A 72,089-nucleotide genomic window follows, 5' to 3' on the forward strand; every position below is an offset into this window, starting at 1 on the left:
CCATTTTACTTAACTTTTACTTCTTGCAAGTAAACATATCACAACACTTCAAATATTATATTATTATTATTTAAAATAAGACAAATCGACTGTAAACAGTCTTCTTTGAGTACAATATAAGGAAACTCAAATACTTAAGGTTTTGTTTTGCATGTATAAGCTAAAAAATAAAGGTAACTAAAAAAGAGGCTGGTAACAACTGTTGCCGTAAAGTGTTTTCTGTATCTATAAAACTCTGTGTAAATGTTAAAAATATCTAAAGAGAAAACAAACGGTTTAATTTATGACAAAATGAAGCACGAAAAACTAATATGGGAGACACGAACTGTCGATAACCAGAAGAATGTAATAAACTTTTTAACTTATGAACGTTCAAAAGCCTCCTTAATCTGGGACAATGACATAAAAACTGTACAAAAGAAAAAAAACCTGTAAAAATCTGTCTGAAAGGGCTTCACTAATAAAGTCGAAAGCAAAAAACAAATAAAACAGTCACAACTAAATCGAAATTATACATCTGAAACCGACATTTCAAAAAATAAAAAGGCCATGCTTTCTTAAGTTCCACGAACTAACAAATTCATGACATAGATCAGTTGGTGGCGAACATTTTGAGATTTGTCGCCATTAACCTGACGATTTACAACAACATGTCTTGACTTTCAGTATCTGTGAGATAAAACCAAACATGTCAAATAATATACGTATCACCAACACCTTCATTATGTGTTAGTATGTCATTGTCATAAGGAACGAAGATTTAGGTCTTGTGTTACATAAAATGATTTATAGGCAAAACACATCTATTAAAAGACAAGAGGAGTCCGGAGAAATGATACATAACCTCATATTACAACTATGATGCATCTGTGATGTTATTTAGTTAAGCCCTTATTTAATTTATATATTTAGAGTGGCAGTTAATTAGATTTGGGCTCATCCAATACAAATTTATTCTGCGTCCCAATACCTTTTTAAAGCAAGATTACGAAAAAATGAGACAAAAGAGATACGATTTTTATTGATCTCTGGAGAGATGCCTATAAACAGTTTCAGGAAATGTATCATTTAAAGGGACTAACATTCTGTTTTGGTAATATTGTGGGGACATATGAGACATCTTCATAACTCTTTTACCATATTTTATAGTAAATAAATGACGATTATTGATATGAACGCCCAAAAAGTTTTATTGAACCTTTTTAACTACTGTAAATCAAATGGAGAATACTGATTACAAACATATGTAAATTTATGACACAAATTATAACCTAGTTAGACAAAAAGGAATAAGAGCTTGTAACATTTATGTTTTCAATTTTGTTTTTTTTTTCTAATTGTATATTACATACTTTTGTCTTAAGATGTCAAATAAAACGCCAATTATTAAACGAAACTGTAATACCTCAATTATGTGTTATACACCTGCCTGATGTGTTACTATGTACTTGTCATCACGTACGATTTACCATACATGTAATTTCAGGCAAGCTCATTCCCCGAAAATGCACTTACAATGCATGATGAAACATGGTCTAAATTTGATTATCTGACGCTTAATCGTTTAAAAATAAATCTCATTACAAATTTTTGAAATTTATGCGTGATATTTAAAAGTATTAAAAGTATGCCACATGTGAAGCAGGATCTTCATATCCTTCCTGAGCAGAAGTTGTTTTTTTCGAAGTATTTTCATGTTGTTTTTTCCCAGCTTATTGATTATTCGGTAACTCCTATGAATAGGGAATACGAACATATATAATGTTCTAGGGTTAAACATTTTTGTAAACACCAACACTATCCTCTAAATTGTCACTATTTAGACGTATACTTTAACGGAGGGGTAGGGTTTAAGTGGTGGGTCTGTCATCGATTGTGATTGATTTTAATTGTCTACTAAATATGTTTTGATTTATGTAATAGTTTATTCTTGATCCTGTTATGATTGTTGTCATAATATACCCTGGGATTTAAAATCTTGTTGTATTTCACAATCGGTGTCATTCTAAATGTCATAGGCAACCCATGTGGTTAAGTCGAACGTTTATTTAGTATAATGACGCAGTAAACAGTTCATTTAAAAGATCTGACTTTAACAAGAATATAACAGTATATCATTCGAAAACAAATAAAGCATAGACTCATATCTTCGATCTAATCTAACATTTAATAAAAATGGGAGCAGGATTTACCAAGGATAACAAAAATGAAAACATCGGCGCTTTATTTCAGGCAATCAATGAAGAGAAATTTAAGCTTGCTGCAGAAATAATTTCAGGAAGCGAACCAGTAGACTGTATCAACTACTTTGGCAGCACACCACTTATAGAAACCTGTCGATACAACCAGACATCATGTAGAAAATCGAGTTCTGTTGAAAAAGACCGAGCCAAATATGTAAGATTTCTTATTGACAATAACTGTTCGGTCAGTAGCTTTGATATATATGGATGGACGGCACTTATGTATGCTGAACAAAATGGCCACAAAGACATCGCTAATATTTTGGAAAGTATTTCATAAACACGATATCTATCTGAACATCATATACCATTTGTCAATGGGTAGATTCAGTATGATATGTTTCTCCTAGTTGTATGAAATGATACAATAGTTACTCCCGCCATTATTCGCACGGCTAGGAAATATCCTATTACAAATTATGTTTTGTGATATTGCAAGAGGAAGGAGGTCAAGTATACAGTAGTGATTACGACAAATGCACATTGTTTTCTGACACAGTTCTTTTGTCTATATAACGATGTCATCCTTACGTTTATCAAAATTTTAGTGACTTTATCCTCGGAATCAAGAGATCTTGTTATTGTAGCTTTGTTGTATGAAACCATTGTCTCCCTGATATATTGATATTAAAAATATAAAATCAGAAATATTTTTGTGATCTATTTTGTCATATTAACCTTCGTTTCCTAAATATCAAGCATATCAAAGTATAGCTATGGTATTGATCATTCCAAATTTAATTGAAACAAAAGTAGTTAAACTGCTTTATTCAGTGAAACCATATCATAAAAATCGAAAATAAGATTCAAATTGAATGTTTTCTTACTAAAATGTTATTCCTTTGATATTCATCAAGCTCCTGTTTGGTACGCATCCCCGGCCTTCAAATGTTTAGGTTTAAGCAGTCTTGATGAAGATTAAACAGGGTGTACTGTTTATAAAATATTATTTAATTTAGATATTAATTAAGAGTAATTTTTAGTTATAACATTCTATCAACGCAAGCCTATGAAGTATTTATTTCCCAGTTGATATAATATTCAACTATTTGCGTTTCGTATCATGATTTTGTATAGAGCGTTGATGTAAATGGATCATAATAATGAAAATTGAAGTCATATCTCCGAAAAAAAGATCGGTGCTATCCAAATTTGGAAACAGGTAATATCTGTCCAGGTATCTCATATCTCCTTTTTCTTTATTAGTTTTGACTGTTTTTTACACTTATCTTTCAAGGTTAGACATTCCCTTACAGCTTAAGCTGGCCTCTAAATATAAATGTATACTAGGTCAGTGATAATGGACGTCATACTAAATCCAAAACATATAAATAAACTACTTTAAAAATCATACAAGACTAACAAAGGCCAGATAATCTTGACTTGGAACAGACAAAACAATACGACGAGGTTAAAAATGTTTAGTGAGAATTTCTCCCTCCCCCTAGTCAATGTAGACAACAAACACACAGCAGTATGCACAGTAAAAATCAGTTAAAAAAAATCCGAGTCCGATGTCAGATTAGGTTAAAAATAGAATAAGCAAAATGTCAATGGTCTATTGATTAACAAAGGACTACTATCAATTACTGACATGCAAGCTCCAGATCTCAATTAAACTGATTGGAAAATTATTTCTCTTTCTTTTTATCCTTATACATGTTATATTCGATGGCTATTGTTTTGATATGAGTAAACACAGGGGATCTTCAGTTGATGTAGTGCTTTGTAGATTGCTGTGTGTTCCTTGACATTTTATGTTAGCTGTGATGATTTTTAATTGTGATCAATGAGTTTGTCATCTCCTGATAATTCAATGTTTTTTTTTTCATAAAATGCCTTGGTCGTGATAGCATTTATGTAAACAGAAATTTGTTTGTGTCAATAATCTATATAATGTCGTATGCACTGCGAAAATATATCTAAAAATAACACACTGGAGGATTGTATGCAAAAACCAAACTCGCTCTTGAGTGAATAAACAAAAATAATATTGCAAACATAAAAAGAGAACAAGAACAATTTTTGTTCTGATAAACATAAACAAATAGGAGATTGATACAACGTATCAGTGTTAGTTCTTTATTACTGCCAGTCCATGATGGGGAATTCACTGGCTGTATATTCAAATACAATAATAAAAAAGGCGTAAACCGCATAAACGACTTTAATACACAACATTCTAAAACGTGTCGGGTGTCATATGTGAAGCAGGATCTGCCTAACCCTCTGGAGCACCCAGATTTTGGTCGGATTCGTGTTGCTTAGTCTTTAGGTTGCTATGTTGTGCCATGTGTACTATTGTTTGTCTGTTTGTCTTTTTCTTTTAAACCATTTCATTATCAGTTTATTTTCGATCTATCAGTTTGACTGTCCTCTTTTATCTTTTGCCCGTCTTTGACAGCGGATATCAGGTAGAAAATCTAGCAGCTTGCAATGTGAACGAGTGATTTTGTCTTTTTTATGCTGACAAAATTGACTGTGATTTTAGTATATGAGCTGAACATATAGATGAAAACTTTCACGTGTGCTATTTTTATCAATATCTAAAACGAACCAATCGAAGGTTTATTTATTGCGTTGTCTTCGTTTTGCTTAAATATTAAAACTGAACATAACAAGACATGTTTGTGGTGTGTCAGATTTGTAATGCGACTGCTTCTAAATTCTGCTTTAGTTTCTTTATTTATGAACGTTTTTCCTTATCACGCTGACAAGTTTTTCCATAAGAGCGCCTTACGATTAATCAATTAATTATCTATTGCTATTAACTGGAATCATTTATTTTTTTGTAATACTGAAAAGTATAAAGTTTTGCTCAAAATATTTACTTTTTTTTAACTGTTGGTAATTGTTGAATAAAACGTTTACGTTTCATCGTTTGAACGAGAAGATAATAGTTATCAAAGGTACCAGAATTATAATTTATAGTACGCCAGACGCGCGTTTCGTTTACATAAGACTCATCAGTGACGCTCATATCAAAATATTTATAAAGGCAAACAAGTACAAAGTTGAAGAGCATTGAGGATCCAAAATTCCAAAAAGTTGTGCCAAATACATCTAAGGTAATCTATGCCTGGGATAAGAAAATCCTTAGTTTTTCGAAAAATTCAAAGTTTTGTAAACAGGAAATTTATAAAAATGACCACATTATTGATATTCATGTCAACACCGAAATGTTGACTACTGGGCTGGTGATACCCTCGGGGACGAAACGTCCACCAGCAGTGGCATCGACCCAGTGGTGTAAATAGTTATCAAAGGTACCAGGATTATAATTTATAGTACGCCAAATGCGCGTTTCGTCTACATAAGACTCATCAGTGACGCTCATATCAAAATATTTATAAAGCCAAACAAGTACAAAGTTGAAGAGCATTGAGGATCCAAAATTCCAAAAAGTTGTGCCAAATACATCTAAGGTAATCTATGCCTGGGATAAGAAAATCCTTAGTTTTTCGAAAAATTCAAAGTTTTGTAAACAGGAAATTTATAAAAATGACCACATTTTTGATATTCATGTCAACACCGAAGTGTTGACTACTGGGCTGGTGATACCCTCGGGGACGAAACGTCCACCAGCAGTGGCATCGACCCAGTGGTGTAAATAGTTATCAAAGGTACCAGGATTATAATTTATAGTACGCCAGACAAAATTTGCGTGAAGCTATAATCTTTTCGTTTGATATGATCGATGACGAAATATCCCAAGACCGATTCAGATTTTGAAAGACGATTTATGTTAAGTCGAATGTCGTATGACAAAATTGATTGTATTATTGTTAAAACGTCAAAGCCACAAAACATCCACTTAGATTTCATAACATAATAAATAATAAAGATACATCCCATTTTACTTAACATTTATTTCTTGCATGTTAAGATATCACAAAATATAATATTATTATTATTTAAGATAAAACAATTCCACTGTTAACAATTATCTTTGAGTACAATATAAGGAAACTCAAATACTTAAGGTTTTGTATTGCATTTTTAAAATACCAAACAAAAGTAACAAAAAAGCAATCTGGTAACAACTATTGCCGTAAAGTGTTTTCTGTGTCTATAAAAGGGCTCTGTTTAAGTATTGAAAATATCTAAAGAGAAAACAAACGGGTTAATTTATGGTAAAATAAAGCATCAAAAACAAATATGGCAGACACGAACTAACGATTGGTGTGATGAATTTTTAATTGATGAACGTTCAAAAGCCTCCTTAAATCTGGAACATTGGCATAACAACAATACAAAGGAAAAAAAAACTATAAAATCTGTCTGAAAGTGCTTCGCTGATGAGGTCGAAAGCAAAAAACAAATAAAACAGTCACAATTAAATCGAAATAAAACATTTTGTAGCTGAAACCGACACTTCAACAAAAAAAGGCCATGCTTTCTTAAAATTTCACGACCTTACAACTTTAAAAAATAGATCAATTGGTGGCCAAAATTTTGTGATTTGTCGCCATTAATCTTAAGATTTACAACATAATGTCTTGAGTTTCTGTAAATGTGAGATTAAACCATATGTCAAATAATATACGTACCATCAACACCTTCAAAATGTGTAAGTATGTCAGAGTGGCAGTAAGTTAAATTTGGGCTCATCCATTACAAATTTACTGTGCGTCACAATGACTTTTTGAAGCAAGATTACGAAAAAAATGAGACAAAAGACACGATGTTTATTTGATCTCTAGAGAGATGCATGTAAGTAGTTTCAGGAAATGTATCATTTTAAGGGACTGACATTCTGTTTTGGAGATTTTGTGGTGACATATGAAACATCCACACAACTCTTTTACCATATTTTGCACCGAAAAGTTTTATTGAACCTTTTTATCTACTGTAAATCGAGGGGAGAATACTGTTTACAAACAAATGTAAATTTATGACACAAATAATAACCTAGTTAGACAAAAAGAATAATGGTTGGTAACATTTATGATGTTCAATTTTGATTTTTTTTTCTAATTGTATATTACAAACTAATGTCTCCATATGTCAAATAAAACAAAATATATCAATTATCAAACGTAACTTCAACACCTCAATTATGTGTTTTACACCATGTTAGTATGTACTTGTCATCACGTACGATTTACCATACATGTCCCTTGTGGAGAGTTATCTAATGGGCAATTATAACACATCTTCTTTTTTATATGTAGTTCCATCTAAGGTCATTACCCGAGAATGCACTTTCAATGAATAATAGAACATGGTTCAAACCTGCCATTTAGCAGGTAAAATTCTCAATTAAGAAACACTAAATTAAATCTCAAAACAAATGCATCATTTGTGTATGTATTATTATAGAACTTACGTTAAGTATACGTCGTGTCTCATTTCCACGGACGTCTTTTGATTTTTAAACATGTATATGGACTTCCCACATTATCCTTATATCCTATATGCAACATAGACCCAATTTTTCGTCAGTTATGACAATGACACACTAACACATTTTGAATTTACATATATTATATGACATTTTTGTTTTATTTTTACAGATACTCAAAATTGAGACATTTGATTCTAAATCTTAAGGTTAATGTCCAAATAACACAAAATTTGGGTCAACTAAAGATTTATTTTATAAAGTTCACCCTACGAATGAAAAGTTCATATTTTGTTGAGCTTTGTCATTTTGATACTTGTGATTGCTTTCGATCTGATGAATAATCCCTTTCCAATAGATTTTCAAAGTTTGTGATTTTTTTCCATTGTTACACCACTTCCATAGATTAAGTATGCGATTGAGCGTTCACAAATTGTTAAAGCTCCGTCACATTATTGTATGTGACTGCCCTAAGCTAGAAACCAGTAATTCAGTTGTAATGGTTGGTTGCTATCTGTCATATCTATTTTTTGTGCTTTGTTTTTTCCGTAAATTATCCTTTTTTTCTCTCTTTTTCGATTTTATTTACCCTTAAGGATGTACACCTCTGAGGAACCAAAAATTTCTAGAATTTGAAGTACCCAATTTTTTTTTTTTTTTTGATTTTTCCATTTTTCATCAATTTTTAGCCATTTTTGGGCTATTATCGTGAAAAAAAACACAGTTCCACAATTAAACTTTTTTTTGCATACTTTCAATAAAGATAAATTGGACCAATCTGAATAAATTTAACTTAAAAAACCTTAAGGTAGGTGTATTAATATATAAAATTGAGAATGGAAATGGGGAATGTGCCAAAGAGACAACAACCCGACCATAGAAAAACACAACAGCAGAAGGTCACCAACAGGTCTTCAATGTAGCGAGAAATTCCCGCACCCCGAGGCGTCCTTCAGCTGGCCCCTAAACAAATATATACTAGTTCAGTGATAATGAACGCCATACTAATTTCCAAATTGTACACAAGAAACTAAAATTAAAATAATGCAAGACTAATAAAGGCCAGAGGCTCCTGACTTGGGACAGGCGCAAAAATGCGGCGGGGTCAAACATGTCTGTGAGATCTCAACCCTCCCCCTATACCTCTAGCCAACGTAGAAAAGCAAACGCATAACAATACGCACATTAAAATTCAGTCCAAGAGAAGTCCGAGTCTGATGTCAGAAGATGTAACCAAAGAAAATAAACAAAATGACAATAATACATAAATAACAACAGACTACTAGCAGTTAACTGACATGCCAGCTCCAGACTTCAGTTAAACTGACTGAAAGATTATGATTTCATCATATGAACATCAGGCACAATCCTTCCCGTTAGGGGTTTAGTATCATACCATCATAACATATATGAGAAGAACATAACCCGTGTCATGCCAACAACTGTTTTTTGAATAAATGTGTTTAGTTCAGATGCAAAGACCCTATAACTGAATCAATATTAACGCCAAAATATGCAATCTTTAATGACCTGACAACAGTATCGTAACTATATCCCTTCTTAATAAGTCTATTCAAAGGTTTTGTTAGTTTTTGAGGTGAATACTGACACCTTTGTGCTTTATAAAGAATATTTCCATAAAAAATTGGATGTGAAATACCTGAACGTATAAGAAGTCTGCATGTTGAGCTATATTTACGAATGATGTCCTTATACCGATGATAAAATTTAGTAAATGTTTTGACTAGTTTGTGATATCGAAAACCCTGGTGTAATAATTTTTCAGTAATAAATAAATTTCTCTTGTTAAAATCTAAAACATTGTTACATACACGAGCGATTCGTACAAGTTGAGATATATAAACACCGTAAGATGGTGACAAGGGAACGTCACCATCTAAAAATGGATAATTAACGATAGGAAATGAAAAATCATCTCTTTTATCATAAATTTAAGTATTCAGCTTTCTGTTAGTGATATAGATATCAAGATCGAGGAAAGGACAGTGGTCATTGTTAGTATTAGCTTTATTTAAAGTAAGTTCAGCAGGATAAATTTCTTTAATATACATACTGAAGTCGTCATTATTGAGAGCCAAAATATCATCCAAATATCTAAAAGTATTATTAAATTTGTTTATCAGATGTTGCTTCGATGGGTCTTTGCTTATTTTTGTCATAAATTGTAACTCATAGCAATACAAAAACAGGTCCGTAATAAGTGGTGCACAGTTAGTCCCCATTGGAATTCCGATAATCTGACGATAAACGGAATTCCCAAAGCGAACAAAAATGTTATCTAGTAAAAATTCAAGGGCATATATAGTATCAAAGCATGTCCAATTGACATAGTTTTTTGTTTATTGCTACTAAAAAATGACCTAAAAGAGTTTGAACATATATATTCACATTCTGACTTTTTAAATGCCCATTTAATTAGGTGTGTGAATTTCTTCTTAATGAGAATGTGAGGCAATGTGGTATATAGAGTAGAAAAATCAAAACTTTGAACAGATTCAAAATCACCAATATAAGCATGCAATTTATCAAGTACTTCCAACGAGTTCTTGACACTCCAAAAGTAATTAATTACACTATTTTCGAAGGCCTTATTTGAACAATTTATTATCAGATTTTTAATTGTACCAAGTGTGCTGGTAAGAAGAATAGACAATTTAGTAGTGGAACAATGGCTTGAAGACGAAATAAATCTATATTTGTAAGGTGTTTTGTGTAGCTTCAGAAGCCAGTACATAGTTGGGACTTTCATTGTATTTGGCTTTGCTTGTAAAGCGGTAGCTAAAAGTTTATGTTTGTTACAGATGTCGTTTTCTGAAAACGGAGTCAGTTGGAATGTTGGTGAATTGGGGATTTTTTTTTTCAGAACCTCAATGTAAAAGTTACGTCAAACAATAATAATGTTAGGGACTGTGCATTATTTATCAAGCAGGGGGGACCGGAGCAAATGGTAAGGGGACATGTACTTTTTTCAACGTGCAAAGTAGTGGGACCTGATGATTTTTCATTATCTTAATGCATGGGACATACACTTTTTTCAAATGCTTAAGTAGTAAACATTTTATTTTAATTAGCCCAAAAATACACACAAGAAACATTCAAACAGAAACAGAATATGATAAACAATTTTAGTTTTGACTGGTGTAAATCAGCCCATCTAACTAAATTAAATATTGATCTTACAAAATTCAAGCTTATTAGGTAATTTGATTTATTGCTGTGAAATGAAAGAATTTAATTTTACAATAGGTAAAAATAAAAATTATTATATAAATTCAGATAGGCATCTTTAATTTTTTTAATAACTTTTTCAAATCAACTTGGATTTTCATCAAACTATGCAGCTATCTTAGATATATATTAAGCTTACTGAATCCCAGGTCATTTTGTTTTTTGTTGTATTGCTGTCAAATTCAAGAATTAAATCAATCTAGGTAAAAAAAGCTAGAATTTGCATTTCGAACAAAAGAGAAATAGTACACTTTAATTATTTTAATAACTTTTTCAAATCAACTTGGATTTTCATCAAACTATGCAGCTATCTTAGATATATATTAAGCTTACTGAATCCCATGTCATTTAGTTTTTTGTTGTATTGCTGTAAAATTTAAGAATTACAGTAATCTTGGTAAAAAAAGCTAGGATTTGCAATTCAGACAAAATAGAGATAGTATACTTTAATTTTTTTAATAACTTTTTCAAAACAACTTGGATTTTCATCAAAGAATGCAGCTATCTTAGATATATATTAAGCTTACTGAATCCCAGGTCATTTTGTTTTTTTGTTGTATTGCTGTCAAATTCAAGAATTAAATCAATCTAGGTAAAAAAAAGCTAGAATTTGCATTTCGAACAAAATAGAGATAGTACACTTTAATTATTTTAATAACTTTTTCAAATCAACTTGGATTTTCATCAAACTATGCAGCTATCTTAGATATATATTAAGCTTACTGAATCCCAGGTCATTTTGTTTTTTGTTGTATTGCTGTCAAATTCAAGAATTAAATTAATCTAGGTAAAAAAGCTAGAATTTGCATTTCGAACAAAATAGAGATAGTACACTTTGATTATTTTAATAACCTTTTTCAAATCAACTTGGATTTTCATCAAACTTTGATATATATTAAGCTTACTGAATCCCAGGTCATTTTTGTTTTTTGTTGTATTGCTGTCAAATTTAACAATTAAATTGTGAAGTGTACTATCTCTATTTTGTTCGAACTGCAAATTCTAGCTTTTTTTTACCAAGATTACTTTAATTCTTAAATTTTACAGCAAAACAACAAAAAACTAAATGACATGGGATTCAGAGTAAGCTTAATATATATCTAAGATAGCTGCATAGTTTGATGAAAATCCAAGTTGATTTGAAAAAGTTATAAAAAAAATTAAAGATGCCTATCTGAATTTATATAATAATTTTTATTTTTACCTATTGTAAAATTAAATTCTTTCATTTCACAGCAATAAATCAAATTACCTAATAAGCTTGAATTTTGTAAGATCAATATTTAATTTAGTTAGATGGGCTGATTTACACCAGTCAAAACTAAATTTGAAGGTCAAGACTAGTCGAGAATGTTAAAATGATTGTCAAAAACATTTTTATCACAATAAATATTGTTGCTTTACGTTATTTAAGGTACAGATTGTGTTTTTATTCACTCAATATATTCATGATATTCATGAGACACATACTTTTTAAATGAATAGAGGTCATGGGACATAACTTTTTTTCCTATCACATCAGCATGGGACAATACTTTTTTCCAAACAGGTTTTGCGGTTTGCACCGGTCCCCCCTGCTTGATAAATATTGCACCGTCCCTTATTAGCAGCTTTATCGGCCGGGACAAAAACAAATTTCATGGATAGTTCTTTTAGTTTATGTTTGATACGAGAAATAGGTTTTTTGTGGTTATTGTTAATAATAAAATGTTCTTTAAAATGTTGAATACGTATATCAACTATCTTCATTACTGAATTAAAAAAAAGAGTCCAAAGATTTTTTGTCAGCTTTGTCCCGTTTTATCCATTTCATACAGTAAGTATGGAGTGAGTCGTGGATGATATTATGACACTCATTCCAATTAATAATTGACGGGGGACGATATTTAGGTCCTTTACTGAGGAATAATTTTAACTCTCGGTCTTGAACGATGTTAAGATCTCCTGTAATAACATGGGAAATGGGTCCATAAATATATTCGGAGGTACTACAATTACATGAAGTAGGTGTATTTTCACTTAACATCTTTACACAGTTGACTATAATTAAACACAAATTTCCGGGTAGATTTCTTGTAAATATAACAAATAAGAGGTAGCTCAGTATTGTCAAAATATCCAGGAATTTGTTCTTTAACAGAATGGTCGTTAAATATACCGGCAATATTTACAAAATCAAAACCTTTATTGACATACTTCATTTTAATAAAATGTTTTTTATGATCTTCAGGGCGATCACTTTTGGGAAATAGTTTAGAATAACAATATGCTATAATAATTTGAACAATTTCATACTTAGGACTGCTATATGAAATTGTGTTGCAATACTCCAAAATTTTATTTAACTTATTAACCGGTAATGAACAGAGTTTTGTTAACAGATAATGTCTTCCGTTGTTTTTTGAAATAGAAATTAGGTCCGAAATATTGGTATGATTAGTCCGAAATTTTCTTTGATTGCGATTTGTTCTACGGCCGTGAGAACGGTTTTTACGAACAGTGTTAGAAACTATATCCAAAATGTTAACGGAATCGGTTCTAGATATATTACCAATTCCCATGATATTATCATTAAGACCGAGAGGGTAGACTGTTTGTAATTTTTTAATCCAATTTAATTCAATTATTTTCCGTGATCGTACAAACTTTGAATGAGATTCACCAGGCTGCTTATTTACTACTTCTAAAGGTTGAACTGCTAAATATTTAAAAGGATGATTGTGTTTCTTAAGGTGTTGGTAAATGATACTTTTGAATTTATTGGGTCTTTTAAAACGATACAGATGTTCTTGAGTGCGTTTAGATAAATATCGTCCAGTTTCTCCTACGTACTGAATACCACATCCCGGTTTGTTTCATGTGAGTAAATAAATAATACTGTTTGTTTTTCAAGTTATATCAGTTTCAAAATTCTTTTTTTTTTTTAACGTAATAATATCTTTATTGCATATTTGCTGTAACAATTTACTAAGTTTACAGCTTGTAACTTAGTATCCCTCATGTTAGTTTACCTAATAGTTTAGGGAAGCACTATTTGGTAAGATATAACTAATTCATAATATTAGTATCTATAGTACAATTGATTTCACAATTATATATTAAAATAAATATTGTGAATACACATACAGATTTTTGTTAAATAATTTCCTTCCCTATTTTTATACATTAACTTTTCCGGAATCTTTTCCGTTATCGATTTTATCAAATGATCCGTATTCCATTGAAAGAAATTGGGCATAGTTAGTGTTGTTTCAACAAGCATGTGCGTTATCGCATTATTGATTGTGTCTAAATATTCTTATATAAACAGGATTTAACTTATTTTATAAAATTTGGTAAGTATGCAATTTTTGTTTAAGTTTCTACTGATCTATTGTATGTCGTCGTGTATATGTATTACACAAGTAAGTCATTCATTTTAGCGTGCACAATTCACAATTTGTCTACACTAGAATAAATTATTAAATAATCGTGATTACACATGTTTATCTTTTTTTTTCCCTATAATGTTTATGAATAAAACAACAATATGTACCATGTCGTTACTTATGCATGGTTGAACATTTTTACAAACATGCCAACATGCATGATTGAACTTGTGAATAAACATGACCATATATGGCTTGTAAACAATTAACAATTGTGTTTACAAATTACTATGTTTTAACTTTTTATAAAATAATGTTTCAAACATTTAAATTGATTTAATTCTGATTTTTTTTTAAATCTTCAATGAATCTATTTGTTTTTAGAATTGTCTTACTATTATTTTTGTTATTTAAATTGTTCATTTCAATAATATCTGAAATTTCTTTTTGGAAAATTTTCAAAATGTTTATTTTTTTTGTTTTCTTTTCTGAGACATAATATGCTTTATATAATGAAAAGGATATTATTGTTAGTATGTAGTTAATATCAAAGTATGCTGAGTCTTCAATCTTGTACCCTATTACTAGATTTTCAAGACTTATAATGTTTTTGTCTATACCTAGGGAGTTCATTAATTTCATTGCTATTTTTAGGAAGTCTGTATTAAATAAGCAGTTGACAAAAAAGTGTTCATAGTTATCTTTTTCTTTACAATGTTTACATAAGTTGTCTTCAGTAATTTTCCACTTTTTTAATAGTTCATTGCATGGCAGAATATAGTGAATAAGTTTCCATCTAAACATTTTTAATCTGTTATCAGTGAGATATTGAAAAATGAAAACAAAGTTATTTTTGAACTTGTAACTTAAATTTTTGTCAAATAATTTTTCCCACAACAGAAAACCGCTCGGTTTTTCATGATTTTCTTTTAGTTTGAACATTTTATAAAGTTCTCTAGTGCTCGTTAATGGAGTTATTGTTGTGTACCTAATTTTTAAGTCGTTAACAACTTTAACTTTAGTTTTGATGGATTCTTCAGTACAAAGAATTAATTTCCAATTCATTGGAATAGCCTTTTTTAACATATATATTTGGTTTATCCAATTTTGTTTATATTTAAGCTTAGATAAGATGGTTGTTTCAGAGATTTTACCCTCTTCATCAATGATATCATTTATTGTAATTATATCACTTTTTATCCAATCGTCAAAGTTTAGACATTTTCTGTTAAACCTAATATTATCATTTCCCCACAAAACTTGTTTTCTAATTTCAAAAAATCTTTTGGGATATTTTGTGTTTCCTCCTTTTTCACTAATCCAATCTTTAATTAGTTGCTTGTAAAAGTCTGGCATATTTTGTAACTTATTTTTATCAATGTCTTTAATACTTTTTAAATTCATTTTGAATACAAGAAGATTTTTCCCTAATTTGTTAAAATAAAATTTTGGAATGATTGTCCAATTATCATTTTTATCTTCACTTAATTTTAAAATCCAGCTGATATGCAGGGATTTTATGTAAACATCAATGTCTGTCATTTTAAGTCCACCTTCCAAAAAATCTTTTGAAAGTGTGGATCTTTTTATTTTGTCTTTTTTGCCTTTCCATATAAAATTATATATCAAAGTTTTAAAATTTTGCAACATTTCTTTAGGAATTATAGTGTTTGATGCAATATATGTTAGGTTTGGCAAAACAAGTGATTTGATGATGACTATCTTTCCTATAATAGTAAGATTTCTTTTACTCCAATCAGTTATTATTTTTTTACATTTTAAAAGCTGTTTTTCAAAGTTTAATTTTTGACATTCTTGTTTATTGTGACCAAAGTAAATTCCAAGACTTTTAATAGGTGTAGTACACCAATTTATATCTTCACATTTATCACGACAGTGTTTCAATTGGCCTAGCCATATCCCTTCAGTTTTTGTTTTGTTCAATTTTAAGCCTGAGAAAGTACCAAATATTTCTATTAAATTAATTGCAAGAGTAACATCTTTTTTTGATTGAAGAAATAAAGTAGTATCATCTGCTAGTTGGCAAATTTTCAGAGTATTGCTTTTTCCGTCTAGTTTTATTTCTAGTCCTTTTAAATTTTTATTTTCCCTTATCTTAATTGCCATTACTTCTACTGCTAGAACAAAAAGTAACGATGATAACGGACATCCTTGTCGGATTCCACGTGAAGCACTGAATCGAGTAGAAACCCACCCGTTATTAATAATGCATCCTTTAATATCCGAGTACATTGTCTGAACCCACCTAATAAAATTATTTTTAAAGCCAAATTTCTTTAAAGTCTCAAACATGAAGTCCCATTCTAACGAGTCAAATGCTTTTGTAAAGTCAAGGAATAAGATTGCCCCATCTATTTTAAAAGTCTCAGAGTAATCTATTACATCTTGTATTTGTCGAATATTAAAACCAATATACCTATTTTTTACATATCCTTTCTGGTCAGTGTGTATAATTTTGGGTAGCAGGGGTTTTAATCTTTGTGCTAATGCATAAGCGAGTAATTTTGCATCATAATTTAAAAGAGTTATAGGTCTATAATTATCTAGTGAAAGAGGGTCATTTTTTTTATAAATTAAGGATATTAGACCTACTTTCTGAGTGTTTGATAGCTTTCCTTTTTCATAACAATAATTAAAAGTAGCGACATAAAAAGTTTTTAATTCTTCCCAAAATTTTCTGTAAAATTCAACATTTAATCCATCAAGCCCAGGAGTTTTATTTAGTTTCATTTTAAAAATTGCATCAGTACATTCATCAACAGTTATTTCCCCTTCACAAGTATTACTTTCAGAGTCATTTAATTTTTTATATTCTTTTAGAGATTCTAAATACTTTTTTGTTTCTTCTATCTCCGGATTTTTTGTAGAGTACAGATTTTTATAATAATTTGCTTCTAATTCTAATATTTTGTCTTGATCTCTTGTAATTTGACCCTTATCATCATATAATTGGGTTATTGTTTTTCTACTCTGTCTAGATTTTTCCATCCCTAGAAAATATGCTGAATTTTTTTCTCCCTCTTCAACCCATTTTACCCTTGCCCTTATTCGGTTACCTTTTATTTTCTCATTATAGAGTTTTCCTATTTCATTTTCTATATTTTCTACTTTCTGTACTAAATTGCTTTTGTTTTTGTCATTGCATGATGATTTGTCTATAATTTTATTTAATTCCGTTAACATTTTTTCCAACTGGCTGATTTGGTTTTTTTTATTTTTAGCTTTTATTTTACAATAGTTGATTGTCTGGTCTCTAACTTCAATTTTGAAATTGTCCCACAGAATGTCAAGTTCAGTTTTAGTTTTTGCCTTGTTTTTATAATTTTTTATTATCTTATTAATTATTTCAATGTAGTCTTCATTTTGAAGTACACTACTGTTAAGTTTCCAGTATCCCCTTCCTTTTTGTCCTCTACTTAAATTTATTTTTAAGGAAACACAGTTGTGATCTGTGTATTGTAGTACTATTGGTCTTATATCACATGAAACACAGTTTTTGAATACCTCAGGAGCAATTAAAAAATAATCAATTCTTGTTGACTCCGATCTATCTTTTCTACTCCATGTATATTGAATTTTGTTTGGATTTCTGTTTCTCCACACATCACTTAGTTTAAGGGACTTTATAAGTTTATTTAAGTTGTGAGCAGGTTTTTTTTTATTTTGGTGCTTAGATTTGCTTTTTGAATCAATATGGGATAAAATTTCGTTAAAATCTCCTCCTAGAATTAATTGACCCAAACTTTTTTCTTCTATTACAGCATGTACAGTTTTAAAAAAAATATTTCTGCTTTTTGGATTATTTGGCGCATAAATGTTAGCTATTGTTATAATAGTGTCATCTATTTCAATATTAACAAGCAATAGCCTTCCTTCATTATCTTTATAGTCATCTATAATTTTAAAGTTTAGTTTTTTTTTCAGCCATATGGCAATTCCCCTTGAATTGCTGGAACCATTACTTAGTATAAGTTTGCCTTCAAATTCAGTATTTAAATGGTTTATCAAATTATCTGTAAAGTGTGTTTCTTGCATAAGAAGAATGTCACATTTTTGGGTTTTCGACCATTCAATCAATCTTTTTCTTTTATCAGGTTGTTGTAAGCCTTTACAATTTACTGTACAGATATGAAGATGTTTGTTTAATACCATAGTTGGTGAGTATTTTTAATATTTATTTGTAACATCCATTATGCTTCAGTAAACTTAGGTAAATCCCCTTTGGAGTGTTAATAATTAGGTTACATTTTAGGTGACCTTCACAGAGACTATAAATAGACATTTTTCCAGGTGTTTTATTTTTAAAGGGACTTTTATTTATTAATTGACTTGTTCTTTGTATTATAAATAGGAGTAATATATTTATAATTCTTTTACATTTGTAGCTGAATGTATTTATTGTGTAATCATTACAAGTTTTACACTTATTAACTTTATAAATAATGTTAACAAACATTATTAATTTTTTACCTGTACTTGTACTTTTTGTGTTTAAATTCAATCTACAAAAAGGATGATTTGTCCATCCTGCACATTTAATTTTACTGGTTTTACATGTGTTATTATGTAAAAAATAAGCATAGTTTATTTCTATTGAAGACATATAACTACAAGTTACATTCACAAATGAGAAAAATGTGTTGTTTTCTTTGACCTCAAAGGTCATTATTTGGGTCATCCTTGTGACTTCACAAACAGTCATTGACATGTACATCATAACTTGAGTACACTCAGTGTCTGTTGAGCTCATATAAATATAAACACATATGTACTTCAATTTGAAATACATAATCAAAACATATTTAAAAAGAACTATTTGTATATACACATGCTTGCATATACATATACATGTATAACAAATAAAAACAATTTTGTTATAAGTACAAAGCATGAGAATCAGTTTTGTTAAAATATTTGTATTTATAGAAGTGGTATGTTGGTTTAAATTTTTCATTATAACCACATTTACTTTTACAAAGTTTAACTTTTGGGTTTTGAATATTTCTAGGATTGAATTTTTGACAAATAAAATATATTGTAAAATTGTTTGCTTGAAGATTTCTATTTTTTGCTTTATTGCCAAAATGTGTTTGATTAAACATTTCTTATCTTTATTTTTAGGATAAGAAGATGGTGACCGATTTTGACTGGTCCTCACTGAACATTGGCTTCCAAAAAGTTGAAACCTCATCAGATATGGATAAAATGTGAAAAGCTCAATATGTACAGACAGAACAAATATAATTATGTACAACTGCATTTTAAATTTTTTTTTTTTTTTTATAATATATAATAAAATAGGTTTAATACAATATTACAGTGTTCACTAGTATTGACTGCTAATTACACTTAGACAGATTAATTATTTTTTTTTCGTGGTTCTTGATCGTTTTGTACTATTATTTGTAGCACCATCATGAAGTTTTTCTGTAGGGGTAACTGGTGACTTTTCAAGTCCACTGCTAGTTGTTGCTTTCACTGGGGTATCATGATTTTGGCGTTGAGACGAAGATTGAGTAGTTGTGAATTTGGTGATTTGTTGTTGTTCGGAGTTTTTGTTTGGAATTCCATTAGATTTGTTCGCTGTGTTTGCAGGTTTGTTATTTTCTCTGCGAGCAGGTATGACTTTTGGTCTAGCTGCTTTTAAATTGGGAATATCATCGAGCAGTTCACTATTGTTAGTGACAATCCCTGTTAGGATTGATTGAGATTGTTGCAGCTCTGTTTCAATGGATGTAGTTGGTATTGCTTCAACTATGTCTACTGGTGATTGTGTAGCCTCCGGATTTTCATTTTCCTCTGACTGAGGTTCTGCGTAAGCTTCACAATGATCGTTTTGATCTTCATCATGTACGCTAGAGTTTCTTGTTCATGATCATGATTTGAGGATAAATCGCTTGTACATTCGTTTTGTCTGTGGCCTGATTCTCCACAGCTTCTGCATTTCCAATCATTTTGGCAGTCTCTGGTTTTGTGACCAGTTTCCATACATTTATTACACTTGATATTGTCGTTCTGTTGCCCTTTGTAAAGTACTGTGGCTCTGTATTTCCCAATGGGTATAGATTTGGGAATTGCCTTAGCTAATGGGCCATCACAGATGACAATTCGATCTCCTGTCTGACAGTCGGTGATTTGATATTCGAATCTAAATCTTTCCCTGAAGTGTTTAAGAATTGTGCAGTTGTACCCCTCTAGCGCTCTCAAAAATTGTCCATCATCCGCTGAGAGCGGTACATCTTTCACACGTATTTTGACATCTGTAGAATTTTCTTCAAACCGAACGCGGGGATTTCTAGAATATATGAATATAGATTTCCCCCGAAGCTCAAGCCCGTCAGAAAGCAAACATTGTGTTTCTTTTTCTGTATCCAGGTATATCCGCCATAGACCTCTTATCCTTTGAAGACCCTTGATCGATCTTCTAGGTACTACTGCACCTATGGCTTTGTACATTTCATCAATTGTCAGATACAAACTTTTTAAATGTGGTTTTGGTATATCTCCAAATACATCAGATTCTTCAATGAATACTGGCTTAACTGAGGATATAGAATCATCAGATTGATCAAATTTAGGACCGTTTTTGAAGGCTTCGGCATACGACGCCATATTGGTTTTTTCTTGAGTGTCAGATTTGGTCATAGTTTACTCACCAATAGTGATATTTCAAGATAAATTCTCGAAAAGTTGGTGATAAACCACTAAGGGAATGTTTTTGTTCCTAATTGAATACTTTTCGTAACCAGTAAGAATGTCTAAATAAACTAAATACACAATTTCTCTGGAGCTATTTACAGACCCGTTACCGTGGTTAGGGGTCGTAACTCTTTTTCAAAATTCAAAGAAAATGTGCGACCATTAAACGTGGACCTTACCGTATTGTTGGTGGAAAGACGGGGACACGTAAGTCATTTTTTGGCATGACACTTATCGATAGAAGGATAACCACGATTTCTATTGTTAAAAATGTTAGCGATGGTAGTATTTTTAGATAAGACGTGTAGATACCCTTTGAACAAGTTTAGTATTTAATATTTTTCCATTTCTAAGCTTCATAATTGTTTTTTGGTAGTGAATTATATTATAAAGGAGCAAAGACTGGCGTCCAGAATATGAACCAGCATACAATAATTTGAGTTATGTAAAATTGATAAATCTGTGCGGCTAAAAATGTCAAACACTATCAGTATTAATTACCCGAAAAAAATAGGGTATATCAGGGCAGGACTGAACGTTTTATCACATTTTGATGTTTTCTAGTGTCAAATTTACCATGTTTTCAATTTTGTAATTTTGTGATTTTTCTCTAGTTTAGGAACAAACGCATATTATTTCAATTTCTTTGTTATAAATGAATAATTACATTAGATGTATGTTTCATTATAAAACGTTATTCTGATTGGCTAACTGCACATCACGTATTATTCCTTAAGCAGTTGTATCACACAATAAACTTATCATTCATGATGACACGAGGTCCCATAATAAAGTTCACAGGTAAATTAAATAAAAACTTGATGTAAATCCGCGCTTCATACAAAATGTACTTCTGTCAACGCTTTAACACCCCAATAAAGTTACAAAATGAAGCATTCAATTCTTAATTGAAAAAAATACAATTCTAATGAATTTGAAAAATAAAAGTGACATGAGATGTACATGTTTCTAGTAAAATCATTTCTTCTTACCCATTTTCTCAAAAATTTTGGCTAAAAAGTCTGACTTGATTGGAAAAAAAATTTGAAAAAAATCATTACTCAAAAACTACTTATTTTTTATTGTTGAAAATAAAAGCATTTGGTATAAGTGCTTCTATATAAGGAGGATTATAAATACAATAAGTAAAACAGGAAGTGGTCACTCTTGTTTATGTTCAAAATACGATTTTCTTTAAATTTCAAACTCAGGGGTATGCACAAAACAATTTTTTAAACTATTAAGTCAACTATATATGTACCTTTTGTTTCACAATTCATTTTCATTTTATACCTGTTTAAATTAAGTTTTTCAGGTGTACATGCTGTTCATGAACAAATGGAAAATATGGACATTTTCATTTTGTATTAACTCTCTAGTATTTGTTTAATTATTTTAAATTCCCTAATTAGCAGTAAACAATCATTAGAGATGAGAAAACTGCCAAAGGCAAGGTATTTAACTTTATCTCATTGTTACAGCCCAGCCTCTATGTTCTACCAGGGGTGATCTGAGCCGGACCACCCTTACAAGATCAACCTAGCTGGAGCCGCCTTATTCTGCATGTTTTCCTTTGTTCTGTAACTTTTTGGCGGGAATGTTATATCCACAAATTGTTAAAGCTCCGTCACATTATTGTATGTGACTCTCCTAAGCTAGGAACCACTAATTCAGTTGTAATGGTTGGTTGCTATCGGTCATATCTATTTTTGTGCTTTATTTTACGGTAAATTATCCTTTTTTTTTTATATCTTTAGATATTATTTACCCTTAAGGATGTACACCTCCGAGGAGCGCGGCGTTCTGAACCGGATTTTATGAATTGTAAATGTTTTTTAAGAACAGCTGAGATGTAAAATAGTTATCCCATTAGGTTTTGAGGGTCACCTTAAACTGACTCATCTATTCCTCATACGATAACTATAACTTACACAATCAGGTAACAATTTTACCCGAAATGCCTAAAGCATCAATTTTGAAATTTTATTTTTGAAAAGGTTTATTTTTAGTGCATTTTCGAGACAATGGCGTTAATTTGACGTAGGGCAATGAAGCTGATAACATTAAGATTTTCAACCCAATTTCTTAACTTTTAGCATCTGTATATATATGTCAAATAACATACGTAACTTCAACACCTTTCTTATATGGTAATATGTCATTGTGATAAAGTACGAAGCATTATGTATTTTATTGTACATTAGGTTTTCATTGCAATGTCCATATACCTAAAATACATACTAAGTCCCGGAAAAGAGACATAACTTCATTTCCACCTAAGTATTCGACATATCTCATTTACGTTTGATACATTTGTTATAAGATTTATTTTAAGCAATCATTTTTTCATTGAAATGATTTAATTTGATACCTGTTCTTTCATCCGTAACAAACGCATCCTCAATATCCGACACGTACGTTAAATAGAGTATAAGATATATCAAACCGTACGTTCTGGACGCCTCTATTTAGGTACTTTTTGAATGAGTTGAAAAAATACAAAGAAAAATTCATACCACTACTTTTATTTGTAGATCATTTTGTTAACAATGTTTAAGAGCAATAATGGAAAATAGTGGAAATACAACACGATACAAAATGTGTTTAATCTTCAGATGTTCATCAAGTATAGTTAGGAATAAAAGAATGTATATATATCGTTTAATAGTTGCTTAGGGAAATAGAACATTAGGCCTGGATATAAAAAAATACAGAAATCTCCATTTCATCAAAAGTTTACATGGATCATTATAAGAAGTCACACGACAAATCTTCTTCAAGGTTAGGTCCAGTCTGTTAATGTAAGTCTATTTGTTCGTGAATATTTATAAATAAGTAAACAGAAGATCAGAAACAATATAAATTTTATCAAGAACAATACATAAATCGTTCTATATGATAGCATGGTAGATGTAAATCTAATTTACGTCGTAAGTTGAGTGTGTTTGAATAATATATCAATTAAATAGATCATACAATTTAAGACTATTTTTAGATAGCTCATTCATTTCCTATTAGTTTTAATTGATTGACGTTTGGGTGTCATTTCGAAGTATGTTGCATGATGTTTTTGTTCAGTCTGTACTAAATAAATATGCGACATGCCCATTATATACATGTACTAGGTTACCAATATAAACATAGTAGTTTCAGGACAACCAACGTATGCAGTTAATTGGGTTATCCTCACAACGTCAATCTACCTTAACAATGAGACTGAACATCAGATTGCAGTTTACTGATATGAATGCAGATTTTATATATTCTCTTATATTTTACATTTTCTTCTGTAGTATACGTATCTCTATACATAATGAACTGTAAAAATAAAAAAAGACGTGGTATGATTGCCAATGAGACAACTTTCCACAAGAGAACAAATGACAAAGAAATTAACATAATAAGTCATCGTATGGCCTTTAACCACGAGAAAACTCATAAATGGAAGACATACAGTTGTTATAAGTATTGTTTGACGATCGTTCTTTTGAAACTGTAATGAACATTGTCCTAATATGCCCTTTTCTTGATTACTTTGTTGTATTTCACGGTTGGTGTCAACTCAAATGTCATAGGCAGCACACGTGGCTATGACGAACTTCTGTCTAAAAATGACGCAGTTATCAATTAATTAAAAAGACCTGACGTTTAGGAAAATACCACAATGCAACATTTGACATCGAATAGAGAATAAGTAAATTTTTTGATCTGCTATATATATTTTTGTGGATAATCTTAAGAAAATGGGAGCAGGATTTACCAAAGATAACAAAAATGAAAATATCGGCGCTTTATTTCAGGCAATCAATGATGAGAAGTTTAAGCTGGCTGCAGAAATAATTTCAAGAAGTGAACCAGTAAACTGTATAAACTATTTTGGCAGCACACCACTTATAGAAACATGTCGAAACAACCAGACGTCAAGTAGAAAATCGAGTTCTGTTGAAAATGAGCGAGCCAATTTTGTAAGATTTCTTATCGACAATAACTGTGCTGTTAGTAGTTTTGATATTTATGGATGGACAGCTCTTATGTATGCTGAAAAAAATGGCTTTAGAAACATCGCTTCTATTTTGGAAAATTTCTCTTAAACATGTTATCAATCTGAATATCATATTCCGTTTGTCAATTGGTACATTCTAGATGGGGAAATATATATCAGAGATGTATTAAATGATACACAAGTTACTCCCGCCATTATTCTCATGTGTATAAAATATTCTGTGACAACTTACGTCTTGTGGTTAGTAATATATCAGAGGAAGGAGCAGTACTATGCAATTGTTATTGCTGTCGTTCATGACACTTTCAGTTACCATAACTTTATAATACAGACATCATGGTTGCTTTGTTCTGAGAAAGAATTTTATCGTTTATACTCTGATATTGAAAAAAAAAATCTGAAATATTTTTGTGATTTATTTTGTCGTATCAACCTATATATATTCCAATGTATTAATGTACAATGCCTTATTTGGCAAAACCTTTTCAACTTTTGATCTTCAGTGCTGTACAACTTTTTACTTTTTTACTTTCGATCTTTTATATCTGGGCGTTATGTATTCGGGTTTAGTTTTCTGTGATTAGTTAATACTTCAGTTTCTTTATGTATATCTCTTTCATATTCATTTGATAACATTTACTGTTTGCAATAGCATGAATTGTTCTATATAATAAGAATGTTCTTATCCCGGGCATAAAAACAATGCCGTATTTGGCGAAACCTTTTCAACTTTTTATCTCCAGTGCTGTACAACTTTGTACTTTTTTCACTTTCGATGTTTTATATCTGGGCGTCACTTGTAAGACCTGTGTGGACAAGGCGCGTTTTTGGCGTATTGAATTTTAAACCTGATGCTTTTTGTTATCTATTAATCATGTTTTTCTTTGTCTAATATGTTCTCCTATTTATTTGTATTGTAGTCCTGTAATATTATGTTGTCATTTCAATGTTATATTTAACTTTGCCATTAAAGTGCGAGGTTTGGCATGCCACAAAACCAGGTTCAACCCACCACTTTTATTCCCCTTTAAAAGTGTCCTGTACCAAGTCAGGAAGATGGCCAGTGTTATATTATTGTTCGTTTCTGTGTGTGTTGCATTTTAACGTTGAGTCGTTTGTGTTTTCTCTTATTTTTGAGATATTGAGATCAGACGTGGCACGGTACTTGTCTATCCCAAATTCATGTATTTGGTTTTCTTGTTATATTTGTTATTCTCGTGGTGTTTTGTCTGATGCTTGGTCCGTTTCTGTGTGTGTTACGTTTCGGTGTTATGTCGTTGTTCTCCTCTTATATTTAATGCGTTTCCCTCGGTTTTAGTTTGTTACCCCGATTTTGTTTTTTTGTCCCTGGATTTATGAGTTTTGAACAGCGGTATACTACTGTTGCCTTTATTCAATCACAAAACTGCTTAAATCAATAAACACATATTGCGAACAACGAAAGCAAGGTTCAATATTATCTTACTTAAGTGTTAAATGGTCATTAATGTTTAAAGGTTAAAACGTTTTAAGCCATCCCTGGCTTTCAAATGTGAAAAATTTAGAAATTTTGATAAAGGACATCAGAACAGTTCCGTTGATAAAGTTTTCATAATTTAATTTAGAAATTCTGTCAACGCATATGCAGTATTTATCTCCCAGGTGGTATACTATTTCATATGCAGTATTTATCTCCCAGTTGATATAATATTCCCTATGCAGAATCTATCTCCTAGTTGATATACTATTCCATATGCAGTATTTATCTCCCAATTGATATACTATTCCATATGCAGTATTTATCTCCCAGTTGATATGATATTTATATCGAGTATTTATTTCCCAGTTGATATGATATTCCATATACAGTATTTATCTTCCAGTTGATGTGATATTGCATATACAGTATTTATTTCCCAGTTGATATGATATTCCATATGCATTTTTTATGTCCAAGTTGATATGAAATTCATATGCAGTATTTATCGCCAAGCTAATATAATATGCCATATGCAGTACTTATCGCCCAGTTGATATGATATTCCATATGCCCTTTTTTATCTCCAAGTTGATATACCGTTCCATATGCAGTATTTATCGCCAATCTAATATAATATGCCATATGCAGTATATTTATCTCCCAGTCGATATGATATTCCATATGCAGTATTTATCTCCAAGTTGATATACCATCCCATATGCAGTAGTTATGGCCAAGCTAATATAATATGCCATATGCGGTATTTATCTGCCAGTTGATATAATATTCAATTTGAAGTATTTATTTCCCACTTGATATCATTACTTTGTATAAAGCTCGTTGATGCTTACAAGGAACCAATGACCGAACGGATCCTAATGGTAAACATTGAATTCATATCTCCGAATGTTTGATGGGCGCTATATTAATTTGTTAAAGATGTCTCATATCATCTTTTTTCTTTAAAGACATTTTTCATTGATTCTTACATGAATCGTTCAAGGCTAGACATTTTCAAACAGTTTCAGGTGGCCCCTAAATAAATATGTGTAATGGACGTCATACTAAACTCTGAAACAAATAAATGAATTAAAATAAAACATCATACAATACTAACAAAATTAAGAGACTCTCGACTTGGGACAGGGGCAAAAATACGGCGGAGTAAAAGATGTTTATAGAAATATCAATCATCCCTCTATAAATCTACCCAATATATAAAAAAACAAACACAAAACTGTACGCACAGTAAAACTCAGTGTAAAGGAAGTCGGAATCTGATGTCAGATTAAGTTAAGAAAAAGTATGTTTTTTACCTCTTATCCATTTCTAATTGTGATCGATAGTTTGTCTTCTCCTGAATAATATCACCTGATTCGTTCAACAAATGCCTTGATCTTTATGACAGGTGTCACAAGTTATACAGGTATTCTTGTTTTCTTTTTAAATGTAATGTTTTGTAGATTGTTGTTTGTTTCTTCGACATTTTATATAAGCTCTGATAGTATTCGTAAATTTTTTACCTTCGTGTTGTGATTGCAGTTTAATATTTGTTTACTTTCTATCTATTTTTAATCGTGATCAATGAGTTTGTCTTTTCCAGATAATTTAATGTTTTTCTGTCATAAAATGCCTTGGTCTTGATAGCTTTTATGTAAGCAGCAATTTGTTTGTGTCAATAATTTATATAATGTCGTATTAACTGTGAAAAGATATCTAAAAATAACGCATTGATGGATTGTTTGCATATAAGTGAGTACTTTCAAACCTAAAAAGATAACAAGCACAATGCTTCCATCTGTTTTTTTTTGTTTGTTCTGATAAACATAAACAAATAGGAGATTGATAAAGTGTTAGTTCTTTATTTCTTGCAGTTCCTGAGGAGAAATTCATTCTGGCTGTATATTTGATTATAATAAATACAATAGGCGAAAACCCCATAAACGACTTTGATACACCACGTTCGGAAACGTGTCAGGAGCCATATGTGGAGCAGGATCTGCCTACCCTCCCGGAACACCCAGTTTTGGTTGGCTTCGTGTTGCTTAGTCTTTAGTTTTCTTTGTTGTGTCTTGTGTACTATTATTTGTCTGTTTGTCTTTTTCTTTTTTTTAGCCATTGCATTATCAGTTTATTTTCGATCTATGAGTTTGACTGTGACTCTGACATCTTTCGCCCTCTTTGACAGTGGATACCAGGTAGAAAATATAGGAGCTTGAAATGTGAAGGAGTGTTTTTTTTGTGTTTTTCATGCTGACAACATTGACTGTGTTATCAGTATACGAGCAAAATATATAGATGAACACTTTCATGTGTGCTATTATTATAAATGTTTTGAAAGAATAAATAAAAGGTTTATTTATTGTGGTGTATTCGTTTCGCATAAATTTTAAATCTGACCCTGACAAGAAATTTTTGTGGTGTGTCACATTTATAATGCGACAGCTTCTAAACACTGCTGTAGTTTCCTTATCTATGAACGTTTTTCCTGAGCACGCTGACAAGTTTGTCCGATAAGAGCGCTTTGCGATCAATCAATTAATCAGCTATTGCTATTGACTGGAATCATTTGTTTTTTTTTGTAATACTGAACAGTATAAAGTTTTTCTCAAAATATTTACTTTTTTACTGTTGGTAATCGTTGAATAAAACGTTAACGTTCACCGTTTGAACGAGAAGATAAAATGTGCGTGAAGCTATAATCTTTTGGTTTATTATTATCGATGACGAAATATCCCGAGATCGATTCAGATTTTAAAAGACAATGTCTGTTAAGTCGAATGTCGAATATCAAAATCCATCGTATTTGTGTCAGAATATGAAAGTCACAAAACATACGCTTCGGTTTCATAATATTTTTATTTTATTATACAGCCCCATTTTACCTAACTTTTACTTCTTGCAAGTAAACATATCACAAAACTTCATATAAGATATCATTAATATTCAAAATTAGACAAATCGACTATCGACAATCTTCTTTGAGTACAATATAAGGACACTCAAATACTTCAGGTTTTGTGTTGCATGTATAAACTATTAAACAAAGGTAACAAAAAACAAAACAGGCTGGTAACAACTGTCGCAGTAAAGTGTTTTCTGCATCTATAGATGGACTTTGTGTAAGTGTTAAAAATATCTAAAGAGACAACAAACGGTTTAATTTATGGTAAAATAAAACATTAAAAACAAATATTGCAGACACGAACTGACGATAACCAGAATAATGTGATGAATTTTTAAATTTATGAACGTTCAAAAGCCTCCTTAAATCTGGAACAGTGACATACCAACGGTACAAAAGAAAAAAAAATCTGTAAAAATCTGTCTGATTCGGCTTCAGTAACGAAGTCGAAAGCAAAAAACAAACGAAACAGGCACAACTAAATCGAAATAATACATTTTGTAGCTGAAACCGACATTTCAATAAATAAAAAGGCCATCATGCTTTCTTAGAATTCTACAAACTAACAACTTTATAAAATGGATTAGTTGGTGGCCAAAATTTTGTGATTTGTTGCCATTAACCTGACGATTTACAGCAACATGTCTTGACTTTCAGTATCTGTGAGATAAAACCAAAACATGTCAAATAATATACGTACCACCAACACCTTCATTATGTGTTAGTATGTCATTTTCATAATGAACGAAGATTTAGGTCTTGTGTTACATAAAAGAATTTATACGCAAAACCCATATATTAAAAGACAAGACATGTCCGGAAAAATGAGACAATAACATATACATAACTTCATATCACAACTATGATGCAAAAACAAACAAACAAACAAATAATTTATTAGAGTCTCACCTCTTTAAAACATTTGATATACAACACAATATAATATTAACAATTTATAAAAGAGCCACTCTAAAAAGAGTTATGAGAGACTGTAAAAACACAGATTAAAATACATTGATATTACATCTATTACATATATCAATATATCTTAGCATAAAACACCATACTATTAAAAATAATTATACAAAAGAAAACAAACAACATTATAAACACTTATTACGAGTATGAAATACACTTTCTCTTAAAAAGTACTTCATGGCAGATTTTGGCTGTAAAATAACAAACTCTATCATCATGAAAGATAAATAAAAACTTTTCTTCATTACTTAAATACTAAAACTACTTTCTATATTACATACACTGTTAAAAAATATCGTTCGCAAATCTGCATATTCTGGGCATTCTAATAAAACATGTTTTTCATCTTCAATTATATTCAAATCATTTTTTCTACAATTAAAACAGAACCTTTCATTTACATCTATACCTTCATATCTGCCAGTTTCAATTTTAATCGGAGCAACACCTGCTCTAAATTTAGCATATGCATTTCTATATTTACCGGGCATAGTAATACTTAAATATTTTTCTGTACAATAATTTGATTTAAATAACCTGCAAGTACGCAATTTACTGCTTTCATTAGCTAGTAAATTTAAATGCCAATTATTTTGGTACATAATAAATAGTTTGTTTTCAATATCTTTAATAACAGACTTGCTCAAAATACATTCCATATTACAATACTGATTAAGATCAAGTTCTTTAAACTTTGTATTCACTCTACAGTTCCAATTTTTTACTTTATTAAAACTGATATTATTACTCCAAAGAAAAATTTTCTTCTTAAGTCTACAATTAGACATCTTATTAAATCGTGACCATGTCCTAAATATGGAAGACCATTGTTTAACAATACATGGTTTCCATCCCATATCTCCATAAAGTGCTAAGTTAGGGGTATATCTACCCACTCCCATAAAAAATCTCATAGCCTTATGTTTAACAGCGTTTATACATGAAAATTCTTTAGTACCCCAAATAGAGGCACCATAGTCAATCACTGACCATACAATTGAATTGAACAATTTTGTAAATACATCATATTGAAAACCACCATGAGCTTTACATTTTGCTATTAGTAACCCTAATGCCCTACTGGCAGATTTGGCAACTGTTTTTGCCATATCCTCATAACTCAAATGTTCGGTTAATAATAAACCTAAATATGTATAATTTGATACTTTATCAACACATTTTCCATTAAAAACAAAAGGAAAATTAGTACATGGCACAGAAGGTGTTCTAAAATGCATAACTTTTGATTTTTCTAAATTAACCTTTATCATGTTTTTATCACACCAACATTCTAAAGTATTCAAAATGATTTGTAATTCACTTTCACTTTCTGTTAAGAAAACTACATCGTCTGCATATAACATTATACACACTTTTTCTTCACCTATACTAATACCAACATTTAACTTTTTGACTTCATCAATTAAATCATTAATGAAAAAATTAAACAATAATGGTGAAATTATACACCCTTGTGATGTGATTTATTTAAGCCTTATTTAATTGATATATTGGCAGTTAATTAGAATTTGGCTCATCCAATACAAATTCATTCTGCGTCCCAATACCTTTTTGAAGCAAGATTACGAAAAAATTGAGACAAAAGAGATACAATTTTTATTGATCTCTGGAGAGATGCCTGTAAACAGTTTCAGGAAATGTATCATTTTAAAGGACTAACATTCTGTTTTGGCGATTTTGTGGGGACATATGAGACATCCTCACAACTCTTTTATCATATTTTATTGTAAATAAATGACGATTATTGATATGAACGCACCAAAAAGTTTTATAGAACCTTTTTAACTATTGTAAATCAAGTGGAGAATACTGATTACAGACATATGTAAGTTTACGACACAAATAATAACCTAGTTAGACAAAAAGGAATAATGGTTGGTAACATTTATGTTTTCAATTTTGTTTTTTTTCTAATTGTATATTATATACTTATGTCTGAAAATGTCAATCATTAAACGAAACTGCAATACCTCAATTATGTGTTATACACCTGCCTGATGTGAGTATGTTAGTGTGTTAGTATGTACTTGTTATCACGTACTATTTACCATACATGTAATTTCAGCCAAGCTCATTCCCCGAAAATGCACTTACAATGCATGATGAAACATGGTCTAAATTTGATTATCTGCCGCTTAACCGTTTAAAAATAAATCTGCCTACAAATTTTTGAAATTTATGCGTGATATTTAAAATATTTAAATATTAAAAGTATGCCACATATGAAGCAGGATCTTCATATCCTTCCTGTTCTTTCGAAGTATTTTCATGTTGTGTTTTCCAGGCTATTGATTATTCGGTGACTCCCATGAATAGGGAGTACGAACATATATAATGTTCTAGGGTTAAACATTTTTGTAAACACCAACACTATCCTCTAAATTGTCACTATTTAGACGTATACTTTAACGGAGGGGTATGGTTTAAGTGGTGGGTCTGTCATCGATTGATTTTAATTGTCTTCTAAATATCTTTTGTTCCTGTAATGATTGTTGTCATAATACACTTTGGTCTTTAAAATCTTGATGTATTTCACAATCGGTGTCATTCTAAATGGCATAGGCAACCCATGTGGTTAAGTCGAACGTTTATCTAATAAAATGACGCAGTAAACAGTTCATTTAAAAGACCTGAATTTGAAAAGAATATAACAGTATATTATTTGAAACGAATATAGAATAGACTCACATCTTCGATCTAATATTTAATAAAAATGGGAGCAGGATTTACCAAGGATAACAAAAATGAAAACATCGGCGCTTTATTTCAGGCAATCAATGAAGAGAAATTTAAGCTTGCTGAAGAAATAATTTCAGGAAGCGAACCAGTAGACTGTATAAACAACTTTGGCAGCACACCACTTATAGAAACCTGTCGAAACAACCAGACATCATGTAGAAAATCGAGTTCTGTTGAAAAAGACCGAGCTAAATTTGTAAGATTTCTTATTGACAATAACTGTGCGGTCAGTAGCTTTGATATATATGGATGGACGGCACTTATGTATGCTGAAAAAAATGGCCACGAAGACATCGCTAATATTTTACAAAGTATTTCATAAACGCGATATCTATCTGAACATCATATACCATTTGTCAATGGGTATATTCAGTATGATATGTTTCTCCTAGTTGTATGAAATGATACAATAGTTACTCCCGCCATTATTCGCACGGCTAGGAAATATCCTGTTACAAATTATGTTTTGTGATATTGCAAAAGGAAGGAGGTCGAGTATACAGTAGTGATTACGACAAATGCACATTGTCCTCTAACACAGTTCTTCTGTTTATATAACGATGTCATCCTTACGTTTATCAAACTTTTAGTGACTTTGTCCTCGGAATCAAGAGATCTTGTTAATGTAGCTTTGTTGTATGAAACAATTTTCTCCCTGATATATTGATATTAAAAATATAAAATCAGAAATATTCTTGTGATCTATTTTGTCATATTAACCTTCGTTTCCTAAATATCAAGCATACCAAAGTATAGTTATGGTATTGATCATACCAAATTTAATTGAAATAAAAGTCGTTAAACTGCTTTATGCAATAAAAGCATATCATAAAAATCGAAAGTAAGATTCAATGTTTTCATCAAGCCCCAAACTGGTACGCATCCCCAGCTTTCAAATGTTTAGGTTTAAGCAGTCTTGATGAAGGTTAAACAGGGTGTACTGTTTATAAAATATTATTTAATTTAGATATTAATTAAAAGTAATTTTTAGTAATTTTGTATAGAGCGTTGATGTAAATGGATCATAATAATGAAAATTGAAGTCATATCTCCGAAAAAAAGATAGGTGCTATACAAATTTTATAACAGATAATATCTGTCCAGGTATCTCATATCTCCTTTTTTTTAATTAGTTTTGACTGTTTCTTACACTTATCTATCAATGCTAGACATTCCATTACAGCTTCAGCTGGCCCCTAAATATAAATGTATACTAGGTCAGTGATAATGGACGTCATACACAATTCAAAACATATAAATGAACTACTTTAAAAATTATACAAAACTAACAAAGTCCAGATAATCTTGACTTGGAACAGGCAAAAAAATACGGCGAGGTTAATAATGTTTAGTGAGAATTCCTCCCTCCCCCTATACCTCTAGTCAATGTAGACAACAAACACACAGCAATATGCACAGTAAAACTCAGTTTAAAAGAAATCCGAGTCCGATGTCAGATTAGGTTAAAAATAGAATAAGCAAAATGTCAATGGTCTATTGATTAACAAAGGACTACTATCAGTTACTGACATACAAGCTCCAGATCTCAATTAAACTGATTGGAAAATTATTTCTCTTTCTTTTTATCCTTATACATGTTATATTCGATGGCTATTGTTTTGATATGAGTAAACACAGGGGATCTTTAGTTGATGTAGTGCTTTGTAAATTGCTGTGTGTTCCTTGATATTTTATTTTAGCTGTGATGATGTTTGTAATTCTATGGGCTTTGTGTTCTGACTGCAGATTGTATTTCTTTATTGTCTTTTTTATAAATTGTGATCAATACGTTTGTCTTCTGCTGATTTTAATATCAACTAATTCTGACAACAAATTCCGTGTTCTTTATGACAGATGTCACAAGTTATACAGGTATTCTTTGTTTTAATGTAGTGATTTGTAGATTGCTGGGGTTTTCGTCGACATTTGATTTTAGCTCTGATTGTATTTGTAAATATTTGACCTTTGTACTGTGATCGTATTTTGATATTTTGATTACTTCCTATTTTTTTTAAAGTGTGATCAATGAGTTTGTCATCTCCTGATAATTCAATGTTTTTCTTTCATAAAATGTCTTTGTCGTGATAGCATTTTTGTAAACAGAAATTTGTTTGTGTCAATAATCTATATAATGTCGTATGAACTGCGAAAATATGTCTAAAAATAACACACTGGAGGATTGTATGCAAAAACCTAACTCGCTTTTGCGTGAATAAACAAAAATAATATTGTAAACATAAAAAGAGAACAAGCACAATTTGTTATCTGTATTTTTGTTCTGATAAACAGTAACAAATAGGAGATTGATACAACGTATCAGTGTTAGTTCTTTATTACTGCCAGTCCATGATGGGAAATTCACTCTAGCTGTATTATACAATTATAGCCTTTGTATGAGGTCGATACGAGGTTATATCGACCTAAGAGAAGCATATTGACTGAGGACGAAGTCCGAGGACGATATGCTTCTCTAGGTCGATATAACATCGTATTGACCTCAACCAAAGGCTACAATTGTTATATTATTAATCAACAACTATTGCATGAACAATGTAAAATTGGGGATTTCTAGAATGTATTTTTAGTAACATGCTGTATGCCCTGTGCAATATGCTGTTTTTGACCTACGAAAAGCTAAACACAACAGTATTGGCGTGCAATCTGAGTAAATACAAATGTACATGTGATCAAGTTTTAACGAATCACAAATCCTTAAAAATATTCAATTAATAATATATTCAAATACAATAATAAAAAAAGGCGTAAACCGCAGAAACGACTTTAATACACCACATTCTAAAACGTGCTGGGTGTCATATGTGGAGCAGGATCTGCCTAACCCTCTGGAGCACCCAGATTTTGGTGGGATTCGTGTTGCTTAGTCTGTAGGTTTCTATGTAGTGCCATGTTTACTATTGTTTGTCTGTTTGTTTTTTCTTTTTTAGCCATTGCATTATCAGTTTATTTTCGATCTATGAGTTTGACTGTCGACATTAATCTTTTGTCCGTCTTTAACAGCGGATATCAGGTAGAAAATCTAGCAGCTTGCAATGTGAACGAGTGTTTTTGTTATTTTTATGCTGACAAAATTGACTGTGATATCAGTATATGAGCTGAACATATAGATGAAAACTTTCACGTGTGCTATTATTATAAATGTCTAAAACGAACCAATAGAAGGTTTATGTATTGCGTTGTCTTCGTTTTGCTTTAATATTAAAACTGAACATGACAAGACATGTTTGTGGTGTGTCAGATTTGTAATGAACGTTCAAAAGCCTCCTTAAATCTGGGACATTGGCATAACAACGGTACAAAAGAAAAAAATACTATAAAAATCTGTCTGATTTAACAAAAAAAGCCCATGCTTTCTTAGAATTCCACGACCTAACAACTTTATAAAATAGACAAATAAGTCAATTGGTGGCCAACATTTTGTGATTTGTCGTCATTAACCTTAAGATTTACAACATAATGTCTTGACTTTCTGTATATGTGAGATAAAACCATATGTCAAATAATATACATGTACGTACCATCAACACCTTCATAATGTGTAAGTATGTCAGAGTGGCAGTTAACTAAATTTGGGCTCATCCATTACAAATTTATTCTGCGTCAAAATAATTTTTTGAAGCAAGATTACGAAAAAAAATGAGACAAAAAACACGATTTTTATTTGATCTCTGGAGAGATGCATGTAAATAGTTTCAGGAAATGTTTCATTTTAATGGACTGACATTCTGTTTTCGCAATTTTGTGGTGACATATGTAACACTCACACAACTCTCTTACCATATTTTATAGTAAATAAATGAAGATTATTGATATGAAGGCATCAAAAAGTTTAACTATTGTAAATCAAGTGGAGAATACTAATTACAAACATATTTATTGACACAAATAATAACCTATTTAGACAAAAAGGAATAATGGTTGGTAACATTTTGGATGTTCAATTTTGATTTTTTTTTCTAATTGTATATTACATACTTATGTCTTAAAATGTCAAATAAAACGTCAATTATTAAACGAAACTGCAATACCTCAATTTTGTGTTATACATCTGTGGTAGTATGTATTTGTCATCACGTACGATTTACCATACATGTCCTTTGTGGAGAATTGTCTCATTGCAATTATAACATATCTTCTTTTTTATATGTAGTTCCAGCTAAGGTCATTACCCGAGAATGCACTTGCAATAAATGATGAAACATGGTCTAAATTTGAATATGTGCCGCTTAACCGAAAAAAAAAAACTCATTAAAAAAATAATTTACATGTAAATAAATCTCATGACAAATGTATGACAGTTATGCTTGATATGTCAAATATTTAAATAATAAAATTATGGCAAATGTGAAGCAGTATCCTCATATTCTTCCTGAGCAGTTGTTCTTTCGAAGTATTTGCAGGGTATTTTTTTTCAGTTATAGAAGATAAATATTTAATCAGCCCGTTGTATACTCGGTAACTCCAATGAACAGGGAATACGAACATATAGAATGTGCTGTGGTTAAATACTTTTGTGAACACCAACTCGATCCTCTAAATTGTCACTGTTTAGACATACTTTAACGGAGGGGTGGGGTTTTGGTGGTGGGTCTGTAAACGATTGTGATTTTGATTGTCTACTAAATATCTTTTGATTTATGTAAAATGTTACTCTTGATCCTGCTATGAGTATTGTCATAATATACTTTAGTCTTTAATAACCTGTTGTAGTTCACAATTGATGTCATTTTAAATGTCATAGACAACCCATGTAGCTAAGTCGAACGTTTATTTAACAATGACGCAGTTAACAAATCATTTAAAAGACCTGACTTTGACAAGAATATAACAGTATATCATTTGATAGCGTATATAGAACAAGTACTAATCTCGATCTGATATTTGATAGAAATGGGAGCAGGATTTACCAAGGATAACAAAAATGAAAACATCGGCGCTTTATTTCAGGCAATCAATGAAGAGAGATTTAAGCTTGCTGCAGACATAATTTCAAGAAGCGAAAGCGTAGACTGTATAAACTATTTTGGCAGCACACCGCTTATAGAAACCTGTCGATACAACCAGACATCATGTAGAAAATCGAGTTCAGTTGAAAAAGACCGAGCCAATTTTGTGAGATTTCTTATTGAAAATAACTGTGTTGTCAGTAGTTATGATATATATGGATGGACAGCTCTTATGTATGCTGAAAAAAATGGTTATGAAAACATCGCTAATATTTTGGAAAATTTCTCATAAACATGTTATCAGTCTGAATATCATCTACCATTTATCAATGGGTATATTCAGTAAGATATGTTTCTCCTAGATTTATGAAAAAAATACAATAGTTACTCCCGCCATTATTTCTACGGCTAGGAAATATCCTGTTACAAATTATGTTTTGTGATATTGCAAGCGGAATGAAGTCGAGTATACAGTAGTGATTATGACAAATGCACATTGTCCTCTGACACAGATCATCCGTTTATATAACGATGTCATACGTAATGTATATCAAACTTTTAGCGACTTTTACTTTATAGCCAAGACATCTTGGTTAAGTAGCTTTGTTGTATGAAACAATTTTCTCTCTGATATACTGATATACTGATATTAAAATCAGAATTCATTCTTGTGATCTAATTTGTCATATCAACCTTCGTTTCCTAAATATCAAGCATACCAAAGTATACCTAAGGTATTGATTAATCCAAATTGAATCAAAAACAAAAGTTGTTAAACTGCTTTATTCAGTGGAATCATATCATAAAAATCCAAAGCAAGATTCATTGTTTTCTTACTAACCTGTTAGTCCTTCTGATAGTCATCAAGTGCCTAACGGGTACACATCCCCGGCTTTCAAGTGTCTAGGTTTTAAGCAGTCTTGATGAAGGTTAAACAGAAATGAAATATTATTTAATTTAGATATTAAAAGTAATCTTTAGTTATAACATTCAATCAACGCAAACATATGGAGTATTTACCTCCCAGTTGATATATTATTCCACGGTTTGCGTTTCTTTTATATAGAGCATTGATGTAAACAAATCCTAATGATGAAATTGAAGTCATATCTCCGAAAGATTGATAGCCGCTATCCAAATTTGGTAACAGATAATATCTGTCTAGGTGTCTCATATCTCCTTTTATTTTATTTTTTTACTGTTTCTTACACTTATATATCAATGTTAGACATTCACAAACAGTTCAGCTGGCCACTAAATAAATAAAAAAAAGAGGGACGAAAGATACCAAAGGGACATTCAAACTCATAAATCTAAAACAAACTGACAACGCCATGGCTAAAAACGAAAAAGACAAACAAACAACAGCACACACGACACAACATAGAAAACTAAAGAATAAACAACACGAACACCATAAAAAAACTAGGGGTGATCTCAGGTGCTTCGGACGGGTAATCAGATCCTGTTCCACATGCGGCACCCGTCGTGTTGCTTATGTGATAACAAATCCGGTAAATAGTAAATAAACTGTTTCAGGGAAAATTGACGGCATACTAACTCCAAAATGTAGAAAATGGTGATTTGAACCTGGTTTTATAGGGCTTAACCTCTCACTTTTACAACAGCCTCATCAAATTCCTTCATGTGGGCTATAATTATTGATGTTTTGAAAGAATCAGTAAAAGGGTAGTTTATATTTAGAAACGGATTATTTGATAACATCTGCTGTATTTCTGACTTGGCACAGGACGTTTTAAGAAAAACGGTGGGTTGAAACTGGTTTTATGGCGAGCCAAACCTCTAAGTTATATCACAATGATAAAAAAGAAATCGCTAAAATGACAACACAAAGTAAAATACAGAACAAATGTTTTTTAAAAAACAGGCTGGTAACAACCGTTGACGTATAGAGTTTTATGCACGAGTGGCAGAAAAACTTAACGACTGGTTGTTACCGTAGTGTCGGATTACTGGGGTGTCGGACCAATAGGGTATCGGGATATTGGAGTGTCGGACGAATGGGGTGTCGCACCTTATGGGGTGTTGGACTTATGAAGTGTCGGACTATTTTGTAAATTAGAAAATTAGAAAGTAATGCATTTTCCTTTTAATTAAACAATATCTGTTTGTCCTTGCAAGTACCGAAGTAATCAGCTACTGGGCTGAAATACCTTTAGGGACTCACGGTACACCAGGAAAGATATGACAAAAGTGTAGTAAGAACATCAGTGGTACCAATTGTACTACATCTGGACGTCAAAATATTTTGCAAGCCAAGCTTTAATACAAACGTTGAGGAGTTGATACAATCGAAAAGAACCAAAAATATAGACAAATATTGACACTGAATGCATGACGGCAATAAAACTTTGAATCTAAAATGATTTTCTGAGTATAGTAATCTATAAAAATCTGTTTTAGTGCTAAAAATATCTTAAGAGATAACAAATAGTATAAATTATAGTAGAATAAAGTATAAAAACATATAAAACAGACAGAAATTTATGTTACCCAGTGGAGTATAGGTTCCTACCTAAAGGCAGTCACATAAAAGAATGAGATGAAATTTTAAAATTTGTTAACGCTGATCTGTCTCTTTAATCTAGAACATGACGTGAAAAAAAAAAAAAAAAAAAAAAAAAAAAAACAGGCACAAAAAAATTGAGCTAATAGTTGAAAACGTCATTTCAACTAATAAATATACCATGTTCTGTAAGACTAACGCACACTTACATATGAACCTTTGATTCACAGGGTAAACTTAAGTGTAAGTGTTGTCATCGGCATAACGAACAAAGAATTACGTCTTTTATTGCATAAAAAGAATTGATGTTCAAAACCCATATATGAAAAGACAAGAGACGTCAAGGCAAATAAGAAATAACGTATATATAAATGCATACCACAAACACGTATGGTGCATTTTTTAATGAGATTTTTGTAAGCCTTATTATAATTGAGATTTCTACAAGCTGAGTTGTAGATGATTAAATTTGGGAGTTACAATAACTTTTTGAAGCAAGATTACGAAAAATTGTGAGAAAGGTCATATAATTTTTTTTTGATCTCTGAAAAGATACATGTTTATAGTTTCAGGAAAGGTTTTGATTAAAGGCATGCCACTTTTGGCGAATTTGTTGGAAAATGTGAGACACCTAATACTTACATCTTTTTTTTCAAAATTTTATAGCAAATGAGAAGGTTGTTGGCATGGATACACAAAAGAGAAATTATATTGAACCATTGAAACTTCTGTGAATTAAATTTATGAAAGATACGGATTACATTCCTTTGCACATATATGTCACAAATGATAAACTTATAATAAGCTCAGTTGTCTGTACTTCGATACTGACTTGATTAATAGCAAACCTCTCTAAATTTTTCATTTTATAATAGAATTATAAAGAAACTAAGGTTTCAACTACCTCAAACAAATTTAGTCTTAGAATAATTTGACTATTATTTTAGGTCATTTTCTATTATGTAGTTCTTTAAATGTTTCGGTTTTTTACATTTCTGGCTCTTAAATATTCGGCTTTGAGCTTTTCCGATGAAGGTAAATCAAGAAAAGCGCTTCGGACACATTTAGTCTATACGTACTGTTTTCATTTTTTTTCTAGTAAGGACTGCAAAAAAAAAGGTGTTAGTAAAAATTTATGACGGTCATTTTTTTCGTATTGTACATTAAAACTATGTCATATGATTAACGTAACTTCGACATCTTAATTTTGTGTTAAACACTTTCATCATATGTTAGTGTGTCATAGTAATACCGTACGATTTACCAACATGTAGCTCCAGCCCACATCGTTCCCCGATGGCCAACCCTCTCCCCTTAAAGAAAGAAATAAAATATAAAAGGTTGCCCTTGACTTAATAAATTGAGACCCGGCAAAACTATAAAAAAAAAAAATTGAAAGTATATCGTTTATTTACAAAAAAAAAAAAAAAATGGTTCCTTCTAGGGTTGAAATCATCAGATCGATACACAGCAGTAAAACATGTAACACAAACACAATGGACGTAGCAGGGAACTTATACATCCCAACCACAACAATACCAATTAAGTACATATCTGAGAATGCACTTGCAATGTCTGATGTAATATGGTCTCAATTTAGTTATCTATATCTAAAGAGGATACAAACTAATTTGAAAAATACCTTAAATAAAGCTCATTACAATTGTGTCAAATGTATTAATGATATGTCAAATATCTAAGTATCAAAAGTATGCCAAATGTGAGGCAGGATCTACATACCTTTTCGAATAACCTGCGATCGTCCACAGTTTTGGATTGGGTTCGTATTGTTAAGTCTCGAGCTTTGACTATGCTGTGTTTTTCAAACCTTTCCGAGGACCTGCGATTATCCTCATTTTTTATTGTGTTCTTATTGTTTAGTCTTGAGCTGTGTCTATGCTGTGTTTTTCATACCTTTCCGAAGCACCTGCGATCGTCCACAGGTTTTGGTTGAGTTCTTACTGTTTAGTCTTGAGCTGTGACTATGCTATGTTTTTTCATACTTTTCCGGAGCACCTGCGACCATCCACAGTTTTTGATTGGGTTCTTATTGTTTAGTCTTGAACTTTGACTATGATGTGTTTTTCATACCTTTCCGGCACACCTGCGATCATCCACAGTTTTTAATTGGGTTCTTATTGTTTAGTCTTGAGCTGTGACTATGCTGTGTTTTTCATACTTTTCCAGGGCACCTGCGATCATCCACAGTTTTTGATTGTGTTCTTATTGTTAAGTCTTGAGCTGTGACTATGCTGTGTTTTTCATACTTTTCCGGAGCACCTGCGATCATCCACAGTTTTTGATTGGGTTCTTATTTTCTTGAGATATCACACGCTTACCCTGTAGACGCTTCCGATTTCACTCTTTTTAAAGTTTTGTAATTTCCTCATTTTTTTGTTTGTTACCTTGACCTCTTTCAAAGACAATCTCAATGAAAGGTCATGAAACCCGTAAGGATTGTTGTTTCTGAGTCACTTTAATGATTCATAACAAAACAAACAACGAATAACACACTCAACAAACTTGAACCAATGATTACCATTGAATTACTAGCTACTTACTTGCAATTGAGACATGCACATACTGAATTGGCTGGGTTAAACATGCTTGAGAAACCTTAACTCTGTCCTCAAAATTGTCAATGTATATAAGTGTTCTTCAATGGAGATATGGTCTCAATTTAGTTATCTATATCTAAAGAGGATACAAACTAATTTGAAAAATACCTTAAATAAAGCTCATTACAATTGTGTCAAATGTATTAATGATATGTCAAATATCTAAGTATCAAAAGTATGCCAAATGTGAGGCAGGATCTACATACCTTTTCGAATAACCTGCGATCGTCCACAGTTTTGGATTGGGTTCGTATTGTTAAGTCTCGAGCTTTGACTATGCTGTGTTTTTCAAACCTTTCCGAGGACCTGCGATTATACTCATTTTTTATTGTGTTCTTATTGTTTAGTCTTGAGCTGTGTCTATGCTGTGTTTTTCATACCTTTCCGAAGCACCTGCGATCGTCCACAGGTTTTGGTTGAGTTCTTACTGTTTAGTCTTGAGCTGTGACTATGCTATGTTTTTTCATACTTTTCCGGAGCACCTGCGACCATCCACAGTTTTTGATTGGGTTCTTATTGTTTAGTCTTGAACTTTGACTATGATGTGTTTTTCATACCTTTCCGGCACACCTGCGATCATCCACAGTTTTTAATTGGGTTCTTATTGTTTAGTCTTAAGCTGTGACTATGCTGTGTTTTTCATACTTTTCCGGAGCACCTGCGATCATCCACAGTTTTTGATTGTGTTCTTATTGTTAAGTCTTGAGCTGTGACTATGCTGTGTTTTTCATACTTTTCCGGAGCACCTGCGATCATCCACAGTTTTTGATTGGGTTCTTATTGTTAAGTCTTGAGCTGTGACTATGCTGTGTTTTTCATACCTAACCGGAGCACCTGCGACCATCCACAGTTTTTGATTGGGTTCTTATTGTTAAGTCTAGAGCTGTGACTATGCTGTGTTTTTCATACTTTTCCGGCACACCTGCGATCGTCCACAGTTTTTAATTAGGTTCTTATTGTTTAGTCTTGAGCTGTGACTATGCTGTGTTTTGTATAGTGTTGTTTGTCTTTGATCTCTTATCTTTATATAGCCATAGCGTTGATAGATTATGTTTGTCTAACGAGTTTTGTGTCACTTATATTTTGCAATTTCTTCGTAATGTAAATTCAATTTGTCTAAGTTTTAGGAACTCAAATATGAAAATTAAAGTGCACTTTCATAAATAAGTGACTGAGAAATATAAACTTATGTATCATTCGCATTAATGAATATGGAGATCAACTTTCTGATTGATTTTGAATAATCAAGACCAATGAATAAAAACAGTTTCGCCTTTTCTTGAGATATCACACGCTTACCCTGTAGACGCTTCCGATTTCACTCTTTTTAAAGTTTTGTAATTTCCTCATTTTTTTGTTTGTTACCTTGACCTCTTTCAAAGACAATCTCAATGAAAGGTCATGAAACCCGTAAGGATTGTTGTTTCTGAGTCACTTTACTGATTCATAACAAAACAAACAACGAATAACACACTCAACAAACTTGAACCAATGATTACCATTGAATTACTAGCTACTTACTTGCAATTGAGACATGCACATACTGAATTGGCTGGGTTAAACATGCTTGAGAAACCTTAACTCTATCCTCAAAATTGTCAATGTATATAAGTGTTCTTTAACGGAGATAGGGTGTTGGTGGTGGGTCCTTCATCGAATTGTGATATATTGATCGTCTACTAAGTAACTTTTGCCTTATGTAAGATTTTATTCTTGATCCTGTAATGAGTATTGTCCTAATATGCCTAGTTCTTTAAAACCTTGTTATATTTAACATTTGTTGTCATTTTAAATGTCATAAGCAACCCATGTGCCTAAGTCGACCTTTTATCTAATAATGACGTAATTATCAATTCATTGAAAAGACCAGAGATTGAAGATACTTAAGCAATATATCATTTGACATCATCAAATATAGACTAAATGCAAATATTTTTTGATCTGTTATAATTTTTTTCCGACTTAACATGTGATATTCCATGTGCAGTATTTATCTCCCGGTTGATTGGATATTTAACATGCAGTATTTATTTGAACAGCGGTATACTACTGTTGCCTTTATTTATATGATATTCCATACATAGTCTTTATCACACGGTTGATGTAATATTCCTGTGTTTGCGTTTCGTATCATGATTTTTTTTATATAGCGTTGATGCTTAAAAGGAAAATGATGCTTAAAAGGAAGTTGATGAAACAACATATCCAAATAAGGAATTTCGAAAGTTGTATGGGCACTATCTAAATTAATCATAGATTATTTATAGAAATGAAATGAAATAGAAATCAAATATATTTTAATGTCAATTAAAGACGCCCATTACAGACAGAATAATCACAAGTTAAATTTGGTACAAATGATTACAAAACGATTACAATTATTTGAATACAATTAAATCAATGATTACAATGAAGAGAAAAGTTTGATAGATTCTTACATTAATCCATAAAGCTAGGCATTTTCAAACAACAAGCTATAACAGATTTCAATATATTCTAATTGATATAAAGTGGTTAAATATGTTTGTTTTTAGTATGATAGAAAAGTTTTTAACCTTGGACTTCAAGAGCACTTGCTTAATCTCTGATTTCTGTGTTTCTTTTTCTTTGTAAAAGGGTCAAAGTATATACTTTGTCAAAATTTTATGAAAATTAAACGAGCCAAAATAATTTTAGTGAAGGTGTTGGGTACCACCTTAAATAGAAATCTTTTAGTGTTGAACTTTAAAAAAAATCACTTTAACAACTAATTAGGCAATAGTTGACAAAAGGCATACACGTATGATTCATTTTAGCTGGAAGATACATTTGTCTTTCAAAATACAAGTGTCATGTAGGAATCGTAATGATACTGTTTGGATAGTTTTATCTTGTTCAAACTCTGTCAAAGGTTAATACGTGGTTTCAAAATGAGAAAATAAAATATTTTGAGCTTATTTGCGAGAGTTTTCGAAAACATCTGCAATGTCAACATTTCAAAGATAGAAAGATGTTTAACACATAAAAGGTTACTGTATCATAGATGACTCTTGAGGATTTTAATCATCAAGAAACATTGATGCTTTATTTCAAAATAAAAGTCCATGTTGAATAAAATCAAAGAAAAAATAACTAAAATAAAAAAAAACACATAATATTTCCTATATAAAAATAAATGTACCTTGACATACCAAGATATAGATAATGTTTTTTTAATTTCATGCTTGACTATATTTTTAATTGATGCTTTCATATTTAATTTTGTCAAATTATAAAAATCCTTAGTTGGTACTCGCTAAGCACCTCTTACTGCGCATTATTGCATTTCCTGTTTTGAGTTTTACTTCATCAGCAATTATATAATAGTGATTTATATATAAAAAAAATAACGACGATAGATAATCGGAAAATATTAAAAGGAACTTTTAAACTCGAAACAATATACGCTGTCCTCTGTCAAACAGATATTTAAAAACGATCAACCAACACATGATCGTTCGAAGGGATGACTTTAAGTTTGGTTAAAAATATTCCTTGTAAGCAGCAACATGTCAGGCAAAACACGATAGGAAAAATAATCTGTGAAATATCGTATAAACTGGGAGATATAGAATCCATTTGCAGACCCTACATGAATGTTGTTTTAGAGAAATAGACAGTTCACAATTGGGAAGCTGAAATCATCTTTTTGTCATAAATTTTTATCAACCAACCCTCACTGTCAATTTCTAGATGTAAGTCAAGATATGAGACTGACATAACTGTAACTGTTGTATTCTTATAGATGTTATGTATCCGTTTAACATAGTCATCAATATTCTATTAATTCAGAGAAACGATATTATATGAATATGCAATACTCTTTTAAATCTACCTAGAAGCATTTTGTATGAATATAGTCACAATTTAGAAGGCGCTCCGTTTGTATAAAAGTCGTTTTTGCTGATTACGCCCATTCCTTGTTATATTTAAATATGCAGCCATATTGAATTTCCCTAAACAGATTGCTATTCACTAACACCGTCATTTTTGTATCAAATTCTTATTTGTTTATGATTATCAGAGAAAAAAAAATACGGATCGAGAACTAAAATCACAAAAATACCAAAGGCAAATAGTATTTCTGTTTATTTCTCTCAAAACAAGTCTGTCTGTTACAAGCAATCCATAAACGAGTCATTTTTATATATCGTTTTGCAGTTCATATGACATTATATAAAATATTGACATAAACAAATTGCTGTTTACATAAATGCCATCAAGACCAAGGCACTGCATGACACAAAAAAATAATATTCATTAGCATAAAACAAATTCATTGATCATAATTGAAAATAGATGTAAAACAAAATATCAAACTGCAATCTTAACACAAGTGTCAAATATTACAAACATCATCACAGGTAAAATGAAATGTCGAAGAAACAAACAGCAATCTTAAAAAAAACAACACTTTATTAACTAAATATCACCTGCTTCACATATGACACCTGTTTTTTTTTTTTTTTTTTTTTTTTTTTTTTTTTTTTTTTTAACTCAAATCAAAACATGAGCCGTCGGTAATAACGTGAATTAGGATTCAAAAAGAGACATCGGACTTTTCAAACTGAGTTTTACTGTGTATACTGCTGTGTGTTTGTATTTTCTACATTGGCTAGATGTATAAACCTGTCCCAAGTGAGGAGCCCCTGGCATTTGTTAGTCTTGCATGCTTTCTTATTCTAATTTATATGTTTTGAAGTTTTGTTTGACGTCCATGTTCACTGAACAAGTAAACGTTTTTATTTAGAGATCAACTAAATCTGTTTGAAAATGTCTAGCCTTGATAGGTTAATGTGAAAAATAGTCAAACAATTTTATAAATAAAAGGAGATAAGAAAAATCTATGACAGATACTATCTGTAACTAAATTTGGATAGCGCCAATTAAATTGTCGGTGATATGAATTTAGTTTTCACCATAAGAGTCCGTTGGATCATTGAATTCCGTGTTAGCATCAACGCTCTATGAAATCATGATGCAAAACGCAAACCGAGGTATATAATATCACCTAGGAGATAAATACTGCATATGTTTGCGATGCCAGAATGTTATAACTAAAATTATCTTTAATTTCTAAATTAAATGATATTTTATGAACGGTTCCTTTTTGATTCATCAAGACTGCTTCAACCTAAATATTTGAAAGCCAGAGATCCATACATGTAAGATGGTTTCTCAAAGGACACAAACAGTTTAGAAAGAAAACATGGAATCTTGCTTTCGATTTTTATGATATGCTTTCACTGAATAAAGTAAATGGCGGCTTTTGTTTTAATAACATTCGGAATAATCAATACCGTAGCTATACACTGGTATGCTTGATATTTAGGAAACGAAGGTTAATATGACATAAAAGATCACAAGAGTATTTCATATTCTATATTTTTAATAGTAGTATATCAGAGAGAAAATTATTTTTTACAACAAAGCTTCGTAACCAAAATGTCTTGATTCTGAAGTTAAAATCACTGAAAGTTTATTTCCGACAGCATGACATATTTATATTAACGAAAGTTCTGTGTCAGAGGGAAATGTGTATATGTCGAAAACACAATCGTATACTCGGGTTCCTTCCTCTCATAAAACTGATCACGAAACATTACTTATCACTAAATATATTCTTAGCCATTGCGAAAATGGCGGGAGTAACTAGTGAATCATTCAATACAATTAAGAGATAGTCATCCTAGTGAATATACCCATTGACAAATGGTAGATGATATTGAAATCGATAAAATGTTTATGAAATATTTTCCAGAATATCAGCAATGTTTTCATGGCCATTTTTTTCAGCATACATAAGTGCTGTCCATCCATATATATCATAACTACTGACAACACAGTTATTGTCAATTAGAAACCTCACAAAATTTGCTCTGTCCTTTTCAACAGAACTCGATTTTCTACATGTTGTATGGTTATATCGACAGGTTTCTATAAGTGGTGTGCTTCCAAAGTAGTTAATACAGTCTACTGATTCGCTTCTTGAAATTATATCTGCAGCAAGCTTAAATTTCTCTTCATTGATTGCCTGAAATAAAGCGCCAATGTTTTCATTTTTGTTATCTTTGGTAAATCCTGCTCCCATTGTTGAAGAATTGTGCTTATTCTATATTCGATGTCAATTGATATATTATTTTATTTTCTTCAATCTCAGGTCTTTTAAAACAATTGATAATTGCGTCATTATTAGATAAATGTTCGACTTAACCACATGGGTTGCGTATAACATTTAAAATAACACAAAGTGTGAATTACAAGAACGTTTTAAAGATAAAGGTATTCCTTGACAATAGTAATAACAGGATCAAGAATAAAACTCTACAAAGGTCAAATGATACTAAGTAGACAATATAAATCATTCACTCTTTCCATGAAAACCCACCACCACCACCTTACCCTTTGAGGTATACTTCTAAACAGTGACAATAGTTATCAAAGGTACCAAGATTATAATCTAATACGCCAGACGCGCGTTTCGTCTACAAAAGACTAATCAGTGACACTCAGATCAAAATAATTATAGAATCAAAAATGTACGAAGGATAGAGCGGAGGATTCATAAACATGTTTAACCTCAACACATTATATATGTGCAAGTCAGGAGACAGTTATTCAGTACTTGTCATTGATTTATGTCTGGTATGTATGTTATTCGTTGTTTATTTTATTATGAAACACAAAACGTATCGGAAACATAAATCTTTACGAGTTTCCTGATGTCTTATGAATTAAAAAAAAAATTGTTAAAAATTCCATGCCAGGAACAGCGACTGTTTTTTTTACTTGTTTAACTGCGTTGTACCAATATGATGAGCCAAGGACCTTAAAAAAACCCAGTTATTATTTGTAAATAATAGATTTACTTTCAAATAAACTGATCATAGATCAACAGGAAAAATTTATACATCATTTAAAAAATGATTTAGCAGGGCCTCAACTTATAAGGTCAGATACAAACTTTGATAGTTATTTCTTTTTTTACTGAGAGGCATCAGAGAACGCGCTGGGCTGGAACTACATGTATGGTAAATTGCACGTTACGACTATGACACAACACTAACACAGAAGTGCAAAACTTCCTATTAAGGTGTTGAAAATACGTTTATTATTTGACACATTTTGTTTTATTTGACATATTAAGACACAAGGTAGTAATGTATACTAAAAGGAATTAAAAAATTGACCCTCATAAGTTTTAACAAACCCCCTTCCTTTCTGTATTACTAGTTTAATATTTGTGTCATATATTTGCATATGTTTGTAATCAGTATCCTCCATAGATGTTCAATATAATTTCGTTTTTTATGTAGCCAAGCTACATACTTCATTTATTACCAAAATATAATTGCAAAAGGAGTGTGGGGATTTCCCAACAATATGGCTAAAAGTTGAATGCCAAGTGATAACTTACCTGAAACTTTTCACACGGATCTTTAAAACGATCAAACAAAAACCATATGTCTTTTGCCTTATTTTTCGTAATCTTGCTCCAAAAAGTTATATGACGCAGTATTTGTTATGGATGAGGAATCATGGTTGAATTCAATTATCTGCCGCTTAGAATATAAAAATCTCAATAAGAAAAAAAACTTAAATAAATTTCATCATAAATGCATAATACGTAATTGTGATTTGAAGTTATGTATACGTTATCTCTCATCTCATTTTCTCTTGTCTCTTAATATATGCCTTTTGCACATTTATCAATATATGCAATATCAGACATAAACTCTTTGTTCGTTATAAAAATGACACACTAACACACAAAAAAGTTGTTGAAGTTACTTATATTATTTGACAAAGTGTATTGCACAGATACTGAAAATGAACACATTAGATTGTAGATCTAAAGGTTAATGACGTAAAATCACAAAATTTGGGTCACAAAAGGTTTATTTTATAAACTTTACCTAGTGAATGTTAAGAAAATGTGTAAGTGAGTTGATGTCTTAAATATCATGGCACATATATTAAAATGCCGTTTTCAACCTTAAGTTCGAAGTTTTTTTTACTAGTTATTATTTATTTTGTTTCCGATTAAACAAGCCTTTTCCAACAATTTTTTTTTACAATTTGTTCATAAAACTGACAGGCCACAAGAATGTCTTGTCAGGTGAAGAATTTTGAATTTAATAGTAGTAAGAAAATCAAACACATCGGTATTAATTTGAATTTCACTATTTTTTTGGTTATTATGTCGAGCAGCTGATATTTTACAATATTAATATTCCGATAACCTGATAATCGATTTATCGGGCTGTATTTGCGTCTTTTGGAAGTATTGTCTTAGTTTCACCAGCAACCGGAAGTTGACTTGATAAGTTCGGGTCAAACTTATCAACGTCGGTTCAAACATAATGATGTCGCTGATGTGTCCGGGTCAAAGTTATTAAAGCCATTTGACGTCACAAAGCCGTGATATGGAGTTTTATTAAGAGCTAAGCAGATTGATATAGACAGTTGGACGACCGATAATGTATATTATTCTCTTCAAAGACAGTTTTTTTTGCAAACAATCTATAGTTGTGTCATTTTTTTTTATATCTTTACGCAGTTAACATGACATTATATATATTATTGACACAAACAAATTGCTGTTTTTATAAATGCCACCAAGACCAAGGCATTTTATGAAAAAAAAGATATTTATCAGGAGAAGACAGACTCATTGATCACAACTAAAAATAGATAGAAAATACAAAAAAATTATCAAAATTTAATCACAACGCAAAGTTCAATAACAACAAACACAGCTAATATAAAATGTCGAAGAAGCAACCAACAATCTACAAAGCATTACATCAAAAAAAAAAAAAGGAAAATCACCTGCGTCACTTGTTGCACCTGTTATTGTACACAAATTAAAACATAAGCTGTCGGTTATAAAGATACATGCTACAACGAAGTAAAAACTGTCCTATATACAAATAGCTATCAAAGGTACCAGGATTATAATTTAATAAACCAGACGCACGTTTCGTCTACATAAGACTCACCAGTGACGCTCAGATCAAAATAGTTATAAAGCCAAACAAGTACAAATTCAAGAGCATTGAGTACCCAAAATTCCAAAAAATTGTGCCAAATCCGGCTAAGGTAATCTATTTCTTGGATAAGAAAATCCTTAGTTTTTCGAAAAATTCAAAGTTATGTCACAGAAAATTTATAAAAATGATATATAATTGATATTCATGTCAAAACCGAAGTGCTGACTACTGGGCTGGTGATACTATCGGGGACGAAACGTCCACCGGCAGTGACATCCAACCAGTGGTGTAAATAGTTATCAAAGGTTCCAGGATTATAATTTAATACGTCAAACATATTAATATGATAAACTTTCCCCATAATACCATTACCAGCTACATTTATCCGAGGATGAAAATGTTTTCTATTATAATGAAAATAAATTGATAAGCCCACTTTTATATCAATCAAAGTATAGTTAAAGTGGCACTAGCTACGATATATATATATATATTGTCACGGCCAGGAACCATGTACCATACGCCGAATATCTATGAAAAATTATTGTACGCACAAGAGCCTGTAGAGGTCTTAATGAAAAACAAACAGCAAGGCTGTTTACAGTTCTTATATTTATTTTTCTTACACAAAGAGTCGTAATGCTCATAGTTGATAAAGAATATGTATTCTTATACATAAATATTGTTGTAGTTATAGAAATTCATAGTAACATCGGTTTTGTTACAAACGTTATAACGTTTAGAGATGTGTATTGTAATTTTATACACATCTATGACATTGTCATTCTTTGGAATGTGACGTAAACAAACACTGTCCAGAACAAGGTAGATAATCTGGATGCAATAATCGTCGTTCTCGGCGTACACAAGTCTTACCAGCTTAAATGAATAGTCCATAGAACACACATAATCCTAGGAATAACTTCATAACAATTTTAATAGAAGGTGACAGCTGAATATACAAATAGACGGTCTAGAATTGATAACAAACTGACGTTGTTCCAATCGAAATCTAGACGGCACAATATTCATGGCTGTTTCATGCGGCTGATCACTTAGAAAACTCGTATCATAATAAACGAGACATGCTTAAATTCCTCTCCATGTCTAGAATATAATTATACAAATTTCCCGAATATGTTAATACGGAATAAAGAGATATTTACAAAAGTCTGTTCAGGTAGGAAACGGAAGTATGACGTTTCCCGTAGAAATCAGTTTCTGATTGGCTGATTGGTTGTTGAGGTAACCATAGGGGACCTCGTGAGAAGCACGAGGATATTGCACGTAAATATTATTATAAAACATCATGCACAGACTGTGTTAAGCAGTCTGGCTTCAAGACTCAAGGCGGAAGCTAAAAAATAAAAAGAACTGCTAGGCGGAAGGCAAGAGCAGTTTTAATTATTTGTCTAAAAGAGAAACAAGGAAAGGTTTCTATAGACGGAATATTTCTGAAAGAGAAATTAATTTAATATACAAAGAGGGTGTCTTTTACTTACACTTAGTTACGTAATAAATTGTGAACGGTGTTCGTACATAACAATTAAGGTTCAGAAGTACAAAAGTTGAATTTAAATATAAATTCAGCTAAAAGCAAATAAAGTATTATTTAAGGAAAAATATATGTATATTTATTTCCTATAGAAAATTCCTGAATATAAAGGAATTTAGTTACTTGTCCGAATTAAGGCAACAGTATAAATTATATTCGTACAAATAAATAACGTATCGAGTTAGATACTTTATAAATTGTATAGAGTTATAATATAGAATATTACTACGTCATAGCAACCGTAACTTAAAGAAAGAAGACTGTCCGTTATTTCCATATCTATATAAAGGTTCCGAGTATTTTTCCGCAGAAAAATACATTGTGCAAGAGGATCAGGCAGCTACCCAGAAATATATTGACAATAATAGAACATTTTTTATTCGTAATATATTATAAATATTTCATATACATAATTAATAAATTATATATTGTATATCCAACTTTCTCATTCATATTCACCAAAAGTCAGAGACTCAACGATCCCTTATAGATAACATAATGTTGTGGCTATATTAAAGGTTCTTCTTGTATTTAGTAGTCTTGTCTGGATAGTACAGTCCTTTCTTGTATATTGGTGTAACTTTGACCGGTAAAACTATAAACAGTCAAAGTCCCACTATTATACGAATCGTTTTTATCACACGGTTTAAGGTACACAAGAACTAAACATAGCCCCACGGCGTTACATTGGTGGCAGCGGTGGGATTTATATTTGAGTAAAGTTTTTAACTCTGGTGGTGAATTTTGTCAAACTAAGAATGGATGAAAGTTCGGACATAGTTACGTTCGGTCCTAGCACAAGTATGGTAGAGGAACAAGATACAGAACGGCATAATATTGTTGATACAGAATATAATTTAAAAGACAAACAGGAACCGAGAGATGATTTATTAGAATTATTCAAGGGACAATTAAATGAGTTTAACCATTCACTGGTCAGAGGCTTTGATGTAATGTCAAATCAGATGCAAAATTTAATAGGAATAATGTCAAGGAAGACTGACGATTCTCAAGACATGTCTAGAAGACAAATGGCTGAACCAATAAATAGAGTAGAAGCAAATTCTAATGTAGAAAACAGACAAGAAAGAAATATTGCACACAGTACGCCTTACCAAATACGCGATGTTAATAGCAATAATTGGAGAGACTCAATGCAGGAAAAATCAAAAATGAAACCACAGAATTATGACGGCAAGGAGGATTTAGAAGAATATTTAACACAGTTTGAGTTAATTTCTGAACTTAATAACTGGGGTTATAAATCAAAGTCGCTTTATCTAGCCGGTAATCTCACGGGAGACGCAAGAGGACTTATTAACGTGTTAAATGAACATGACCGAAGAGATTTCGATGCAATCGTGAATGCATTGAAAAACCGATTTGGCTCCATTCATAAAGCTGAAGTATTTAGAAGCGAGTTACAAACTCGTGTAAAAGGCCGCAATGAGAGTATACCCGAGTTGGCCCAGTCTATAAAGAAGCTAACTAGGAAAGCCTATCCTAGTGCTAATTTGGATGTCACAGAGACACTGGCATTAGATTATTTTATAGATGCCATACCATTTAAGGAAATTAGAATAAGGCTTAGGGAAGTCAGTCCAAAAACGGTGGCAGAGGCAGAAAATATTGCTGTACGATTAGATGCTGTACACATGGCAGACAGGAGTAGAAATTGTAATGTCAAAGCTATAGGAGTAGAGACAGAGACAAACGACTTAAGTAAAAAAATAGACGAGGTAATAAAGAAAATAGACAGAGTATCTAATGAAGTTGAAACATTAAAATCAAAAGAGACAAGATCTCAAGAATTTAATGGAAACAATAGGAATTATGATGTAGAACCAAGAGCGCAAGGTTCATGGTCCAAGTTTAACAAAGGCAATAATTTTAATAGAAACGGAGGAACAAATAATCAATATACCCCAAGAGGCCAAGCCAATGGTTCAAATAGATATGACCAGAAACAAAACAGCAACCAGGGAAACTGGCAAAGGTCGACTTTAGGGGACAAAGATCGACAAACAGTGCAGTTCCCCCAACGAAGATTTTAAGAAATTGTTGTGATAAAGACGAAGGATATTTTGTAGCAACTAAGATTATGAGTAATTATGTGCCTATGCTAATAGACACAGGCGCAAATATTACAATTCTTAGTAAGCAAATTTTTGATGATTGGAATCCTTCATGTAAACCTGAAATAGAACCTGTAAAAATGAATATGTTAACTGCAACAGGTGAAAAGTCACCGTTTCATGGGAAAGTAAAATTAAATATACAAATTGGTAGATGTTCATACGAACATGAATTTTTATTAGCAGAAATAAAAGATAACGGTATATCAGGGATGGATTTTCTAACTAAGAATAAATGTGATTTGATGTTAGGTAAAGGTTATATGATGCTATATAAAGAAAGAATACCATGTTTTTCTAATTATGGAGATACACAGAATACGTGTTGTAGAATTAGTTTGAATAACAATGTGATTATTCCCCCGGAATCCGAGATGATGGTGTCGGGGAAAACAATAGACGGAATACCAATGAATTTGTCAGGAATTGTGGAACCTGATAAAAATTTTATAGAAAAGACTGGGATATTAATAGCGAAGGCAGCTGTTAATCTGAACAATGGTCTGATACCTATGAGGTTAATAAATGTTAGTGAAAAGCCTTACAAACTGTATGAAAATACCGTTATAGCAAACTTTGAAGTCATAGACAAGATTGAAATACCAAGTAGAAATGTTCGAACTTCAAAAACTCAAAAAGTATTGGAAGGTGTTGATCAACTACCGGAATTATTAAAGAATTTATACGACGAAAGTAGTAAAGAATTGTCAAATGAACAGCAAGTAAAGCTTCGAGACTTGTTGATAAAGCATAACAATGTATTTTCCAAGACATCACAGGATATAGGAAATACCAGCATTGTTGAACACACGATAGATACAGGAGACGCAAAGTCTATAAAGCTGAGGCCATACCGCATTCCTTTGTCAAAGAAGCTTGATGCGGAAGAAGAAATCCGAAAAATGGCTGAGATAGGGATAATTGAACCATCTAGTAGTGCTTGGTGTGCGCCAATAGTAATGGTTACCAAAAAGGATGGTAGTATTCGCTTCTGTTGCGACTTCAGAAAAATTAATCACGTGACAATTAAGGATTGTCAGCCATTGCCGAGAATAGACGATTCGTTGGCAGCTCTGAGTGGTTGTCGATGGCTGAGTACCTGTGATTTAAAAAGTGGTTACTGGCAAGTGAGTGTTGCAAAAGAAGATAAACATAAGACCGCATTCGCAATAGAGGGTGGAGGTTTTTGGCAGTTTAAAGTGATGCCGTTTGGATTATGCAATAGTGGGGCTACGTTCGAGAGATTAATGGAGAAAGTATTGGCAGGGTTGTCTTGGAAGATATGTTTACTATATTTAGACGACATTATTATCTTTAGCAAGACATTTGATGAACATATGGACCATATTGACCAAGTATTTAACAGATTGGGAGAAGCAAACTTAAAGTTGAGTCCAAAGAAGTGTCATCTTCTCAGAAAAGAAGTAACTTTTCTAGGACATACAGTTAGCGAAAATGGAATCGCGACAGACGAAGAAAAGATAAAGGCAGTAAAAGACTGGCCTATTCCTAAAAACGTGAAGCAGGTTAGAAGTTTTGTAGGACTCTGTTCGTATTATAGGAAATTTGTACCTAAGTTTGCGTCTATAGCTAAACCGCTACATAAATTGACGGAATTAAATACGAAATTTATATGGGATGAAATATGTCAAATGTCCTTTGATACTTTAAAACAAGCTTTAATCAGTTCTCCAGTTTTAGCTTTTCCCAGAGAAGAAGGACTTTTTATTATTGACGCTGACGCTAGTCAGTACGGAATGGGATCTGTCCTATCACAAATACAAGATGGGGTTGAAAAAGTCATTTCTTATTTTAGTAAGACGTTTTCAAAACCGGAGAGACAATATTGTGTCACGAGAAAAGAGCTGTTGGCGATGGTAACTTCCATTAAGAATTTTCACCAGTATCTGTATGGTAGACATTTTCTAGTACGCACTGACCACGGAGCTCTTAGATGGCTCATGAACTTTAAGAATCCGGAAGGTCAAATGGCACGGTGGCTAGAGGTACTAGGCACCTACGATTTTGAGATACAGCATAGAGCAGGAAGAATACACTCAAATGCTGATGCATTAAGCAGACGTCCGTGTCTGGTAACTAGTTGTAAATATTGTAACAGAATAGAGAGTAAATTTAAGTCTGTAGATCTTACAAATACTGCAAAAGACCATGCAGTCAGAATTTTAAAGAAAGAATCTATAACAAAAGTATCTTTAGAAAAAGTTACGTCAAATCAAGCTGAAACAGAATTACAAGATTTGTCCTTTGACAACGGAGTAATTCAGCAGAACCGGGTAAAAGAAAAAGAATGGTCCTCGCTTAGCGAAGAAAAAGGAATATTTCAGGTTGTCTCCCTTGAGAAACCAATATATCAAGAAAATGTCGACCCATTTAACAATGGGTTAGCTACAGATGCATGTCCAATAAAACGAGTGGTCCATAATAAAGATACAACAAGTAAATTAAAAATCAAACGTAACATGCACATTGACATTCCCGTGAATGTAATAACAAGAAACATGACTAAGAACAGGACAGAAGAATTGCCCGAAGAGCTCAAGGGTGAAATTACACCCGAAAAGCTGATACAATCACAAAAAGAGGATTCAGATATCAAGGTCATCAGTGACTATAAAAATATCAACGTAAAACCAGGATGGCAAGACATTTCAAGACATGGAAATAAAGTAAAGTCATATTGGAATCAATGGGATTCTTTAGAGTTCAGAAATGGTATTTTATGCAGAAAATATGAAAATATTCCAGGAGACGAGGTAACATGGCAAATAGTACTGCCAAAAGCGCTTAAAAAGGTTGTTATGGAACAGCTTCATAACAATATCACAAGTGGTCATCTTGGGATAAAGAAAACACTAGCAAGAGTAACAAACAGATTTTATTGGTATGGGTTAAGGTCCGACGTGGAGCACTGGTGTAAGACTTGTGACATTTGCGCAAGTAAAAAGGCACCACAACGAAAGACCAAAGCTCCTATGAAACAATATAATGTAGGCGCACCACTAGAGAGGGTGGCTATTGACATAATGGGACCCTTACCGCAAACCAAGAAGGCCAACAAATACATAATGGTCATAGGCGATTACTTTACAAAGTGGACCCAGGCGATAGCAATTAAGAAAATAGATGCCATAACAGTCACACGTAAACTTATTGATCACTTCATAAGTGTTGTAGGAGTACCATTACAAATACACTCAGACCAGGGCTCATGTTTTGAATCTGAAGTGTTTCAACAGATGTGTAAAATAATAGGTATTGAGAAGACGAGAACCACATCTATGCATCCATCGTCAAATGGTATGATAGAAAAGGCCAACAAAACAATACAAAATATGCTATCTGCATTTGTATCGTCACACCAGAAAGACTGGGACGAATATTTACAACCGCTTATGATGGCATATAGATCCGCAGAACATGCAACAACAGGGGTATCACCATGCAAGATGATGTTTGGCAGGGAGGTTACGATGCCCCTGGACTTATTAATAGGTAGACCTAAAGAAGAGAACAATGATGGCATAAATTACTCTACTTACGCAAAAAGATTACAAGAAAAAGTAGAGAGCATACACAGCTTTGCTAGACGACGGATTTATAAATCAAGTGATTTAATGAAAAAATGTCATGACAGAAATGTCAATCACATTTCTTATGAGGTAGGTGACGCCGTGTGGTTGTATGAACCTAGACGCAAAGTAGGTTTTTGTCCAAAGTTATATAGACCATGGAATGGTCCGTTTATTATAACAAAGAAATTGAATGATGTAATATACAGGATTCAAAAAGGGCCAAAGAACAAGCCAAAAGTTATACACCATAATCGCTTAAAAAGGTATAACGGAAAGGAGAAACCAACATGGTTTAAAATTACATAAACGCTATATTTATGTTATTCCTAAAAGACAAACAAAATGTCTTTTTGTTAGCGCAAAACGCAGTTAGTTATCATATTTATGTTGTGGTTCACTATTGTACATAGTTATTATATATATATAGATATATATATTTAGATTATTTTTTTGTGTTAACGTATGATACAAATTATTCCTAATAGTTTTTAAATACGTGGTATGTGGAGTAGTTATAGAGATATATTTATAGTATGAAAATCGGGTAAATTCCGAAACATTGTAAGCACTGATTGTAAGTCGAGAAATTTTAAGATAAATTTCTAGCAAAATTGTTTTACGATCTATTTATAGTAATACTCATATAGCCCAAAAATCAAAAGTTATTGGTGGTAATTTATTAAAAGTATAACAAAAACAGAAGAACGACAAACGTAAAATGCAAATCCGTATTTTTGGGGTTATTTTGTACCCTTGTTGTGGCCTCAATTCCTCTTTCATCAATATCACTCATGATCAGCTACGTGACGAGGGCAAGTTCAAGGTAATTTACCGAGATGTGACGTCATACTTAGCGTGATCATAACGTCAAGTCAGTGCTGATTTGACGTCCATACTGTTAAGATGAGCGCCTCAAAAGAAAAACAAATGCTGGTCTGCAAGATTTGTGTTGACAGGGACTTTGCATTCCGTTGGCAGATAGAGAAACACATTATGGAGTTGCATAGCCCGTACGGGTTCAAATGTACGGTATGCAAGAAGATATTCGAGAAAAGAACACCAAAACATGGAGCTTGTGAGGCGGGTGATGCAAACCAGATTTTGATAAACAAGCAAACTGGAGAAACGGGATTGAAGATTAGAGACGAGTACAACAAATTCAAGGAAGAACACGTCCAACAGAACATTACAGTGGAAACCAGGCAGGGAAAGACTCCACCAAAAAGAAAGATCCGTCCATTTACGTCCGCAAGTAGGGGTCGCTCTCCTATTAGGAATACTGAGCGCAGAGGACATAGTAGATCCCCAATCAGAAGGAGGGAGGAACCTGTCCATTCAGTGAAGTCGGTGGTAACAAGGTTAGTCAGTCCGGCCCATACAAATCAGACCAGTAACGACACCAGAATAGTACTCAGCCAGGCTTCCGGAGCCGATACTAATTCAGGACCGCCCGCAAAAGCTAGAGCTAGGTCCGATTCCAGCTCGTCAAGCTCTTCATCAAGCAGCAGCTCGTCCGAGGACTCCGTAGTATCCATTCACGCTGAGGCAGGGGGCGTTTCCCCTCCAGCTAGTACAAGATCTGGCCCGTCAGACCAGATCTTGTCAGACATGGTAAAGGAAGCCGTAAAGAGAGTCCGACGATCACAGGAGAATAGGGTCATGTTGAATGTAGGCGGGACGAAATTCGAAACGTCTAAGGAGACCCTATCCGTCGTGCCAGGGTCGTTGTTTTGGGCCCTATGCCAGGAAACTCTCCCAGAGAGTCCGCTTTTCCTGGATAGGGACCCTACACATTTCAAAATGATTTTGAACTATCTAAGAAACAAGGAGGAATTTTCAAGAAGTATCCTGCCCAAAGATAGAAGATATCTGGAAGAGATATTGTTAGAAGCCAGGTATTACCAATTAGAAGAGCTCAAAAAGCAGGTAGTCCAAAGGATCGAACAATTATAAAAAGAAAACTTTAAATTTATATACAAACAATCATATTAGAGAAAATAAACATATGAATGTAGATAATTAATGCTATATAAATACATAAAAATTGTAAAGAAAAAGATTACTGAGTATTTGTCTTTTATATATTCAAACTAGAGTCTAAACCATAGTAAAAATAGAATTCCAATGAATCCCTTACCATGATAGTCGCATGTCACTTCAACTATGGTAAACTAACATATCTAATGTACGACCATTTGGGGGCCAAATGCCAAAGGTTGACGGGGGTAATGTCACGGCCAGGAACCATGTACCATACGCCGAATATCTATGAAAAATTATTGTACGCACAAGAGCCTGTAGAGGTCTTAATGAAAAACAAACAGCAAGGCTGTTTACAGTTCTTATATTTATTTTTCTTACACAAAGAGTCGTAATGCTGATAGTTGATAAAGAATATGTATTCTTATACATAAATATTGTTGTAGTTATAGAAATTCATAGTAACATCGGTTTTGTTACAAACGTTATAACGTTTAGAGATGTGTATTGTAATTTTATACACATCTATGACATTGTCATTCTTTGGAATGTGACGTAAACAAACACTGTCTAGAACAAGGTAGATAATCTGGATGCAATAATCGTCGTTCTCGGCGTACACAAGTCTTACCAGCTTAAATGAATAGTCCATAGAACACACATAATCCTAGGAATAACTTCATAACAGTTTTAATAGAAGGTGACAGCTGAATATACAAATAGACGGTCTAGAATTGATAACAAACTGACGTTGTTCCAATCGAAATCTAGACGGCACAATATTCATGGCTGTTTCATGCGGCTGATCACTTAGAAAACTCGTATCATAATAAACGAGACATGCTTAAATTCCTCTCCATGTCTAGAATATAATTATACAAATTTCCCGAATATGTTAATACGGAATAAAGAGATATTTACAAAAGTCTGTTCAGGTAGGAAACGGAAGTATGACGTTTCCCGTAGAAATCAGTTTCTGATTGGCTGATTGGTTGTTGAGGTAACCATAGGGGACCTCGTGAGAAGCACGAGGATATTGCACGTAAATATTATTATAAAACATCATGCACAGACTGTGTTAAGCAGTCTGGCTTCAAGACTCAAGGCGGAAGCTAAAAAATAAAAAGAACTGCTAGGCGGAAGGCAAGAGCAGTTTTAATTATTTGTCTAAAAGAGAAACAAGGAAAGGTTTCTATAGACGGAATATTTCTGAAAGAGAAATTAATTTAATATACAAAGAGGGTGTCTTTTACTTACACTTAGTTACGTAATAAATTGTGAACGGTGTTCTACATAACAATTAAGGTTCAGAAGTACAAAAGTTGAATTTAAATATAAATTCAGCTAAAAGCAAATAAAGTATTATTTAAGGAAAAATATATGTATATTTATTTCCTATAGAAAATTCCTGAATATAAAGGAATTTAGTTACTTGTCCGAATTAAGGCAACAGTATAAATTATATTCGTACAAATAAATAACGTATCGAGTTAGATACTTTATAAATTGTATAGAGTTATAATATAGAATATTACTACGTCATAGCAACCGTAACTTAAAGAAAGAAGACTGTCCGTTATTTCCATATCTATATAAAGGTTCCGAGTATTTTTCCGCAGAAAAATACATTGTGCAAGAGGATCAGGCAGCTACCCAGAAATATATTGACAATAATAGAACATTTTTTATTCGTAATATATTATAAATATTTCATATACATAATTAATAAATTATATATTGTATATCCAACTTTCTCATTCATATTCACCAAAAGTCAGAGACTCAACGATCCCTTATAGATAACATAATGTTGTGGCTATATTAAAGGTTCTTCTTGTATTTAGTAGTCTTGTCTGGATAGTACAGTCCTTTCTTGTATATTGGTGTAACTTTGACCGGTAAAACTATAAACAGTCAAAGTCCCACTATTATACGAATCGTTTTTATCACACGGTTTAAGGTACACAAGAACTAAACATAGCCCTACGGCGTTACAATATATATATATATAAAGTATGGAATATGGTTTAATTTTATTTTAATTTATTATTGATAAAAGTGAAGAAGTGAAATTATAATTCGCTTTTAGCAGTCCGTATGGTTTAATTTTGTGAAAATAAGCTAAGAAACATTGATAATGAATTATTCATTTCCACGTGAATAATTCAATCCCATTGAGTTCGTATTCCTGTGACCTTCAATTTAACACTTAGCAAGAGATGAATAACGCATTAATTATGAGTGTTCTGTTATTTAAAGGACAAAAATGTCAAAATTGAAAATGAAACAAAGGTAAAACATTTGATTGACTGATTCAATCGATACAAAATCATTCTTATACAAGTGATGATTAACATATATTTTTAATGTATTAAATGAAATAAAACAAACCTAGAAAATCCAGTTACACGAGTTCGAAAGCTATTTATATTTATGTTGTTATCTCTTATATAGCCATAAGGGGTCTTCTGTGGTGAACTCGATAGTTAATAAGATGGTGTTTAGGCTAAAATACACACGCAACCAAGCTACATATTATAGAGCACACGTCCTGTAAATTGTGTGTTTTACTTTTATAATTTGGATAAATGTTTAACTTTGTAATAAATCAAATATAAAAATTTAAGTCAAATCGGGGGACACGAATATGACAGCTAGTGCCCCTTCACATCTGTTGAAGTTTGTTCTTTATAAATTTCTAGCTTAATAGATTAATGTTAGAAACAGTCGAAATTTCTATAAATAGAAGGAGATATCAGATACCTTTGACAAAGATGGAATCCGTGACCAAATTTGAATAGTGTCCCCCCCAAACAAAATACGAAGATAGGAGTCAAATTTCTCCATTAGGATCCGTTGGTTTAATAACGTCCTTGTAAGGATCAACGGCTTATAAAAAAAAATCATGATACGGAACGCATACCGAGGAATATTTTATCAACTTGGAAAAAATATACTGCATATGCTTGAGTTGCTAAAATGTTATAACGATATCTTTTATTTTATTTCTAAATGAAATGATTAATACTTTATAAACTGCGCATTTCTGATTTATCTTCACCAAGACTGTTTAAACTTAAACATTTGAAAGACAGGGACTAGTACAGTTAGAAACTTGATGACTATCAAAGGACATAAACAGTTTAGAAAGAAATCATCGAATCTTGCTTTTGATATTTATGATATGCATACTGAATAAAGCAGCTTGGTGACTTTTCTTAGTATAATTTGGAATAATCAATACAATAGTTATACTTTGTTCAGCGTTATATTTAGGAAACAAAGGTTATTTTGATAAGATTACAAGACTATTCCATATTTAATATTTTTAATATCAGTATATCATATAGACAATTCTTTCTTATAACAAAGCTACTGAACCATGTTTTGATTCTGTAAAAGTCAATGAAAGTTTTATAAACAGAAGCATAACATCGTTATATACACGGAAGATCTGTGTCAGACGTAGACGTGTATTTGTCGTAATCCCTCCTTCTTTTGATATAACTAATCACAAAATATAATAGTCATCATAATAGATATACCCAATGACAGATGGCATATGATAATCAGGTCGATGTTTATGAAATATTTTCCAAAATATTTGCAATATTTTCATGGACATTTTTTTCAGCATACATAAGTGCCGTCCATCCATATATATCATACTGTTGTCAATAAGAAATCTTACAAAATTGGTTCGGCCTTTTTCAACACATCCAGTTTTCTACATGACGTCTGGTTTCTATAATGTTTCTATAAGTGGTGTGCTGCCAAAGTAGTTTATACGGTTTACAGGTTCGCTTCTTGAAATAATATCTGCAGGAAGCTTAAACCTCTCATCATTGATTGCTTGAAATAAAGCTCGGATGTTTTCATATTTGTTTTCTTTGGTGAATCCTGCTCCCATTTTCATACAATATCAGATAGCAGATGTGAGCTTACTTTATATTCGATAGCAAATGATATACTGTTATATTCTTGTCGAAGTCAGATCTTTTAAATGAATTGTTAACTGCGTCATTATTAAATAAACGTTCGACGTAACCACATGGGTTACCTATGACATTTAAAATGACATCAACTATAAAATACAACTTATTGTTTAAGACCAAGGTATATAATATCAATTTTCATTACATGATCAAGATTAAAATTTTACATATAAATCAAAAGATACTTAGTGTAAAATGAAAATCAATTACAATTCGATGAAGGACCGACCACTAACACCACTGTTAACACCATGACACTCCGTTAAAGTGTACGTCTTAACAGTTCGTGTTATTCATGCTCCATCCATTAGTCATTGTTTTTTTGGCTATATTTGAAATGCAAATTTGAATTTTATTTACAGGAACTATTTTATTTTCAAAAAGGAGCTGATATCAACTTTTGTCTAAACCAGTTAGATATGTGTACAGATACTACAGAAGAAAATCTTGAATTTTAGATAAAAAACTCCCATTGCTTTCAATTATGTGACCTGTAGTAACATATGCTGGCTTATGGAGACAGAATGTCATTGTGCGCAGGATCTGCTTACCATACCGGAGCATCTGAGATCTCCCACCTTTTTGGTGGGGTTTCGTGGTGATTAGTATAGTGTACTATTATTTGTCTGTTTGTCTTTTTCTTTAGCCATAGCATTGTCAGTTTATTTTCGATCTATGACCTCTGATATCTTTCGTCCCTCTTTTTGAAAGAACAGCTTCTGCCCAGGAAGGATTTGAAACCTGCTTCACATGTTGTATACTTCTTATACTCAAATATTTGACATATTACGCATACATATGCTATCTTTGTAATGAGGTTTATTTACATGAAAGCTATTTTTCAATGAGTTTTTATTACAAGTGCTTTTTAGGGAACGAACAGGACTTGACCTACATTTATGGTAAATCGTACGTTAGGACTATGATACACAAACACCTGAGGCAGGTGTAAAACACATAATTAAGGTGTTGATGTTACGTTTGATATTTGACATATTAGATCATTAGGTAGGTATGTACAATAAGGAAAATTAATAAAAATTGACCCTGATGAAATTAAACCAACCCCTATTCCTTTCTAGCTTAGTATTTAAGTAATATGTCTTCATATATTTGTAATCAGAATCCTTCATAGATTTACAGTAACTAAAATGGTTCAATAAATAATTGTGTTGTGCATCCTTGCCAATAATCTTCTTTAATTTTCTATACAATATTGCAAAAGGGTCAGTGACTATGTCTCATGTTTCTGCACTATATCACCATATGCAGAAAGTTAGTTCCTTTAAATGATACATTTCTTTAAACTATTTACATGCATCTCTCCGGAGATCAAATAAAATCATCTGTAGTTTGTCTCATGTTTGCGTAATCTTGCTCCAAAAAGGTATTGTGACGTAAAGGGATATGATATGGACAAAGAAACATGGTTAAAAAACAATTATCTGCCATTCAGCATGCAAAACTTTCAATAAGAAATGGTTTAACTATTTCCACCACAAATGCACCATACGGAGTTTTGTGATATGAAGTTATGTAAACGTTATTTCTTATGACACACATTCTCTTATGCTATAAAAGACGCAACTCTTCGTTCGATATGTTGATGACACACTAGATCATCAAGTAGGTGTTAATATTAAGTATATTATTGACATGTTTTGTTTTATTTCACTGATACGGTAAATTGCGTTAAATCGCAAAATATAGGTCACCAATTATTTTGTTTTATAAAGTTAGCCCTGTGAATGAAAAGAACATATATTAGTGAGTTTTAATCTAAGAGAACATAGCCTATATATCAGTGGAAATGTCGTTTTTAACTATAAGTTCGAATTTATTGTGCCTGTTGTTATTTGGTTTTTGCTTTCAACTTCATTAAACAAGCTCTTTACAACAGTTGTTTGTAGTTTTTTTCTTCTTTTGTACCATTGTTATGTCACTGTCCCAGATTAAGAAGGCTTTTGATCATTCACAAAATTTTAAAATTTATCGCAGTCACCTGTGTGACCTATACTCCAGTAGTTATCGTTATTTGGTGTCTGCCTTATCTGTTTTTCATGCTTTACTCAACCATAAATTTAACCGTTTGTTTTACTATTTAGGTATTTTTTTGTCCCTCTTTTATAACCACTGGACCGATGTCTCTGCTGGTGGACATTTTGTCCCCGAGGACATCATCCGCCCAGTAGCAAAAGTACAATTGCATGTATTTACGAAGATTAAACAGGAAACTGGCTCGGATGTCGCCCAGTATAAAAAGGTCTGAAACAGACGTCACCATGGACACGGTGTCGGCTGATACAGCAGGTGTCCACTCATCACCAGACATGACAAATATCTCAAACATGACTCATTCAGATCATCGTCCTAGTGACAACAGCATTATTACACATATACAGCCTATTCAGTTCTCCTTAAAACATTTTGGTTTTTGATGACACAGTACAACACTGTCGCATTTCGCAATGTGAGACAAAAGGCTGCAAAACTTGTGCAATTTTAATTACAGATGCTGAATTCACTAGCAATTTGACCAAGAAGTCATATTTTACCAGAAGTAACGATGATTTGAATTGTAAATCGATGAATGTCGTCTACGAATTAGAGTGCAACCTTTGCAGATTGGTATACGTCAGTGAAACGAAAGGAAGGCTAAACAAACGTATGTGCGATCATTGATCAGACATTAACCTCAATGCTAACGACATTCTATACCAGCATTTCAATCAGCCCGATAATTCCATCGTTTCTATGACAGTTCGCATTATCGAAAAGATATACCATAGCTATAACAATCCTAATCTTTCAAAGACTCTTCGTAGACAAAAAGAGGACTACTGGATTAGACAATTGGGAACTGCTACACCTTATGGTTGCAATGACAAAATTGATGGTATAGGTATTCTATCTAGTCCTTCGTGTTACTCGGTGAATGTGATGAATATTTTCAACTCGACTCCTCGACGTAGACACAGTCATGGTCATCGTCATTATACATCACCTTCTCTGCATGAAGTATCTATTAATGACTTGCTGCCGTTTATACAAAAGCCGTTAGGTATTCATCACATTCGCACGAAACTTTATTCATTACCCCTTTCTAAACTTCATTCTCTGTTCAATTTATGTTTGGAATCCACTGCTACAAACCCTAATTCAAACCAATACAAAATTACAGCTATAATTTCGGATATTGCAAGTCACAAACTTTTCAAGCCAGTCCACATTGGCAAAGATGAAAAAGAGAAAAGATCTTTCCTTAATTTTTCCTTTGCCAACAAAGGTATCGATGGCGTCAACTTAGGCAATATCCTTCATCATAAATTAGTTTAATCGAAAATACCTCCTTATTTCAAAGACCAGTCTGTACCAATCATTTCTTATACCTATACCAAACCTATTGCAACTAAAATTTTCAATTACAAACACGTTTTGCAGGATCTCGATATTGACGACTTCAAGTCTAAACCTCCTGATTGCACTTGTGCTAGTTCCCAATTCACATATAATCCTGCTGGCCACGTTATTACCAGTGACCTCAACATTGTTAATAACACTTCTCTACGAAATGTGTTATCGAAAGGTCCGAGATATCGTGAGCCTAAATCCATCAATTGGAAATACAACTTTAAAATTTTGAAGGATTCAGTTGAGGATTATGCCAGGCAATGGGTTAAGCGCGGGAAGGAAGACGTAGACAATCTTTCCAAATGGATAAAGACAGTGAGGTCGTGGATATAAACCAGAATTCAGAAACTGAATGGGTCTATCAATGCCCATGCTACATCAATCTTTAAAGACCCTAATGTTGCAAAACACCTATCCTACCTCCATGACAAATATGTTGTTGTCCCCGCAGATAAAGCCCCAAACAACATCGTTTTTGTGTGTAAAACTCATTACATTAACTGCTTGATAAACGAATTAGGTATTGACAATTCACTTGGAAACTCAACATATACCCTAACGACACTTACTAAAGAGGAAATCCTGGATAATCATAGGTCTGTTCTGTGTTCCTTTTGGAATTTCAACCAAAGATGAAGAACTGGATCTTCCATCACTGTATTGGATACCTACACTACATAAGTGTCCTTACAAACAACGGTATATTGCTGGGTCTTCCAAGTGCTCCACGAAACCTCTTTCTAAATTATTAACATCTATTTTATCAGCAATCAAAGACGGGCTTCAAAGTTATTGTGAAACTGCCTATTCTACAGGGGGCGTGAATCAGATGTGGACACTTAAAATTTCCAAAGATCTTTTAGAGTACATACTATTTCATCTTGTAACAGTATTAAAACATTTGACTTTTCTACTCTTTACACAAGTATTCCACATTCCAAACTAAGAGACAAATTGAAAGATTTGGTATTGCTTTGCTTCATAAAAAAGAATGGCCAACGTAGATACAAGTATATTGTCTTAGGGAGGGATAAATCCACTTTGTAGAGGATCACTCTGATTCAAACAAAAAATTCTCTGAAACTGATATTATCAAGATGCTTGATTTCTTGATTGAAAACACATGTGTTACGTTCGGAGGACGTGTTTTTCAACAAACCGTCGGCATTCCAATGGGAACAAACTGTGCCCTTCTACTTGCCGACTTGTTTTTTTATATTTATGAGGCTGACTTCATGCAGGAACTTCTCAGGAAGAAAGATAAGAAGTAAGCAATATACTTTAATTATACTTTCCGCTATATAGATGATGTTCTTTCACTAAATAATTCAAAATTTGGTGACTATGTGGAACGCATATATCCCATCGAGCTAGAGATAAAGGATACTACAGATACAGTTAAGTCGGCCTCATATCTTGACTTACACCTAGAAATTGACAATGAGGGTTGGTTAAAAACAAAACTTTACGACAAAAGAGATGATTTCAGCTTTCCAATTGCGAACTTTCCATTTCTAAGTAGCAACATTCCAGCAACACCTGCATACGTGGTATATATCTCCCAATTGATACGATATTCCCTATGCTTGCATTTCCTATCATGATTTTCTTGATAGATTTCCAAATGGTAAAGTTGAAATCATCCCTTCGTAAATTTTACGGACGCCATCACGAGTTGGTTGACCGTTATGGAATAACCGTTTCACAAATGATATCGGATATGTTCCTTACGTCGTAACTACAATCCCCTTCCCTTTCATGAATGTGACCTACCGAATTAGACTATTTACCGGATTTGTTATCACATTAGCAACACAACGGGTGCCACATGTGGAGCAGGATCTGCTTACCCTTCCAGAGCACCTGAGATCACCCCTAGTTTTTGGTGGGGTTCCTGTTGTTCTTTAGTTTTCTATGTTGTGTCATGTGTGCTGTTGTTTGTTTGTCTTTTTTATTTTAAGCCATGGCGTTGTCAGTTTGTTTTAGATTTATCAGTTTGACTTTCCCTTTGGTATCTTTTGTCCCTCTTTTACAATTAAACAGAGCCCTTTTATAGATGCAGAAAACACTATACGGCAACAGTTGTTACCATCCTGTGTTTTGGTTACCTTTGTTTGGATCATACATGAAACACACAACCTTTAGTATTTGAGTTAAACTGGGGGAGTATCCTGATCATTTTTGTTATGATGAAATCTAAGTGTATGTTTTGTGACTTTTAAATTCTGACACGAATACGATTTCTTTTGTGGATAGTTGTCTCATTGGCTATCATACCACATCTTCTTTTTTTATATTTGTCATTCGACATTTGACTTTACAGACATACTTTTCAATATAACAAAAAAAAAAATGATACCAGTAAATAGCAATAAATGATTAATTGATTGAGCGAACTTATGGAAAAACTTCCAAGAGTGATCAGAAAAACGATTACTAGTAAATTTAATGAAACTACATCAGTGTTTAGAAAAGGTCGCTCTATGATTAATTGATTGAGCGAACTTATGGAAAAACTTCCAAGAGTGATCAGAAAAACGATTAAATATAATGAAACTACATCAGTGTTTAGAAAAGGTCGCACTATAAATTTGACATATCACAAAAATGTCTTGGCAGGTTAAGTGTTTCAAGAAAAAAAAATTGAATTTTATTATTTAAGCAAAACGAAGACACATCAATAAATAAACCTATCTATTCTTTCAAAAAAATTATAAAAATATCACACATGAAAGTTTCATCCATATATTTCGCTCATATACTGATATCACAGTCAATATTGTCAATATGAAAAACAAAAAACCTCTCAAGCTTCTAGATTTTCTACCTAATATCCGCTATGAACATAGGGGCGAAAGATACCAGAAGGACAGTGAAACTCATAGATCGAAAATAAACGGACAATGTTATGGCTAGAAAAAGACAAACAGACCAATAATAGTACACAAGACAAAACATAGAAAGCTAAAGACAAATCAACACGAACCTCATCAAAAACTGGGGTTGATAACAGGTGATCCGGAAGGGTAAGCAGTTCCAGCTCCACATATGGCACCGTTACGTTTCCGAAAGCGGGGTATAAAAGTCGTTTACTCGGTTTACGCCTATTCTTTATTGTTATTGAATATACAGCCTATCTTAGGTTTGCAATAGTATTTTTTATTTATTCTCTCAAAACAGACTTTGTGTGTTACAAACAATCCATACAAGCGTTACAACCCTTTTTGAAAGAACAGCTTCTGCCCCAGAAGGATGTGAAGATCCTGCTTCA

The 72,089-nt window shown here is 32.1% G+C and overlaps 1 long non-coding RNA gene across 1 annotated transcript; it reads left to right on the forward strand.

The window, feature by feature from the left end:
* Positions 1 to 14,027: 14,027 nt before the first annotated feature.
* On the forward strand, positions 14,028 to 19,539 carry LOC143063910 (uncharacterized). Its single transcript, XR_012975135.1, has 3 exons — positions 14,028 to 14,171; positions 18,320 to 18,382; positions 19,347 to 19,539. It is a non-coding gene; the product is annotated as an uncharacterized LOC143063910 (long non-coding RNA).
* Positions 19,540 to 72,089: the final 52,550 nt, after the last annotated feature.

Source organism: Mytilus galloprovincialis, chromosome 2 (genome assembly GCF_965363235.1).
Source record: "Mytilus galloprovincialis chromosome 2, xbMytGall1.hap1.1, whole genome shotgun sequence".
NCBI classification, from domain to species: Eukaryota; Metazoa; Mollusca; class Bivalvia; order Mytilida; family Mytilidae; genus Mytilus; species Mytilus galloprovincialis.